Below are 72,089 nucleotides of genomic sequence, written 5' to 3'. Positions count from 1 at the left end.
CCTCACCCAGAGAGTTGTGAATGTGTGGAATTCCCTGCCGCAGAGGGCAGTGGAGGCCAAATCACTGGATGGATTTAAGAGAGAGTTAGATAGAGCTCTAGGGGCTAGTGGAGTCAAGGGATATGGGGAGAAGACAGGCACGGGTTATTGATTGGGGACGATCAGCCATGATCACAACGAATGGCGGTGCTGGCTCGAAGGGCCGAATGGCCTCCTCCTGCACGCATTTTCTATGTTTCTATGTTACGGCCCCAGGGACCCAGGTTCCATCCTGACTACGGGTGCTGTCTGCACGGAGTTTGCACGTTCTCCCCGTGACGGACTTGGGTTTTCTCCAGGATCTCTGGTTTCCTCCCACACTCCAAAGGCGTACAGGTTGGTAGGTTAATCGGCTTGGTAAATTATAAATTGGTCCTACTGTGTGTAGGATAGTGTAAGTCTGTGGGGATCGCTGGTCGGCGCGGACTCGGTGGGCTGAAGGGCCTGTTTCCGCGCTGTACCTCTAAATGAAACTAAACTCACCCTATCTATTCCACTCGTGATCTTGCACACTTCCATATGATCACCCCCCTCAGTCTGGTTATCTCTTTGGTATTTGTGGGAAGTTGCAAAGAATAAGCTTGCTGCTACGTTTATCCATTGCCACAGTTTAAAGAACGTCATTAGTTGCAGTGCTGGAGTAACTCCGTGGGTCAGGCAGCATCTCTGGAGAACATGGATAGGTGATGGTCAGATCCTTTACTCACATGGAACTAGTTACATTTGGACTGGGACTGGGAGAGCTCCCTCAGCCCTCTGGCTCCTCCTCTTCCTTTCTCTTTTCTTCTTCCCCTTCCCCTCCCCCCCCCCTCCCCCCCCCCCCCACCCCACCAACCCTACATCAGTCTGAAGAAGGGTTTCGGCCTGAAACGTTGCCTATTTCCTTCGCTCCATAGATGCTGCAGCACCCACTGAGTTTCTCCAGCACTTTTGTCTACCTTCGATTTTCCAGCATCTGCAGTTCCTTCTTAAACAGAGGGAACAGGATTTTCTACTTCTAGAATTTTAACAGATTCTGGATTCTCAAATGGCCACAGTGGTATCTGAACCTGTTCTAAATCGTAAGCAGAATACAATGGGCTCTGTGGTGGCAAGGCACAGACCACGTTTTGGGTAGGGACTCTTTAGAGATACAGCGTGGAAACAGGCCCTTCGGCCTTCCGATTCCACACCGATCAGTGGTCACCAACACAATCCCGCATACACTGGGGACAATTTATAATTTTCCCAAAGCCAATCAACCTACAAATCTGCACGTCTTTAGAATGTGGGAGGAAACCGGAGCACCCGGAGAAAACCCACGCAGGTCACAGGGAGAAGGTACAAACTCTGTACAGACAGCACGTGTAGTCAGGATCAAACCCGGGTCTCTGGTGCTGTGAGGCAGCAACTCTACCGCTGCGCCACCGTGCCACCCATTTCTCCTTCTAAAGAAGCTATCGGTGTGTGCATTCCAGAGACATGCTGTGAGATGCCTGTACATGAGGTGTGCCCAACACAAAGGAGCAGAAGGGAAATGCTGACATGTTCACTTAATCCCGTCTGCACAGTAATAGATCAGTGATGCAGAGGCTTGTTTGCAGGGCAGGCCACACTGACATGGTGAATCATTCACAGGGGTGCGTTAACTCCAAACATCCCGACACAATTTACCTCTGTCAATACATCCACACTCAGATGCTGCAGCACTCCTCAAGTCTTTATTGTCATCTGTCCCAAACAGAACTATGACATTCTTATCTGCAGCAGCACAACGGAGTGAGTGTGTGTGTGTGTGTGTGTGTGTGTGTGTGTGTGTGTGTGTGTGTGTGTGTGTGTGTGTGTGTAAATATATGTGTGTGTGTAATTATGTATGTGTGTGTGTGTCTGTATATGTGTGTGTGTGTATGTGTGTGTGTGTGTGTAAGTATGTGTGTGTGTGTGTGTAAATATATGTGTGTGTGTAAATATGTGTGTGTGTGTGTGTTTAAATATATGTGTGTGTGTGTGTGTGTACATGTGTGTGTGTGTGTATACATGTATGTTTATATTTACATGCACACTGATATATACACACACACACATACATATATAAACACACACACACACATCTATGCACACACACACATATGTATTTACACTCATATACACGCATACACACATATACATACACGCACATACACACACACACACACATATATATATACACACACACATATACACACATATACACACACACCCATACACCCACACATGTACACATAGACACACACATATACACACACACACACATATAAACACACACATACACACACACACACATACACACGTACACACATACACACATGTATACATATATACGTACATACACACACACACACATATATATATATAGATCCCTTTGATGTAGTTGGCAGGCAGTCATGTAATCATACAGCACGCATACAGGCTGTTCGGCCCATCACACGTCCACTGCCCATGTTCCAACGTTTGGCCCATAGCCTTCTATGCAGAAGCAATTCAAGTTCTGGTCTCGAACTTTACAGCATTTGTTCCACTGCCTTCTATGCTTTGGCCTTTAAAGTCCTAATCCAGATGCTTCTTAATTGTGTGAGAATCACTTCCTCCACCAACCCCCTCAGGCTGTGTGTTCCTGATTTCAACCACAAGAGAATTCTTCCCGAGCGCCATTATAACCCACGTCGTTTTTACCGTAAACCCCATCCTCTGGTTTTAGGCACTTCTGCTTTGGGGAAAAACAGTTTGACTCTCTTCCATATGTATTTCATCATAATTTGCATACCATTACATTGCTTAAATTTGGGATTTAACTTAATTGTTTGGTACATTGGCCTTCATCAGTCAGAGTATTGAGTATAGAAGTTGGCAGGTCATGTTGCAGTTATACAAGATGTTGGTGAGGACGCTTTTAGAGTATTGGGTTCAGTTCTGGGCACCGTTATAGGAAAGATGTTGTCAAGCTGGAAAGGGTTCAGAGAAGGTTTACAAGGATGTTGCCAGGACTAGAGGGTGTGAGCTACAGGGAGAGGTTGAGCAGGCTGGGTCTCTATTCCTTGGAGCGCAGGAGGATGAGGGGTGATCATATAGAGGTGTATAAAATCATGAGAGGAATAGATCGGGTAAATGCACAGCATCTCTTGCCCAGAGTAGAGGAATTCAGGACCAGAGGACACAGGTTTAAGGTGAAGGAGAAAAGATTTAATAGGAATCTGAGGGGTAATGTTTTCACAGAGGATGGTGGGTGTATGGAACGAGCTGCCAGAGGAGGTAGTTGAGGACTGTTGCAATGTTTAAGAAACAGTTAGACAGGTACATGAATAGGACAAGTTTGGAGGGATATGGGCCAAGCGCACGCAGATGGGACTCATATAGCTGGGATATGTTGGTCGGTGTGGGCAAGTTGGGTCGAAGGACCTGTTTCCACGCAGTATCACTCTATGACTATGATTGGACAGTGTGAGTCAACGTAAATGTGGTGAATTTGCTTCTCTGGAGAACATGGGTAGGTGAAGTTTCGGATCTGACCTATTTTCTGACGGGGTGGCGATGGGACCCTTCTCTAGTCTGCAGGAAAGGTCCCAACCTCCAGCATTTTGTGTCCATCTTTGACAGCATTGAAACCGGTTAAACAATGGCCAGGCTGGAGCCTCCCGTTCTCTGTCACTCAACAGCCAGTTCTTAGAAGACTCTAGGTTCAGGAACAACTTCTTCCCTAACGGGTGTGTGTGTGTGTGTGTGTGTGTGTGTGTGTGTGTGTGTGTGTGTGTGTGTGTGTGTGTGTGTGTGTGTGTGTGTGTGTGTGTGTGTGTGTGTGTGTGTGTGTGTGTGTGTGTATATGTATATGAACTTTTTCATTTATTATATTCGTTATAGAGTACAATGTTTACACATTCTACTGTGCTGCTGCAAGTAAGAATTTCATGGCTCTGTCTGGGACCGAATAAAATACTCTTGACTCTCTCTCCCTACACACCGCTGCTGTCTCTGCCCACCACCACCCCTGGCAGCGCACTCCAGACATCCACTACCCTCTGTGAATCCAGCCCCTTTCCTGGTCCGAGAACACTAATGCAATTATCAAGAAAGCACATCAGCGCCTCTACTTCCTGAGAAGATTACGGAGAGTCGGATTGTCAAGGAAGACTCTCTCTAACTTCTACAGGTGCACAGTAGAGAGCATGCTGACCGGTTGCATCGTGGCTTGGTTCGGCAACTTGAGCGCCCTGGAGATGAAAAGACTATAAAAAGTAGTAAACACTGCCCAGTCAATCATCGGCTCTGACCTTCCTTCCATCGAGGGGATCTATCGCAGTCGCTGCCTTAAAAATGCTGGCAGTATCATCAAGGACCCACACCATCCTGGCCACACACTCATCTCCCTGCTACCTTCAGGTAGAAGGTACAGGAGCCTGAAGACTGCAACGACCAGGTTCAGGAATAGCTACTTCCCCACAGCCATCAGGCTATTAAACCTGGCTCGGACAAAACTCTGATCATTAATAACCCATTATCTGTTATTTGCACTTTATCAGTTTATTTATTCATGTGTGTATATATTTATATAATGGTATATGGACACACTGATCTGTTGTGTAGTAAATGCCTACTATGTTCTGTGTGCTGAAGCAAAGCAAGAATTGCATTGTCCTATACAGGGACACATGACAATAAACTCACTTGAACTTGAACATGATAGAAACATTGAAACATAGACAGTAGGTGCAGGAGTAGGCCATTCGGCCCTTTGAGCCTGCACCGCCATTCAATATGATCATGGCTGATCATCCAAAATCAGTTCCTGCCTCTTCCCCCATATCCCTTGATTCCGTCAACAAACTGATTGCAGTTTGCCTCTGAAACTTCCTGACATTCTCTGGAAAAGGTGCTGGAAAACCCATTCCTCCTGGATCCCGGGCCCTGCTTTCACTGCCGTTGCCCTGTGACCTCAACACAATAGCCTGCTGACAGCCAAGCATACGTTCAAATTGTGTTCAAAATGTTCAGCGGCCATGACTCACAATCAAAACACAAACGCCTCGCCCTCTCACAGCACCGCTGAACCAGAACTGGCCGCAAAATCAGAGCCTCGCAAACAGCATGTAATCCCCACATGACAACAGGCCCTTCGCCCAGTGATGTTTGTTTGTGTTGGAAGGAACTGCAGATGCTGGTTTACACCGAAGATAGACGCAAAATGCTGGAGGAACTCAGCGCGGGACAGGCAGCATCCTGGAGAGAAGGAATGGGTGGCGTTTCAGGTCGAGACCCTTCTCAGTGGCCAGATTAAACACCTTGCACCAGTACTGTGTGCCTGGTTTAACTAAAACATTTTAGTAAACCCTCACAATAACAGACCTCTGTGTAACGTTACCCAGTCCTTCTCTCCTCAGAAACATCACCTATTCCTTCTCTCCAGAGACTAACAATGAACCATTCTACATTTCCTTATCATCAGTCTGAAGAAGGGTCTCGACCCGAAACATTGCCCATTCCTTCTCTCCAGAGATGCTGCCTGTCCCGCTGAGTTACTCCAGCTTTTTGTGTCTACCTGCAGTTCCTTCCTGACCATTTTTAAGGTGGAGGTTGACAGATTCTTGATGAGCACAGGTATCAGGGTTTTGGGGAGAAGGCAGGAGAATAGGATTGAGAGGGAAAGATAGATCAGCCGTGATCGAATGGCGGAGTAGACTTGATGGGCCGAATGGCCTAGTTCTGCTCCTATCACTTATGAACTTATGACACCAAATGCTGGAGTAACTCCATGGGTCAGGCAGCATCTCTGAAGAAAGTCGGAGATGTTTCCGAATGAGACCCTTCTTCAGGCTGAGAGTCGGGGGAGAGGGCAACTTATCAGAGCCGGCACCGATGACCTAGGAAAGGTGGAGCCCACAATGGTCCATTGTTGGCTGTGGAAGAGGTGATAACGAAGGGATGGATGGATGCGAACAGTGGAACTGGTAGGACGGCCGGGATGGGGGAGGAATGGAGAGAGCGGGAATGCAGGGGGTTAATTGAAATAGAGAAATCAACATTCATACCGCTCTCCCGCGGGGCACATTCACACTCCATTAACATCTGAAACCTTGCAAGGTCACCACATTCCCCACTATTAAATCATTGACACTAATCTGACAGAGAGATATAACTTGCCAAGATACGATAAGGTTTTATGCCTTCAGAGCTTATTTGTGATCAAAGTAATGTCTCATTAGTTCGATCGAGCAGCAAATGCAAGCAAATAGGCAATTATCTGTGAACATTACCTCGCTATGGTTCTAATTTGGAGATAATTGATTGATTTAGTGTAGTCATAGAGTGATGCAGCGTGGAAACAGGCCCTTCTGCCCAACTCGCCCACACCGACCAACATGTCTCATCTACACTAGTCCCACCTGCCTGCGTTTGGCCCATATCCCCTCTAAACCTGTCTTATTGCCTGGAATGTCCAATTGTTTGACTATTTCGATTTTGTTGTTGTTATTTATTCCTATTTATGTCTTTACTTGTTCGGAACAAATAAACAAATCAAATCAAATCAAGTATGTACCTGTCTAATTGCTTCTTAAACGTTACGATAGTCCCTGCCTCAACTACCTTCGCCGGCAGTTCGTTCCATACACCCATCACCCTTTGTGTAAAAACCTGCCTGTGTTTGGCCTATTTCCCTCTAAACCTGTCCTATCCATGTACCAAAAATAAATCTTGGAACGTTCCACTAATTTGCCTATCATCAATGCGCGGGGTCAGGCTAACCTTCTGTTTCAGTTCAGTTTATTGTCACGTGTACCAAGGTACAGTGAAAAGCTTTTGTTGCGTGCTAACCAGTCAGCAGAAAGACAATGGATGATTACAATCGAGCCATCCACAGTGTAGATACATGATAAGGGAATAACGTTTAGTGCAAGGTAAAGCTGCATTCCAGGGAGAGTTAGATATAGCTCTTAGGGCTAATGGAAGCAAGGGATATGGGGAGAAAGCAGCAACGGACGGGGTACTGATTTTGGATGATTGGCCATGATCATATTGAATGGCGGTGCTGGCTCGAAGGGCCGAAAGGCCTACTCCTGCACCTATTTTCTTTGTTTCTATGTTTCCAAAGATCGATCAAAGATAGTCCGAGGGTCCCCGATGAGGTAGATAGTAGCTCAGGACCGCTCTCTAGTTGTGGTGGGATGATTCAGTTGCCTGATAACAGCCGGGAAGAAACTGTTCCTGAATCTGGAGGTGTGCATTTTCACACCTACACCTGTTGCCCGATGGGAGAGGGGGGAAGAGGGAGTGGCCGGGGTGAGACTCATCATTGATTATGCTGCTGGCCTTGCCGAGGCAGCGTGAGGTGTAAATGAAGTTCTCTGTGTTGCTCCAATCTTGGTACATGTGCTGCCAAAGCATACACAATGAACGAAGATGTCCTCACTAATTTGCCCACTCACTTCAAGCACAGTGCAGTGCAGTGTTATAAATTGGCTTCATATCTTCAGACAACACGGACAGAAATTTAACCTTCATTTTGTAAATCAACCTCATGTGAAGACTGGAGTTTTCACGGTCTGAATCAACAGGAAAAAAAAAATCACAAATCGAAGCAAATCTAATTCTCTCCCGCCTTAGTGTAAATGAATTCCAACTCCTGAACCCCTCACCATTCCTTCTCCCTCAGGTTCAGAGTTTAGAGTCATACAGCACTTAAACAGGCCCTTCGGCCCAACACTTCCATGCTGAACAAGGTGTCCCATCTAATGGGCCTGTCCCACTGAACGAGCTAATTCAAGAGTTCTCCCGAGTTTCCCCTGATTCGAACTCGGAGAATTACGGTAATAGTCGCTCGTAGGTACTCGGGGCTCTCGTGGACATTTTTCAACATGTTGAAAAATCTTCACGAGTCTTCCCGAGCTTACCGCGTTTCCCTAGTACCTGCCGTTAGCGTTACGAGCCGCTAAGAGACGTCCCCGAGCTCCGACGTACCTGCTACGTACATTCTAGGTGCTTACCACGAGTTTGATTTTTTTTTAAATTCGGGAGAGCTCTTGAATTAGCTCGTACAGTGGGACAGCCCCATAAGCAAATCCCATTGAACTGCTTTTGGCCCATACCCATCTAAGCCTTTCCTATCCATGTACCAGTGTAAGAGTCGTTTAAATGTTGTTATTGTCCTCCTCTGGCAGCTCCTTCTATACACCCACCACCCACCTGTGAAAAAGTTGCCCATCGGGTTCCTGTTGCATCTTTCCGCTCGTACCTTTTTTAGCCTAGGACCTCTAGATGTTGATTTCCCCAAACCTGTGAAAAGGACTCCGTGCATTCTACCATTGGTTTACCCTGGGCCATAACTAGAAAATTATTCTAGTCCCTCTCAGTCCGAAGAAAAATCTCAACCCGAAACGTCGCCTATTCCTTTTCTCCGGAGATGCTGCCTGACTCGCTGAGTTACTCCGGCATTTTGTGTCTATCTTCGGTGTAAACCAGGATCTGCAGTTCCTTCCTTTACAAAATGATTCTAGTTCAACTTGATGAGCTCAGTTTATTCCAGCTCATTCTGCGTGATTTGACAACAACACTTTTTCACCGATTCTGTAAATAGTTGCCTTAAATGCTGCTGAGTGCTTTACAGGGATTACACAAAGGCTGATACAAGCTTCGAGCAATCCTTTGATCCAGATCAAAGTCTGTTGTAATTTTGATCACATCGATCAAATTATTTCTGTCATTTTCATTTTGGAACGATAACAGCGTAACATGTTGCACAGCGGTGGAGTTGCTGCCTCACAGGGGATGTGCATCATCACCCCTGCTGTTTGCCCTTGTGATAGAGCCCTTAGCAGAAAGTATAAGAACTCATCCGAATATTGGGGGATATAATACCAAAGATGCAAATAATAAAATCTCACTTTACGCAGACGGTATACTTTTATACATCACAAAATCGCAAACTAGTTTACCAAATTTACTATACTTAATGGAGGAATTCGGGTCTTTTTCAGGTTATAGAATAAACTGAGTTGCTGACTCACATCGCCAGAGACCCGGGTTCCATCCTGACTACGGGTGCTGTCTGCACGGAGTTTATACCTTCTCCCCGTGTCCGAATGTGTTTTCTCCGAGTGCTCCAGTTTCCTCCCACACTCCAAAGACGCCCAGGTTTGTAGGTTAATTGAGTTCTATATACCGTCCCTCATGTGTAGGATAGTGCTAGTGTGTCACTGGTCGGCACGGACTCAGTGAGCCGAAGGGCCTGTTCCCACACTGTATCACGTTGACTCTATGACAGACACTTTATGCTGACAGTGGAACTCCTCAACACTCTCCAAATGATGGGCACAAAACAAAAATGTGCTGGAGAAACCCAGCGGGTCAGGCTGCATCTTAGTTTAGTTTAGTTTAGTTTAGAGATACAGCGCGGAAATAGGCCCTTCGGCCCACCGAGTCCATACCGACCAGCGATCACCCGTACACTAGTTCTATCCTGCACATGAGGGACAATTTACAGAGGGCAACTCACCTCAAAACTGCATGCATTTGGAGCGTGGGAGGAAACCGGAGCACCCGGGGAAAGCCCACGCAGGTCACGGGGAGAACGTACAAACTCCGCACAGGCAGCACCCATAGTCAGGATCGAACCCGTGTCTCTGGTGCTGTAAAGGCAGCGACTCTACCGCTGCGCCACAGTGCACCACAAAAATGCCTGCCGCTGACCATCTCCAACAAAGGAGAGTAGAAGCACCAACCTTGGTATTGGATGTCATTATCATTGTCAATGCCCCACCACCAATATCCTGGGGTCCAGCACGGCCCAGAATCTCAGGTGGACTGGCCACATAAACACTGTGGTGACAACAGCACATCAGATGTTGGCTATCCTGCGAGAAGTGATTCATCTTGCAACTCCTGACTCCTCATCTCTTATTCGAGGATCTCTTGCAAGAGAAAAATAATTCCCTTCTCGGTCCATCCTGTTAATCTCTCGTTTCCCTTTCCCGTGACCCTCCAGTCTGAAGAAGGGTCCCGACCCCAAACGTCACCCATTCCTTCTCTCCTGAGATGCTGCCTGTCCCGCTGAGTTACTCCAGCATTGTGTGTCTATCACAGATTTAAACCAGGCATGTCCCCTACAACTCTCACAAACTTCTACTGATGCAATACAGAAAGCATTTTGTCAGGAATGCATCACAGCTTGGTTTGGGAACAGTTCCATCCAAGACCGCAAGAAATTGCAGTGAATCGAGGTCACAGCCCAGACCATCACACTCCATCTACACCACACGCTGCCTCGGCAAGGCCAGCAGCATAATCAAGGACGAGTCGCACCCTGGCCACCCCCTTCTCCCCTCTCCCATCAAGCAAAAGGTATAAGAGTGTGAAAATGTACACCTCCAGATTCAGAGACATTTTTTTCCCAGCTGTTATCAGGTAACTGAATCATCCTACCACAACTAGAGAGCAGTGCTGAACTATTATCTACCTCTTTGGTGACCCTCGGACTATCCTTGATCGGACTTTGCTGGCTTTCCCTTGCACAAAACGTCATTCCCTTATCATGTATCTGTACTGTAAATGGCTCAATTGTAATGATGTATTGCCTTTCCGCTGACTGGTTAGCACGCAACAGCAGCTTTTCACTGTACCTCGGTACACGTGACAATAAACTGAACTGATATGGATCACCTGCAGGCACAAGAGATTAATTCATCTTGGCATTATGATCGACACAAACATTGTGGGCCGAAGGGCCTGTTCCCAAGGTCATGTGATAGGAGCACAATTAGGCCATTCGGCCCATTAAGTCTTCTCCGCCATTCAATCCTCTATCTCTCCCTCCCAACCACATTCTCCTGCCTTCTCCCCATAACCTCTGACACCCGTGCTAATCAACAATCTATTTATCTCTGCCTTAAAAATATTCATTGACTTGGCCTCCACAGCCTTCTGTGACAAGGAATTCCACAGATTCACCACCCTCTGACCAAATAAATTTCTCATCTCCTTCCTAAAGGAACGTCCTTTAATTCTGAGGCTATGACCTCTAGTTCTAGACTCTCCCCCTCATCCCTCTAAACTCGAGCGAGTACAGGCCCAGTGACGTCAAACGCTCATCACTGTTCCGTGTTCATCTTCCTTTCCTTTCAGATACCAGAATTGTCAGCTTTTCACTCTCTGTATATCACATCACAGATTACATGGGTAGGACAGGTTTGGAGGGGTAGGGACCAAGTGTGGGCAGGTGGGACTAGTGTAGCTGGGACATGTTGGCCGGTGTGGGCAAGTTGGGCTGAAGGGCCTGTTTCCACACTGTATGACTCTATGCCCTCCCAGCTCGTCACTGTCGGCACCGTTCACTCCCCCCCAGCAACATTGATATTTGCCAGTCAACCCTGCCTTACTGGTGTTCACCGATGGCTTGCGTGCTAGCCCTTGCCCCATCCCTCCCACCCTCATTATATTGGCTACTCCCCCTCTAGGCTTTCAGTCTAGATGAAGGGTCTCGAGCCAAAACGTCAACTGCCCATTTCACAACGGATTGGAGGGATTGGGCACACAATGTTTCAGATCATGACCCTCATCAAGATTGAATCAGTCTGAAGAAGGGTCCCGATCTGAAACGCCCTCCACCGATGTTGCCTGAGCCACTGTGTTTCTTCAGCTGCGCTCGGTCAGTGTGACTCCATCTCCTACCGATCCACATGTGTGTCATCAACAACCACGGCTTCAGTGGTTTCATCCAAGTCATGTGAATAAATCATAAAACGTTGACCTGACCGTTCCCAGTGGCGCGCGTCTGGGAAACGGGACAGAGGACCGCTTACGGCCGGTTATTGACAAACAGTCCTGGCAGACGTCACCCCTTTGTACATCGTGAGCTTTTATTCAGAGAGACACATAGAAACTAGGTTGTAGGAGTAGGCCATCGAGCCAGCACCGCCATTCAATATGAGCATGGATGATCATCCAAAATCAGTATCCCAGTCTGAAGAAGGGTCTCGACCTGAAACGTCACCCATTCCTTCTCTCCAGAGATGCTGCCTGTCCCGCTGAGTTACTACAGCTTTTTGTGTCTATCTTCAGTACCCCGTTCCTGCTTTCTCCCCATATCCCTTGATTCCTTTAGCCCTAAGAGCTAAATCTAACTCTCTCTTGAAAACTCGAGGGACTGCAGCTGCAGGAATCTCGAGCATAACACAACGTGCTTGAGTAACTCAGCAGGTCAGGCAGCATCTGGGGAGGGCGTTAATAGATGATGTTTCGGATTGGGACTCCGCTTCAGACTGATTCAATCTTGAGGAAGGGCCCCGATCTGTCCATTCCCTCCACAGATGCTGCCTGGCTGCCTGAGTTCCTCCAGTACTTTGTGTCTTGCAAGAGCTTGTATTTTCTGCAATAATCTTCGGTGTAGTGTCATGTATCAAGTGCCTTCTGGAAATGTAAGCATAGCACGCAGTTGACAGGGGGCTAGATGGGCTGAAGGGCCTGTTTCCATGCTGCGCCACTCCCTCCCTTGGCCCATCGACTTCTTCTCTAAAGAACGCCCTTGAATCGGCCAAGCGCTAATTTTCTTCAATAATCTTTGCTTGACAACTTTGAATTTTCCCCACGTGTACTGTCTTGTCAGCCGAGTAATTAGCGATGATTTCTAGCAGGGACTTGTTGAGATGAATGGTCTCATGTGCTGTAAATTTCAATGCATTTACCATTCACTGGCTATTATGTTCAGTTCTGGGCACACTGTTATAGGAAATATGTTCTTAAGTTGGGAAGGGTGCAGAGAAATTTACAAGAATGTTACCAGGACTCGAGGGTCTGAACTATCGGGAGAGGTTGAGCAGGCTGGGACTCTATTCCTTGGAACGCAGGAGGATGAGGGGTGATCTTATAGAGGTGTATAAAATCATGAGAGATCTTATAGAGGTGTATAAACATAGAAACATAGAAAATAGGTGCAGGAGTAGGCCATTCGGCCCTTCGAACCTGCACCGCCATTCAATATGATCATGGCTGATCATCCAACTCAGTATCCTGTACCTGCCTTCTCTCCATACCCCCTGATCCCTTTAGCCACAAGGGCCACATCTAACTCCCTCTTAAATATAGCCAATGAACTGGCCTCAACTACCTTCTGTGGCAGAGAATTCCAGAGATTCACCACTCTCTGTGTGAAAAATGTGTTCCTCATCTCGGTCCTAAAAGATTTCCCCCTTATCCTTAAACTGTGACCCCTTGTCCTGGATAAAATCATAAATCAGGTATAACATGGTGCAAATCAGGTAGAACACAGTACTCTAAATGCGGCCTCACCAACGTCTTCTATAACTGCAACTTTCCCAAGACTCACAAATATAAAAATAATTCTCCAGTTTAATTGCACAAGAAGGGGCTTCCTAAATGTTCTCTTATCCTGGAGTCTTCACATAGAAACATAGAAAATAGGTGCAGGAGGCCATTCGGCCCTTCGAGCCAGCACTGCCATTCATTGTGATCATGGCTGATCTTCCCCAATCAATAACCCGTGCCTGCCTTCTCCCCATATCCCTTGATTCCACTAGCCCCTAGAGCTCTATCTAACTCTCTCTTAAATCCATCCAGTGATTTGGCCTCCACTGCCCACTGTGGCAGGGAATTCCACAAGTTCACAACTCTCTGGGTGAAAACGTTTATTTCTCATCTCAGTCTTAAGTGGCCTCCCCTTTATTCTAAGACTGTGGCCCCTGGTTCTGGACTCGCCCAACATTGGGAACATTTTTCCTGCATCTAGCTTGTCCAGTCCTTTTATAATTTTATATGTTTCTATAAGATTCCCCCTCATCCTTCTAAACTCCAGTGAATACAAGCCTAGTCTTTTCAATCTTTCCTCATATGACAGTCCCTCAATCCCAGGGATCAATCCCGTGAACCTAGTTGCACTGCCTCAATCACAAGGATGTCCTTCCTCAAATTAGGAGACCAAAACTGTATGCAAGACTCGAGATGTGGTCTCACCAGAGCCCTATACAACTGCAGAAGAACCTCTTTACTCCTATACTGAAATCCTCTTGTTATGAAGGCCAACATTCCGTTAGCTGTCTTCACTGCCTGCTGTACCTCCACGCCAACTTTCAGTGACCAGTGTACAAGGACACCCAGGTCTCGCTGTACCTCCCCCTTACCTAACCTAACCCCATTGAGATAATAATCTGCCCCCTTGTTTTTGCCACCAAAGTGAATAACCTCACATTTATCTATATTATACTGCATCTGCCCCGCATCTGCCCACTCACTCAACCTGTCCAGGTCACCCTGCAACCTCCTAACATCCTCTTCACAGTTCACACTGCCACCCAGCTTTGTGTCATCCGCAAACTTGCTAGGGTTGCTCCTAATTCCCTCTTCCAAATCATTAATATATATTAATATTCATGAGAAATGGTCTCAGGGAACTGAACAAGGTCCCCTCACAGTAATTGATTCAACACAACGAGATGAGTGGGGGATGTGACCACTTGCAGCCCAACACTCCCCTCGGCAACTTTCAAGTAGGCTGGCACAGTGGTAGTCGCTGCCTCACAGCGTCAGAGACCCGGTTTTGATCCCGACTACGGGTGCTGACTGTACGGAATTTATACATTCTCCCTGTGACCCGCGTGGGTTTTCTCTGGGTGCTCTGGTTTCTTCCCACACTGCAAAGATGTACAGGTTTGTAGGTTAATTGGCTTGAGTAAAAAATTGTAAATTGTCCCTAGTGTGTGTGGGATAGAGTGCTAGTGTACGGGTAATCGCTGGTCGACGCGGGCTCGGTGTGGAGTAGGGCCTGTTTCTGCTCTGGATCTAAAAGTATAAAGCATTTATATCCCACTCTATTTCCCTCTAAAATCCTTACCCAACAAAATGTTTGATCTTGCACCTCCGTCGGGGGTTGTGGGGAGAAGGCAGGAGATTGGGGTTAGGAGGGAGAGATAGATCAGCCATGATTGAATGGCGGAGTAAACTTGATTCTGCTCCTATCAATTATGAACTTATAGGCCTTGGAGAGAAAGGTTGCCATGGCAACCTGTCCCAATGAATGGACAGGAAGCTTTCTGGACCAGGGCAAGTTGAAAAACAATTACTATGGACCTTCACCTACGATACCAGTACAGAAACAACTACATATAGAGTTGGCATGCCCCCAAAATAACCACTAGGTGTGTGAAGGAAGCCAAGGTGAAGGTAGCTTGTAACTCTGCCATTAATCACAAGGCAACAATGCATTGTGTAGGAAGGGACTACACTGAAGATAGACACAAAACGCTGGGGTAACTCAGCAGGACAGGCAGCACCTCTGGAGAGAAGGAATGGATGACGTTTCAGGTCAAGACCCTTCTTCAGGGGAAAGTGGGTCTAGAGATATGGAAGGGTAAGGTGTGAAAACACAGATCAAAGGGGACGATGATCAAGGAAATGTAGAACGGTTCATTGTTAGCTGAGGGGAAGATGACAGCGAGTTATACAATCAGTCATATTTAATCAGCAGGATTAATTGGAGAACTAGGGTGGGGGAGGGGCAGAGTGAGAGGGAAAGCAAGGGTTACTTGAAGTTAGAGAAATCAATATTCATACGGTGGAGTTGTACGCTGTCTGGGTGAAATATGAGGTGCTGTTCCTCCACTTGGCGCAGGGCCTCACTCTGACAATGGAGGAGGCCCAGGACAGAAAGGTCAGTGTGGGAATGGGAGGGGGAGTTAAAGTGTTTGGCAGCTAGGCAAACTGAGCGGGAGGTGTTCAATGTAATGATCCGTTAAGGAAATGGAGACATATCACAGAGAAAATCAGTCCCATTCCTGCCTGCACCACAGTGGGGCACAGCATGGAATCAGGCCCTTTGCCCATCGAGTCCATGACAACCATGCCCATCTAGACTAGCTCCATTTCACTGTTTTGGCACGTTGGCAGCGCAAGATGAGAGAGGTCAGATGTCACAGACAGTGACAGCAAGGATCAGACCGTTCGGCCCATCAAGTCAACACCAAACCGCCAAGCATCGATTTTTAACACTAATACCTTGCCCATTTTAATTCTCCCCATATTATCATCAACTCCCCCTACCCCCTAAGAGGATAGTAGCCATGAAACCTCACGCGTGTTTGGAGCATGGAAGGAAACCGGAGCACCCGGAGGCGACCCATGCGGTCACAGGGAGAACGTGCAAACTCCACACAAACAGTGACCAGGGTCAGGATCGAACCCAGGTCGCCGGAGCTGCGATGGAATGGGTAACTTGCATTCTTATATTGAAGAGTCTCGACCCGAAACGTCATCTAGTATCTCCAGAGATGCTGCCTGACCCGCTGAGTTACTCCAGCTTTCTGTCGACCTTCTTTGAGTTTAGTTTACAGAAACAGCGCGGAAACAGCTTCGGGCCACCGAGTCTGCGCCGACCAGCGATCCCCGCACACTTACACTATCCTACACACACTAGGGACAATTTACAATTTTACCAAGCCAAAACCAGTATGTCATTAGAGTGTGGGAGGAAACCGGAGATCCTGGAGAAAACCCACGCAGGTCACGGGGAAGAACGTGCAAACTCCGTACAGACAGCACCCGTAGTCAGGATCAAACCCGGGTCTCCAGCGCTGCAAGACAGCAACTCTACCGCTGCACCTTATATTCTTATATTCTAAGTTCTTACAATATTTCCCTTTAATCTTTATCTATGTTTCACAACTGTTTGTACATTTTCAAAAGACTATAAAATCTAGAGGTCATGACATTTGTGACTAAATGCAAGATGATCTTTCTTGCTTCAGCCTAGCAGCCACGTTACTGGAATATCAAGCATTTGATTCTCATTTCAGATTGCATTCTGCGCCAAAGGTTTCTAAACCTCAATGATTGAGCAATCATTCACTTCCTGCATTCAAACGACACACAGAGTTTGTTCCCATTGTGATTTGCCAGTGCAGAGAGGTTGCAACATGCCATTAATTTTACTGTCTGGCCAAGACTTAATGACTTGGACAAGTTCATACAACTTTCTCACACCCTTCTCTTAAAGCAAGAAGCCTGTTGGCACACCTAGCGTCTGTGTCATTCAGTTTAGAGATATCGCGCAGAAACAGGCCCACACCGATCAGCGATCCCCGCACACTAATAAAGCCCCTGTCCCACTTAGGAGACCCAAACAGCAACCTCTGGTGACCTTGCCCGCCACACGGTCGAGGTGACCTGCAACCTCCTACCACCTCCCACGCACATGTTGAAAACCTTCCTCGATTAAGAAAGAAAACAGGCTTCGACTAGGCCTGTGACTTAAAAATGATCGATTTTTAAAACCGTAACCTATTTTTAGTCGAGGCCGGTTTTAATCATGATGAACAAATAGCAGCGACCTAGATGAAGCCTCGACCACGCGGAAACCACTTTCGACCATTAGGGAGAGTGGCCAAAACCTCCGGTGACCTCATGGAATCCTTGGATGGCGGGCAAGGTCACCAGAGGTTGCTGTTTAGGTCTCCTCAGTGGGACAGGGGACACACACTGTGGACAATTTTTATACCAAGCCAAATAACCTACAAACCTGCACGTCTTTGGAATGTGGGAGGAAACGGAAGATCTCGGAGAAAACACACGCAGGTCACGGGGAGAACGTGCAAACTCCATATAGACGGCACCCGTAGTTAGGATCGAACCCGGGTCTCTGGCGCTGTAAGGCAGCAACTCTACCGCTGCACCACCGTGCTGTGTTAGACAGTGGTAACTGTCCTCATTTAGAACACAGAACATAGAACAGCACAGCAACAGGCCCTTCAGCCCACAATATCCAGGCCGAACATGATGTCAAGTCAAACTAATCTCCTCTGCCCACATGTGATCCATTAGTTCAAGTCAGTTTAGTTTATTGTCACGTGTACCGAGGTACAGCGAAAAGCTTTTGTTGTGTGCTATCCAATAAGCGGAAAGACAATACATGATTACAATCGAGCCATTTACAGTGTACAGATACATGATAAGGGAATAACGTTTAGTGCAAGCTAAAAGTCTGATCAAAGATAATCTGAGGGTCTCTAATGAGGTAGATAGTAGTTCAGCACTCCTCTCTAATTGTGATACGATGGTTCAGTTGCCCAATAACAGCTGAGTAGAAACTGTCCCTGAATCTGGAGGAGTGCGTTTCAGACACACATCTATACCCCTTGCCTGATGAGGCCTTATCGCACCAGGCCCATGTACGGTGGCTGAGTGGACTAACGCTGTCACTACAGCAAGGAATGACTGTAGCAGACAACACCCAGCGTAGATGTACAGAGGAGTCTCGAGGTCCAGGTCCACAAGGAGATAGAGTGGTAAAGAAGGCATCTAGTAATAATAATAATAATAATGCATTTTATTTGCTGGCGTCTTTCTGGACACCCAAGGACACCTTACAGGACATAAAATCACAATACATTTATCAATATTAAAATCAAGTTGATTAAAAACAAAAAACAAAACAAAACAAAAAATATACAAAACATTTTAAGTCATTAAAATCAGGGTGAAGATGGTGGAAGTTATGTCGGGTATGCTAATCTAAACAGGTGTGTTTTGAGTTGTGATTTGAATTGATCGATAGTGTCCAGGTGATGGATGGGAGGTGGGAGAGTGTTCCAGAGACGTGGGGCAGAGCAGCTGATGGCTCTGGCACCCATGGTGCTGAGTCTAAATGTGGGGACAGTTAAAATTGCAGCTGAGGAGGAACGAAGTGACCGGGAAGGAGTGTATGGTAGCAGCAGGTCAGAGAGGTATTGGGGAGCAAGGTGGTGTAGGGCTTTGAAGGTCAGCAGTAAAATCTTGTAGTTAATCCGGTGGTGCACAGGGAGCCAGTGGAGCTGAGTGAGGATGGGTGTGATGTGGTCCGATGATCTGGTGCGGGTGATGATCCGGGCTGCAGAGTTCTGAATGCATTGGAGGCGATGAAGAAGTTTATTGGAGGTGCAAGTGAGGAGGGCGTTGCAGTAATCGATGCGGGATGTGACCAGAGCGTGGATGAGGACCTTTGTACTGTCTGGAGAGGGAGGGGCGGAGTCTGGAGATGTTGCGGAGATGAAAGTATGCAGAGCGTGTGATATTGCTGATGTGGGGGCCAAAGGAATGTGTACTGTCCAGAATGACTAGTATGCTTGCCTTCATAGGTCAGGGCATCGAGTGCAAGAGTCAGGAAGTCATGATGCAGATTTATCGGACTTTATACAAGTCTCTTGTCCAGAGTAGCAGAATCGAGTACAGAGGACATAGGTTGAAGGTGAGGGGGGAAAGATTTATACATAGATACATAGAAACATAGACAATAGGTGCAGGAGTAGGCCATTCGGCCCTTCGAGCCAGCACCGCCATTCAATGTGATCATGGCTGATCATCCACAATCTGCCTTCTCCCCATATCCCTTTAAGAGCCCTAACTAACTCTCTCTTTAATAGGAACCCGAGGGGTAACTTTTTCACGCAAAGGCTGGTGGATATATGGAAGGAGCTGCCGGAGGAGGTGGTTGAGGCGGGTACTATCTCAACGTTCAAAAAACATTTATGTTAATGAAGTGAGACTGATGACAATAGATTATTAGATCAAACACAACTTTAATCACTGTTGTACAAGCACAGCATTGGAAGCTGTTGCCGTCGGGACCTCGTGCAGCATCTGGCTGACTGCAGGAGGAGGGGAGTGGTGTTACAGCTCTGGTGATGGGGTGGAGTTAGTGAAGATAGCAACATGTGGTTAGTGGCTGAACAGCATCAATCTACATCCTTCCCCTTTTAAAATGAAACACACTGGCCAAACATGGGGTGGCATGCACATGTTAAACATATTCCCCATATCTGTCCGGGGGTCGACTCACACGGCCTGAGCGCGTCCGAACCAAACCCTCCCCCCCCCTCATCGAGAAGAGAGCGAAGACCAGGAGGCGAGGACGTCACCGAACCCGTCTGTGGAGACCGAAAGGGAGAAGATTTTACGGGCGAGGCCCCGTTGTTAGTAGTAAACGTGAGCCGCGGAGGGGTGGGAGGCATGCGGGAGCGAGGGGAGGACGCAGGAGATGGCAACTGGAGCGGTGGAGCATATGGACCAGTGGGTGACAGTCGCGGCTCTCTCACAGCAAGAAGATGTTGTCTCCTTCTGCGGTAAACAGTTCCATCACAATCAACAATGTACGACCGTGGCTCGGCAGCCGAGTTTATCACAGTGGCCAAGCGGGAGTGACCAGTCGTGGTGCGAAGGCGGACGACCTGCCCAGGCAGTAGAGGCTGGAGCGGTTTGCTAGAACGGTTATGGGACGGCCTCTGTATGTCTTTCTTCTCCTGGAGGCGTCTCTGGACGTTAGCGGGTTTGAGCACTCGGGGGATCAGCTGTTGTAGTGCAACGGGAATCGGAGATCTTGTCAAGCGTTGAGCCGCTGAGCCCAGGGCACCATCCCGGGCAATGTTCCGGAGATTCAGCAGGTCCAGGTAAATGTCCGAATGTGAAATATGTGCACGCTCCATCAAGTGACAGCAAACATTAAATTTCGAGCAGAAAATGATGGGCAAAGCTACAGAGTGTGGGACGCTAGGCACACCGCCCCCCCTTCCCCTCCCCCCTCCCACTCTCTTCAGATAGACACACAACGCTGGAGCAACTCAGTGGGTCAGACATCATCTCTGGAGAAAAGGAATAGGTGAAGTTTCGGTTCGAGACCCTTCTGAAGACGCATCACCTATTCCTTTTCTCCCGCTGAGTTACTCCAGCTTCTTGTGTCTCTGGTAGGTGCAAACCAGCGTCTGCAGTTCCCCCCTACACATTTTGTCGGCCCTGTGCAGCAGGTGGTTTTCTGGAGGAGTTATTTTCACCCGTTTTCCACGCGCTTAGCAACTGGTGACTATCAGCCAGGGATGGAGGTACACACTGCATTCCGCAGGCCAGACATCACCGCCAGAAACAATGGGGTGGCGATAAGCTTATCACGGAAAATTCCTGTGAGTTGGAGCAACCACCCTGTTACGGCAACATTCCCGGCTTCATTCCACAATAGGAAACGTGCTTCTTTGACAGAACGAGAAGTTGCTCTGCAGATTAAGGGTCACTTAATCAGTACCATTCAACAAAGAGGTAACTCCACAACACAAACTTTACCTTTCCCAAGCTCGTTAATGCAGAGAAAGGAGAGGAAAGGTGTGGAGAAAGATTCAAGCTGGAAAAGGTGCAGAGAAGATGTAAGGGCCTGTCCCACTTTCACGACCCTATTCACCACCTTTTTTACTCGTGGACATTTTTCATCAAGTTGAAAAAACGCCCCGACCTACTGATGCCACGAGTACCTACGACTAGCATCACAGCCTGCTACGACCTACCTACGACCTCGTGACGACCATGCTGCGAGTATGAGTCAAGGGCAAACTCGGCAGAGGTCGTGAAAGTGGGGCAGGTGCTGTTCCATGATGTTGCCAGGGCTCGAGGGTCTGAGCTATAGGGAGAGGTTAAGTAGGCTGGGACGCTATTCCTTGGAGCGCAGGCCGATGAGGGGTGATCTTATAGAGGTGTACAAAATCATGAGAGGAATAGATCAGGTAGATGCACAGAGTCTCTCGCCCAGAGTAGGGGAATCGAGAACCAGAGGACATAGGTTTAGTGTCCAGAGGCCCTGAGGGCAGCACGATGGCACAGTGGTAGAGTTGCTGCCTCAAGGGCCTGTCCCACACAGGCGATTATTTGGGCGACTTCAGGCAAGATTTTCAACGCTGAAAATTTTTCATAAACAGTAGCGACAATTTTTGCTGTTGGAGGTGTTGTCGTAGGAGACGCCAGGTGTCGTAGGTGAATTCCATTAAAACTAATCCCTGGCAATAGCCTAAAGACAGCGCTTGCAGCACCAGAGACCCGGGTTTGATCCTGGCTGCAGGTGCTGTCTGTACGGAGTTTGCACGTTCTCCCTGTGGGTTGTCCCCAAGAAATCTTCAATTTCCTCCCACACACCAAAAACGTTGAGGTTTGTAGGTTAATTGGCTTGGTATACGGGTAAAATTGTCCCGAGTGTGTGTAGGGTAGACACAAAATTCTGGACTAACTCAGCGGGTCAGGCCACTTCTCTGGAGAAAAGGAATAGGTGACGTTTCGGGTCACGGCCCTTCTTCAGACTGAGCGTCGTGGGAGAGGGAAATGAACAATATGAAAAGTAACGCTTTGATATGATATGAAAGATATGATATATGAAAATAAATGAAAGGTATGCAAACACATAAATCACAGCCAGCAACGATGATTTGAATAAGGATCTTGACCCGAAACGTCACTCATTCCCTCTTTCCAGAGATGCTGAGTTACCCCAGCAATTTGTATCAGTTCCCAGCAACGATGATCAAGGCAAGGTGGAGCCCACAATGGTCCATTGTTGGCTGTGAGGAAAGGTGACAACGAGTGGACAGACAGTGAAACTCAGCAGGACAACAGGGAAACTAGCACGATGACCAGGGTGGGGGAGGGGCGGAGAGAGAGGGAATGCCAGGTTTACTTGAAGTTAGAGAAATCAATACTCATATCACAGGGTTGTCAGCTGCCCAAGCAAAAAAATGAGATGTTTAAGAAGGAACTGCAGATGCTGGAAAATCGAAGGCAGACAAAAGTGCTGGAGAAACTCAGCGGGTGCAGCAGCATCTATGGAGCGAAGGAAATAGGCAACGTTTCGGCCCGTAGATTGAGCTTGCAAAACACAGCCCCTGTCCCTCAGAATCAAAGTGACATAACTAATCAGAGGCTAAATAACTATTTGAAACTGTGATACTTGACATACATTGAAGGAGGCTTCCATTAAATTAAGTTTCAAAGTGTGTCGGATGCTGCTTTAAACCAAAGATAGACACAACACGTCACCTACTCTGTTTCTCCAGAGTAATTTGTTGAGTTTAGTTTATTGTCACGTGTACCGAGGTACAGTGAAAAGCTTTTGTTGCGTGCTAACCAGTCAGCGGAAAGACAAAACATGATTACAATTGAGCCAGTCACAGTGTACATGATTAGGGAATAACGTTTAGTGCAAGGTCAAACCAGTAAAGAGATGCTGTCTGACCCACTGAGTTACTCCAGCTTTTTGTGTCTATCAAGAAATAATAATTCAACTGGCAAATAGGAAATACGAAGGTTGTGCTGGCTGAGGGTCCAGAGGAGGTTTACAAGAATGATCCCAGGAATGAGTAGGTTGAGCTATGATGAGTGTTTGTCAGCACTGGGCCTGTACTCGCTGGAGTTTAGAAGAATGAGGGGGGGCCTCATTGAAACTTACCAAATAGTGAAAGGCCTGGATAGAGTGGATGTGGAGGGGATGTTTCCACTAGTGTGAGAGTCTAGGTCCAAAGGTCACAGCCTCAGAATTAAAGGACCTTCTTTTTGGGAAGGAGATGAGGAGGAACGTCTTTAGTCAGAGGGTGGTGAATCTGTGGAATTCTTTGCCACAGAAGGTTGTGGAGGCCAAGTCAGTGGAAATATTTACGGCAGAGACAGATAGATTCTTGATTAGTGCGGGTGTCAGAGGTTATGGGGAGAAGGCAGGAGAATGGGGTTAGGAGGGAGAGATAGATCAGCCGTGATTGGATGGTGGAGTAGACTTGATGGGCCGAATGGCCTCATTCAACTACTATCACGTGATCTTATGATCTAATGGAAGATATCACCGAGAACAGGACAGCACAGGAACAGGCCCTTCGGCCCATAACGTCATAATACCAAGATCAACCTTGTCTGCGTGCATGTGATCCATGTCCTGCCATATCCATGTGTGTAAAACGCCACTATCGCATCTGCCTCCACCACCACCCCAGGCAGCACGTTCCTGGCACCCAGCACTCTGTGTAAAAACACAACTAGACCCACACACCTCCTCTCCAACTTTGCCTCTCACTTAAATCATTAGTCTCTTCCATTCAACCGCACTCCATTAGTCTCTCGTGCCCTCTCTCTCTCGTGCCCTCTCTCTCTCATGTGTCTGTGGTGTGTAGGTGAGTGGCAGACTCTGATGGGAGTTAATGGGGATGTAGGAAAGATAAAATGGGATTTGTGCAAATGGGTGACTGATGGTTGGTGTGGACTCAGTGGGTCGAAGGGCCTGTTTCCATCTGTACGACTCAGCAGGTCAGGCAGCTCTCTCCACAGATGCTACCTGACCTGTGTGGTGCCACCATTTTCTGTGTTTTTATACTGTGAATTGATTAGTACGGGCATCAGAGGTTATGGGGAGAAGGCAGGAGAATGGGGTTAGGAGGGAGAGATAGATCAGCCGTGATTGAATGGCGGAGTAGACTTGATGGGCCGAATGGCCTCATTCTTATGAACTAAACTCTGAACCGTACTAGAGTCAGCATCAAAACTGAACGTTATTCCTCACCTAAGAGGCACTGAAGCCCAGCGATCTTGCAACCTCAAGGACACCGCATTCACCCTCTCTAGGGGCACCTGGGCACACACGTAGGCCCAGACACTTCACCCAAGGATCAGGAACTGTTCTCCGCTCTTCAAAGAATTAAACTTGCCATCAAGCAGGAAGCAAATTAATGGTGATGCTGGAAGTCTCGTAGGCAGATACTAGAACACACCACTCTTCCCACTTCCCCAGTAGAATAAACCGGAGCAGTTGTTTCTGGTTGAGGACTAAAGGAGGCTAGGCGGGCAGCATCTCTGGATGGAAGGAATGGGTGACGTTTAGGGTCAAGACCCTTCTTCAGACAGGGGGTCTTCTTCAGTCCCTTCTTCAATCAGGGGAGAGGGACAATAGACAATAGGTGCAGGAGTAGGCCATTCGGCCCTTCCAGCCAGCACCGCCATTCAATGTGATCATGGCTGATCATCCCCAATCAGTACCCCGTTCCTGCCTTCTCCCCATATCCCCTGACTCCGCTATTTTTAAGAGCCCTATCTAGCTCTCTCTTGAAAGCATCCAGAGAACCGGCCTCCACCGCCCTCGGAGGCAGAGAATTCCACAGACTCACCACTCTCTGTGAGAAAAAGTGTTTCCTCGTCTCCGTTCTAAATGGCTTACTCCTTATTCTTAAACCGTGGCCCCCTGGTTCTGGACTCCCCCAGAACCAGCGGCCACAGTTTAAGGAGGCTAGGCAGGCAGCATCTCTGGAGGGAAGGAATGGGTGACGTTTTGGGTCAAGACCCTTCTTCAGACTGAGGGTCTTCCTCAGTCCCTTCTTCAGTCAGGGGAGAGGGAGACACAGAGATATGGAAGGGTTAACCATATAAACCATATAACAATTTACAGCACGGAAACAGGCCATCTCGACCCTTCTAGTCCGTGCCGAACACGTATTCTCCCCTAGTCCCATATACCTGCGCTCAGACCATAACCCTCCATTCCCTTCCCGTCCATATAACTATCCAATTTATTTTTAAATGATAAAAACGAACCTGCCTCCACCACCTTCACTGGAAGCTCATTCCACACAGCCACCACTCTCTGAGTAAAGAAGTTCCCCCTCATGTTACCCCTAAACATCTGTCCCTTAATTCTCAAGTCATGTCCCCTTGTTTGAATCTTCCCTACTCTCAGTGGGAAAAGCTTATCCACGTCAACTCTGTCTATCCCTCTCATCATTTTAAAGACCTCTATCAAGTCCCCCCTTAACCTTCTGCGCTCCAAAGAATAAAGCCTAACTTGTTCAACCTTTCTCTGTAACTTAGTTGCTGAAACCCAGGCAACATTCTAGTAAATCTCCTCTGTACTCTCTCTATTTTGTTGACATCCTTCCTATAATTAGGCGACCAAAATTGTACCACATACTCCAGAATTGGCCTCACCAATGCCTTGTACAATTTTAACATTACATCCCAACTTCTATACTCAATGCTCTGATTTATAAAGGCCAGCACACCAAAAGCTTTCTTTACCACCCTATCTACATGAGATTCCACTTTCAGGGAACTGTGCCAGTTATTCCCAGATCCCTCTGTTCACCTGCATTCTTCAATTCCCTACCATTTACCATGTACGTCCTATTTTGATTTGTCCTGTCAAGATGTAGCACCTCACACTTATCAGCATTAAACTCCATCTGCCATCTTTCAGTCCACTCTTCCAACTGGCATAAATCTCTCTGTAGACTTTGAAAATCTACTTCATTATCCACAACCCCACCTATCTTAGTATCATCTGCATACTTACTAATCCAATTTACCACACCATCATCCAGATCATTGATGTACATGACAAACAACAGTGGACCCAACACAGATCCCTGTGGCACCCCACTAGTCACTGGCCTCCAACCTGACAAACAACCATCCACCATTACTCTCTGGCATCTCCCATTCAGCCACTGTTGAATCCATCTTGCTACTCCACCATTAATACCCAACCATTGAACCTTCTTAACCAACCTTCCATGAGGAGCCTTGTCAAAGGCCTTACTGAAGTCCATATATACAACATCCACTAATTTACCCTCATCAATTTCCCGAGTAACCTCTTCAAAAAATTCAAGAAGATTAGTCAAACATGACCTTCCAGGCACAAATCCATGTTGACTGTTCCTAATCAGACCCTGTTTATCCAGATGCTTATATATATTATCTCTAAGTATCCTTTCCATTAATCTGCCCACCACTGACGTCAAACTAACAGGTCTATAATTGCTAGGTTTACTCTTAGACCCCTTTTTAAACAATGGAACAACATGCGCAGTACGCCAATCCTCCGGCACTATTCCCATTTCTAATGACATTTGAAATATTTCTGTCATAGCCCCTGCTATTTCTACACTAACTTCCCTCAATGTCCTAGGGAATATCCTGTCCGGACCTGGAAACTTATTCACTTTTATATTTCTCAAAAGTGTCAGTACGTCCTCTTCTTTGAATCTCATAGTATCCATAGCTACTCTACTTGTTTCCCTTACCTCACATAATTCAATATCCTTCTCCTTGGTGAAAACAAGAGATCAAAGGGGATGACAAAAATGCTGGAGAAACTCAGCGGGTGAGGCAGCATCTATGGAGTGAAGGAAATAGGCAACGTTTCGGGACGAAACGTTGCCTATTTCCTTCGCTCCATAGATGCTGCCTCACCCGCTGAGTTTCTCCAGCATTTTTGTCTACCTTCGATTTTCCAGCATCTGCAGTTCCTTCTTAAACATCAAAGGGGATGAAGCACAAGGAAATTGGAGAATAGATCATTGTTAGTGAGGGGAAGCTGACAAAATATCATCAGAAGGTCATTCAGACTGGTCGGAGAACTAGGATAGGGGAGAGATGGAGAGAGGGTTACGTGAAGTTAGAGAAGTCAATGTTCATACCGCTGGGGTGTAAACCACCCAAGTGAAATATGAGGTGCCGTTCCTCCAATTTGCGCTGGGCCTCACTCTGACAACGGGGGAGGCCCAGGACAGAAAGGTCAGTGTGGGAATGGGAGGGGGAGTTCCATGATCTCCCAGTCCCTAAACAATTTAACTCCCCCTCCCATTTGATCTCTCGTTTTCGCACCTTACCCTTCCATATTTCTGTGTCGCCCTCTCCCCTGACTCAGTCTGAGGAAGGGTCTTGAGCTGAAAACGTCGCCCATTCCTTCTCCCCAGAGATGCTGCCTGTCCCGCTGAGCTACTCCAGCATTTCATGTCTGTCTTCAGTGTAAACCAGCACCTGCAGTTCCCCCCTACACAAAGGGGAGTGGGTCACCCCTAATCTAACCGCTAATTGACCTGTTGAATGTTCACAGTAACTTTTTATTAAAATTGCGATGAATTGCAAACTAAATTTCGGCAACATTTGCGTGTTACGCAGTGAGGAGGGGGGGGAGGGAGGGGAAGGGGGAGAAGAGCAAACGAGGACCCGGCATGGGATACTTTGTAACCTTAACCGTGCCCTTTACATGGCAGCTATTTGCATACAGCTGCGTTTCTCCAGCAAAAAAAAGCATCTCCTCCAACCTCATCTATTGCATCCGCTGCTCTAGATGTCAGCTGATCGACATCGGTGAAACCAAGCGTAGGCTTGGCAATCGTTTCGCCCAACACCTCCGCTCGGTCTGCATTAACCAACCTGATCTCCCGGTGGCTCAGCACTTCAACTCCCCCTCCCATTCCGTATCCGACCCCTCTGTCCTGGGCCTCCTCCATGGCCAGAGTGAGCACCACCGGAAATTGGAGGAGCAGCACCTCATATTCCGCTTGGGCAGTCTGCACCCTAGCGGCATAAACATTGAATTCTCCAATTTCCGGTAGCCCTTGCTGTCTCCTCCCCTTCTCAGCTCTCCCTCAGCCCTCGGGCTCCTCCTCTTCCTTTCTCCTTTCTTCTCCCCGCCTCCCCCCCCACCCCCCACCCCACATCAGTCTGAAGAAGGGTTTCGGCCCGAAACGTTGCCTATTTCCTTCACTCCATAGATGCTGCTGCACCCAATGAGTTTCTCCAGCACTTTTGTCTACTGGCTATTTGCATACCTTAGGTATGCAAAGCAAAGAATTTCACTGTGTCTCATCACGTGGGAATATAGTGTTCAATTCAATTCACGTCCTCTGAGGGAGGGCTGTATGTATGTATTTATGTATGTACTTAATCTATGAACCACTGTTGTATAACGTTAGCACCTCCACCAATGTAAAGCACTTTGGTCAACGAGAGGTGTTTTTTTTAATGTGCCATATAAATAAAAGTAACTTGACTCGACTTGACTTGAAAGTAGCACTCGCGAAAAAAGACTGCAGGAAAATGCCACAATGAACTACCTGGGTACAACTTCCACAACAGTGAACACACACACACACACACCAGCAGAGATGTAACTTAGTTTAGAGATACAGAGGGGAAACAGTCCCTTCGGCCCACCGAGTCCGTACACTCGCACCATCCCACCCACTAGGACAATGTATAATTGAACAGAAACGGTCAGGATTGAACCGGTGTCGCTGGCTCTGTGAGACCGCACCTCTACCAGCTGTGCCACTCTGATGCCCTGTATTATATTTCAAAAATAAACTTTATTCATAGAAAGTATACACAAGAATCGCAGAAGACGACTCCTCTATATTCAAGTTTACTTAACTTTATTTGCGTTTAGAGATACAGTGCAGAAACAGGCCCTTCGGCCCACTGAGTCCGCGCCGACCAGCGATCCCCGCACACTAATGCTATCCTACACACACTAGGGACAATCTACAATTATACCAAGCCAATCGACCTACAAACCTGTACGACTTTGGAGTGTGGGAAGAAACCGCAGCACCCAGGGGAAACCCACGCGGGTCACGGGGAGAACGTACAGACTCCGTACAGACAGCAGGGTCGAACCGGGGTCTCTGGCCCTGTGAGGCAGCATCACTACCGCTGCGCCACTTGAGTTATTCACACTCCCAACGACAATCTGATAAAACTGTTAATCCCAAACTGAGTTTCATAGCTCTGGGATTCATTCCCTGGGAGTCAGCGAGAATCTCCTGGCTTCACACCAAGAATAAAAGCCAAATTCTCATAATCGTTTACAATGACCACACAAACGGAGCACAGACCTGGAGGGTGAAGCTCACACAGGTAGCGGGTGCAGGGTGTACTCCAGTGTACGCCCTGGTACTCCAGTTTCAAACAAAGCACACATTCACTGGTGGAACTGTAACACACATCCACAATCGTATCCTGAAGGAGGGTCTACACCCATTCCTTCTCTCCAGAGATGCTGCCTGTCCCGCTGAGTTACTCCAGCTTCCCGTGTCTATCCTGAATTTGTTCTCCGGGTACAATTTGGAGCAAAGGAATAACTTAAAGGAACCTTCACAGTTAACACGGAACATAGAACAGTACAGCACAGGAACAGGCCCTTCGTCCCACAATGTCCATGCTGAATATGATGCAAAGATAAACTAATCGCATCCACCTGCACGTGATCCGTATCCCTCCATATCCATGTGCCTGTCTAAAAGCCTCTTAAACACCACTATCGTATCTGCCTCCACCACCACCCCTGGCAGCGCCTTAGTGGTGGGGGCACTTACAATGGTGGGGGCTAAACACACTGGAATCGTCACACATATCCAAAATCATGGCACAGGAAGAGGCCCTTCGGCCCACAGTCGGCAATACTATACACACACGCACCAGTAGTGGGAGGTAACCGGGGCATCCCACTCACAAGATAAGATAACAAAAGCTTGAGGTTGGGGATGAGGGAATGAGGGAGGGAGGGAGGGAGGGAGGGAGGGAGAGGGATGCAGGAGAGATGGGGGAAGGGAAGGAGAGGAAGAGGGAGGGGCATGGGGGGGGGAGGGGGAGAGAGAGGGAGAGCGAGGGGGAGGGGAGAGGGAGAGAGAAGGAGAGCGAGGGGGGGAGAGGGAGGGGGGGGGGGGAGGGGGGGGGGGAGGGGGAGAGGGAAGAGGGAGGGGGAGGGGGGGTAGTTGGAGGGAAGGGGAGCCTGTGCACCCAGGGTGTGGTTGCTGCTCTCACCCTAGGGTGCTGATGACGGTGGAGGAGGGGAGGGGGGGGGGGTGAAGGTGAGGGGAAGGGGTAGGGGGGAGGGTGCTGATCTCACCCCAGGGTGCTGATGACGGAGGGGGGGTGAGGGTGAGGGGGGAGGGGTAGAGGGGAGGGTGCTGCTGAGGGGGGAGGTTGAAGGTGGGGGGTAGAGGGGAGGGTGAAGGTGGAGGTGGGGGTAGAGGGGAGGGTGCTGCTCTCACCCCAGGGTGCTGATGAAGCCGGTGACCGTGCCCTCTGCGTACAGTGACACGATGTCCCCGATGTGCAGGAAGCTGGACATCTTCTCCATCCTTGCATGGCCCGGGCCCGGCGCCACTGCCCGCCCTGCCCTCGGCTGCCCCGCTCCAGCGGCCAGGCTCACACACTCACACTAACACACACTCGCTCTAACACACTCACACACACACACGGTGCGGGAGCGGCGGCCGCGGCAACGCGGAAGTGCGGGGAGGAGCTGCCCCACTCACTCAGTCCCACCTCCGCTTCCGCACACTGGCCGCGTGTGAACACTCACACACACAGCACATACACAACACATACACACACACACAACACATACACACACACACATACACTCACACACACAACACACACAACACATACACACACACACACAGCACATACACACACAACACATACACTCACACAGAACACATACACTCACACACACACAACACATACACACACACACATACACACACACACAGCACATACACACACAACACATACACTCACACAGAACACATACACTCACACACACACAGCACATACACACACACACACACTCACACACACACAGCACTCACACACACACAGCAACTATAAACACACACAGATATAAACACATGTACACTCATACACACAGTGTCGACACAGACACTCACTCAATCACTCACATATAAACACACACACACTCACACATATAAACACACACACACGCTGCTAATCACACACTCACACAAACATATAAACACACTCAATCTCACACATACGCACACTCATCAATATAAACCAACACACACAATCACTCAATCACACACAAACATTCACACGCACATTTTCAAACACATGTATTCACACGCACACTCATACTGATTCACAAACACATCCTCACACACACACACACTTGTTCACTAACACACTTGCACTCATTCACACCCATTTTCATTCACACACACTCATTCACACACTCGCTGACACTCATTCACAAACTGACACATATTCCTACACACACACACTCACTCACACTCATTCACACACTCACTGACTCACACACACTCGTTCACACACACATTCACAAACTGACACATATTCCTACACACACTCACTCACACTCACACACTCACTGACTCACACACACTCATTCACACACACATTCACAAACTGACACATATTCCTACACACACACACACACTCACACTCATTCACAACCACAAACTCACACACACTCACTCACAGCCACGCACACCCACAATCCTTCACACACACTCACACACAGATTGGCAAACACACACAGGCTCATTTAGAAACACACACTCATCCACAAACACTTGTACTCACACTCAGTCACTGACACGCACGCTCACACTCATTCACACACATTCACCACTCATTCACATTTACACTCATTCAGAACAAAATACAGTACAGCACAGGAAATTTGTGTGGATGTTGCCAGGACCCGAGGGCCTGAGCTACAGGGAGAGGCTGGGCAGAGCAGGACTTTATTCATTGGAGCGCAGGAGGATAAAGGATGCTCTTACAGAGGTGTATAAGATCATGAGTGGAATAGATAGATGCACAAGGCCTTTTACCCAGAGTAGGGGAATCAAGAACCAGGGGACATACGTTTAAGATGGGGGGGGGGGGGGGGAGATGCATTAAAAGGAATCTGAGGGGCAACCTTTTTTAGTTTAGTGAACAGGTTTAGAGGGATATGGGCCAAACATAGGCAGGTGGGATTAGAATAGATGAGACATGTTGGCCGGTGTGGGGAAAGTTGGGCTGAAGGGCCTGTTTCCACATTGTACGACTCTCTAACAGGCCCTTCAGGCCAAAATGACCATGCTGAACGTGATTCCAAATTAAATGAATCACTTCTGCCTGCATGGGATCCATATCCCTCCATGACCAGCCTATCCATGTGCCTCTTTAAAAGTGCCTCTCTTATCTGCCTCTACCACCATCCCCAGCAGCACAGTGGAGCAGCTGGTCGAGCCACAGCCTCACAGCGCCAGAGATCCAGGTTCGATCCTGACCTAGGGTGCTGTCTGTGTGGAGTTTGCAAGTTCTCCCCGTGACCACGTGGGTATCCTCCGGGTGCTCCGGTTTCCCCCTGCATCCCAAAGACATGTGGGTGTGTAGGTTAACTGTCCTGTGCACATTGCCCCTAGTGACAATAGACAATAGGTACAGGAGTAGGCCATTCGGCCCTTCGAGCCAGCACCGCCATTCAATGTGATCATGGCTGATCATCCCCAATCAGTACCCCGTTCCTTTCTTCTCCCCATATCCCCTGACTCCGCTATTTTTAAGAGCCCTATCTCGCTCTCTCTTGAAAGCATCCAGAGAACCTGCCTCCACCGCCCTCTGAGGCAGAGAATTCCACAGACTCGCCACTCTCTGTGAGAAAAAGTATTTCCTCGTCTCCGTTCTAAATAGCTTACTCCTTATTCTTAAACTGTGGTCCCTGGTTCTGGACTCCCCCAACATCGGGAACATGTTTCCTGCCTCTAGCGTGTCCAAGCCCTTAACAATCTTATATGTTTCTATGAGATATCCTCTCATCCTTCTAAACTCCAGAGTGTACAAGCCCAGCTGCTCCATTCCCTCAGCATAGTGTGCAGGGAGTGGATGAGAAAGTGGGATGACAGAGAACTAGTGTGAACAGGTGATCGCTGGTCAGCGTGGACTCGATGGGCTGAATGGCCTGTTTCCATTGCCATAACTCTAAGCTAAACTAAACTAACACAAAAGTCACCTATCCATGTTCCCCAGGGATGCTGTCCGAGGGAGTTACTCCAGCACATTGTGTCTTTTTTGTCTATTAATGAGCATCTGCAGTTCCTTGATTCTACATAACAACTCTGGCCGTTCAGTGTACACAACTACCTCGGGCGAAGACCAGAGGTCTCCACAGAAGGTTGAGCCCAGAGGAAGGTCATTCAACACAGTTAGTGTGACACGGGCGCAGTGTTGGAGTTGCTGCCTTACAACACCAGAGACCCGGGTTCCACCCTGACTACGGGTGCCGTCCGTACGAAGTTTGTACATTCTCCCCTTGGGTTTTCTGATGCTGCGGTTTCCTCCTACACTCCAGACGTACAGGTTTGTAGGTTAATTGGCGTCAGTAAGTTGTAAAACTGTCCCTTATGTGCGTAGGATAGTGTACGGGTGATCGCTGGTTGGTGCGGACTCGATGGGCAGAAGGGCCTGTATCTATAAACCCGTAGTCAGGATGGAACCCGGGTCTCTGCTGCTGTAAGGCAGCAACTCTACCGTTGCACCACCGTGCTGCTCGGTGCTGTACCAAGGCTGTGGTATCCTGGTTGGCGCGGACGAGTTGGGGAAGGGTCTGTTTGCGTGTTGTGTGGCTCTGTAACTATCACTCTCTGTTTGCTGTGTGTGCGTCTGTAACACAGCAGCAAATCAACTCATTGGTTGTTCCGGTCTCATTGCGGTTGACAATGAAGAGGATGTTTCCACTAGTGGGAGAGTCTAGGACCAGAGGGCACAGCCTCGGAATAAAAGGACACTCCTTTAGAAAGATGAGGGGGAATCAGTGGAATTCAAGTTGTAGAACTTGAATAGATAATGAAGGTATCCCTTAATAGATAATGAAGGGATACAAGGGTACGAACAGTGGAACTAGTAGGATGCCGGGGGGAGGAGGGGGGAGAGTGAGGGAATACAAAGGTTACTTGAAGTTAGAGAAATCATCGTTCATACCGCTGGGGTGTAAGCTGCCCAAGCAAAATATGAGGTGCTGTTCCTCCAGTTTGCACGTGGCTTCACTCTGACAGTGGAGGAGGCTCAGGACAGAGAGGTCGGTGCGGGAATAGGAAAGGGTGATAAAATGTTTCTTTGTTTTAGTTTTAGATTTAGAGATACGACGTGGAAACAGGCCCTTCGGCCCGCCGAGTCCGCTCCGACCAACGTTCCCCGCACACTAACACTATCCTACACACACTTAGGGCCAATTTACATTCATACCAAGCCAATTAACCTACAAACCTGTACGTCTTTGGAGTGTGGGAGGAAACCAGAGCTCCCGGAGAAAGCCCACGCAGCTCACGGGGAAAACGTACAAACTCTGTGCTGACAGCACCTGTCGTCAGGATGGAACCCGGGTCTTTGGTGCTGTGAGGCAGCAACTCTACCGCTGAGCTTTGGGAACCGGGAGATCGTGTAGGCCTGCATATATAATTTATTATGAATAAAGATTATCTTTAGAAATAAAATTCCACGTGTTGCTCGTTACATCTGCATTTACAGTCAGCACCTCGTTAATCTGCCGTGTTTATGTACTGGGTGTCCGTTGCAGCAAATTTTACATCAGCAAAGAACAAGAGGTGCAGGCTGTGAAGCTGAAATTGGTAGTGTTTCATTGTGTGTGGGCTCCAGATGCAAGACCATTGTACCATCACTGGTGGGAAGATGCAATTACAGGGACGAGTTCATACTGTCGATTAGACGATTTGATGCAAAGATGCAACACGAAACATTGTAGGTTGTTGCTCCTCTTCAACTTCGCTGCCAGTATCAAATTTCAGAGTAACATTTAACATAGAGTTCATCTTCCACTATTTGCAGCCTATACATCAGAATGGAGCTGAGAACTCAGAACAGTTCAGCACAGGAACAGTGTAGGAAACATAGAAACATAGAAAATAGGTTCAGGAGTAGGCCATTCGGCCCTTCGAGCCTGCACCACCATTCAATATGATCATGACTGATCATCCAACTCAGTATCCTGTACCTCTCCATACCCCCTGATCCCTTTAGCCACAAGGGCCACATCTAACTCCCTCTTAAATATAGCCAATGAACTGGCCTCAACTACCTTCTGTGGTAGAGAATTCCAGAGATTCACCACTCTCTGTGTGAAAAATGTTTTTCTCATCTCGGTCCTAAAAGATTTCCCCCTTATCCTTAAACTGTGACCCCTTGTTCTGGAAGGAGCTGCAGATGCTGGTTTACACTGAAGATAGACACAAAATGCTGGAGTAAAGGGGCTGTCCCACTTTCACGACCTAATTCACGACCTCTACCGAGTTTGCCCTTGACTCATACTCGCAGCATGGTCATCACGAGGCCGTAGGAAGCAGTCGGAGGTCGTAGCAGGCCGTGATGCTAGTCGTAGGGACTCGTGGCATCAAGTAGGTCGGGGCGTTTTTCCTAGCACGATGAAAATTGTCCACGAGTAAAAAAGGTTGCAATTAGGTTATGAAAGTGGGACAGGCCCTTTACTCAGCGAGACAGGCAGTATCTTTGGAGAGAAGGAATGGGTGACATTTCGGGTTGAGACCCTTCTTCGGACTGAGAGTCAGGGGAAAGGGGAACGGAGATATGGAAGGGTAAGGTGTGAAAACAGACATCAAAGGGTCAAGGAAAATGTAGAATAGAAGCGTCACCCATTCCTGCTCTCCAGAGATACTGCCTGTCCCACTGAGTTACTCCAGCAGTCTGTGTCTATCTTCAGCACAGGAACAGAAGAGGAATAGGACTCTATTCCTTGGAGCGCAGGAGGATGAGGGGTGATCTTATAGAGGTGTATAATATCATGAGAGGAATAGATCGGGTTAATGCATAGAGTCTTCCCCAGAGCAGGGCGATCGAGAACCAGAGGACTAAGGTGGTTTAAGACTAAGACTAGGTTTACGGTGAGGGTGGAAAGATTTAATAGGAACCTGAGGGGTAACTACTTTACGCAAAGGGTGGTGGGTATATGGAACGAGCTGCCGGAGGACGTAGTTGAGGCAGGTAATATCGCAATGTTTAAGAAACATTTAGACAGGTGCATGGATAGGACAGGTTTAGAGGGATATGGGCCAAACGCAGGCAGGTGGGACTAATGTCGATGGGACATGTTGGCCGGTGTGGGCAAACTGGGCCAAAGGGCCTGTTTCCACACTGTATGACTATGACTATGAGTTCAGCACAGGAACAGGCCCTTCGGCCAACAATGGCTGTGCTGAACCTGATGCTGTTAAACTAATCCCCTCTGCCTGCACGTGATCCATATCCCTCCATTCCCTGCATATCCAAGACCCTACATAAAAGCCTTTTCAACATCACTATTGTATCAGCCTCCACCACCAGCCCTGGCAGCATGTTCCAGGCACCACCAGTGTCTCTGCAAAAAAGCTTGCTCTGCATATCACCTTCAAGCTATGTCCTCTGGTCTTTGATATTTCCACTCTGTCTGTCCTATCTACGCCTCTCCTAATTTTATATTCTTCTCTCGTGTCCTCCCTCAGCCTCCAACGCTCCAGAGAAAACAATTTCACTTTGTCCAACCCCTCCTTACAGTTAATACCTTCTAATCCAGGGCAGCAACCTCTTCAAATCCTCCACATCCTTCCTGTAATGGGACGGCCAGAACTGCACTCAATGCACCAAAGTCCGAGAAAGTTACAAACTTAGGGTGGCACGGTGACGCAGTGGTAGACACCCGGGCTCCATCCTGATCCCAGACTATGGATGCTGTCCGTATGGAGTTTGTACGTTCTCCCTGTGTTCGCGTGGGTTTTCTCCGCGTGCTCCAGTTTCCTCCTTTCCACATCCTAACGATGTACAGATTTGTAGGTTAATTGGCTTGAGTAAAAAATTGTGATTAATGTGCGGGGATCGCTGGTCGGCGCGGACTTGGTGGACTGAAGAGCCTGTTTCCATGCTGTATCTCTAAACTAAACTAAACAACTGTGGTGCCAGTGCAGGTGGCCCAGCCTCGCCATCGAGGGCATCCGTCGTCTCGGGTCCCACCTAGTTCGTCCTTACCAGAAAATAAACCTTTGCGTGGGGACGTACGTACGAGGTCCAGCCACCTCGTTCGGTTGTCCGTCCCTTTTTGTGCCTCCGGTTCTGGGGGGGGGGGGGGGTAATGTGGCGGCACCGGGTGGTGGGCCAAGCATTATACGTAACCTTCAGTTCGTGGGGGGTCACGTGTCCCAGTGACGTGAGGTAGAGCTCACGGTGTGGTCACGGGTCACCCTGGGGAGTGTTTAAGGGGTTAATCACACGCGCATGGGGTTGGTGAGTGAGGAGAATTAGTGTAACAATAATGGACAGTATTTTCGGACAAACTTCGTGTCGGCCTCATTCTTTAACGTTACACAACAAGATTTCCTGACTCTTATACTCAATGGGCCAACTGATGAAGACAAGCATACTACATGCCTTCTTTACCACTCGATCTACTTGTGTTGCCACTTTCAGGGAGCCATCTACTAGGATCCCAAGATCCATCTGCACATCACATCCGTGCTGTTAAGGGCCTTGCCATTAGTTTGTGGGATGGAAGGAAAGTGGAGCAGGAAAAGGAAAATTAGTTATAAGCCACCGTTCCCTGTCTCGGAAGATAGGCACAAAATGTTGGAGTAACAGCGGGACGGGCAGCATCTCTGGAGAGAAGGACTGAGTGACGTTTCGGGTCGAGACTCGTCCTATGACTGAGAGTCGGGGAGAGGGAAACGAGAGATATGGAAGGATACAAAGAGAATGTAGGGTGTGAAAAGGACAGATCAAAGCAGACAATGCCAAGGAAATGTAGAATGGTTCATTGTTGGCTGAGGGGAAGGTGACAATGAGGCATACAATCAGTAATATTCATCAGTCTGAAGAAGGGTCTCGACCTGAAACGTTGCCTATTCCTTCTCTCCATTGATGCTGCCTCAACCCCTAAGTTTCTCCAACATTTTTGTCTACCTTTGATTTTTCCAGCATCTGCAGTTATTTCTTAAACAATCCGTAATATTAATCAGGAGGACAGTGAAACTAGTCGGAGAACTAGGGTGGGGGGGATGTGTGCAGAGAGAGAGAGAGGAAGCAAGGGCTATCTGACATTAGAGAAGTCAATGTTCATACCGCTGGGGTGTAAACTACCCAAGCGAAATATGAGGTGCTGCTCCTCCAATTTGCACTGGGCCTCACTCTGGCAATCGAGGAGGCCCAGGACAGAAAGGTCAGTGTGGGAATGGGAGGGGGAGTTGAAGTGTTTGGGAACCAGGAGATGACGTAGGCCCAGGCGGACTGAGCAGTGCTGGGCTGGGTTCTGTATTGGCTGCTTCAACAATGGAGCAGAGGGCAGGGCATGCAATAAAACCAGCAAATGTCATTTAAAAATGAAAAGCATTGACAAAAACCAGAAAGGACATGGAAGCGGGTCACATACCACAATACATTATAACTTTGAACTCTGGAAGAACAAATCAATTCAAAGTCAGTTTCCGATTAACAGCAGCATAATTCATCAAGGTTATGCATAAAGGATGTCATATTGTATGAACCAAATTGGAAATCAATACCAAGAAAGATCTGCTAATCTAAATTGGCGTTCAAAAGATGCACAGTCACATAATAACATTCTGCAAATCAAATCAACCCAGTTAAATATTGATGGAGGAGGTACTGCCATCACGGGTCCAAGTTCAAGGCTTGACGTCACATTTGGTGGCCCAGATTAATACTCTATGTTTAGGGTGGCAGGGTGGCAGGGTGGCGCAGCAGTAGAGTTGCTGCCTTGCAGCGCCAGAGACCCGGGTTCAATCCTGACTACGGATGCTGTCTGTAGGAAGTTTGTACGTTCTTCCCGTGACCACGTGGGTTTTCTCAGACTGCTCCAGTTTCCCCCCACAATCCAAAGATGTACAGGCTTGTGGGTTAATTGGCTTGGTATAATTGTAAATATACCTAGTGTGTAGGATAGGGCTAGTGTATGAGGTCGCCATGGACTTGGTGGGCCGAAGGGCCTGTTTCTGCGCTGTATCTCTAAAGACAAAACTAAATGTTAAATTTTATATAAAATTTTAAAATCCTTCATAAGATTGTGCAGGTTTCAGATTTGGTCATTGCATTATTATTGTCGTTATATATATATAGAAATATATAATAAATATATATCATAAATAAATATATAATATATATATATATATACAGAATATACTAAACGTTTTTGTAGATGAAGGAATTGCAGATGCTGGTTTACACCGAAGATAGACACAAAATGCTGGAGTAACTCAGCGGATAAGGCAGCGTCTCTGGAGAGAAGGAACATTTTGAGTCAGAGTCCGAAGAATGGTTCCGACCAGAAACGTCGCCTATTCCTTCTCTCCAGAGATGCTGCCTGACCCGCTGAGTTACACCAGCATTTTGTGTCCATCTTCGGTACTGAACTGTTGTTGGAAGCAAGAATTTCATTGTTTCATTTCAGGACATACGACAATGAAACACTCTGGACATGAGACTTGACCTAATATGTTGAATACTGGGCTGTGGAACGCTAGTGATGATTACATTCTGTTTATGGGGTCTTCCTCTAGTTTCAAGGCTAGTTTCTTCCCAGCTGTTATCGGGCAAATTCATCATTCTACCAACAACTAGAGAGCAGTCCTGAAATATGATCTCTGTTATTAGAGACCGTTGGACTATCTTTAATCGGACTTTACTGGACTTTATCTTGCCCGAAACTGAAGATAGATACAAAAAGCTGGGGTAACTCAGCGGGTCAGACAGCATCTCTGGGGAGAAGGAATAGGTGATGGAATAGTAATAGGACCCGAAAAGTCACCCATTCTTTCTCTCCAGAGATGCTGCCTGTCCCGCTGAGTTACTCCAGCATTTTGTCTATCTTCGGTGTAAACCAGCATCTGCAGTTTCTTCCTACACATTATGTAAGTATGTATGTATAATGAATATTTTTCCCATTTATTATATTGTTTACAGTGTACTATGTTTACATATTCTGTTGTGCTGCTGCAAGGAAGAATGTCATTGTTCTGTTTGGGACACATGACAATAAAATGACTCCTGACTCTCATTGTACCTGCATTGTTTTCTAGATTAGTTCCTGTGTGAGGCTTGAACTCACAAGCTCCAGCCACAGGTGAGAGAACTATGCATTGGGTATGGCTGAAATATGTTGACAATTGGGGCACCTTATTCTCACAATTGTTATTAGGGTTGTCCCCATCCCTGTGAAACATCCCTTCCAGACACCTGTAACTTTAGACTTTAGAGATACAGCTCGGAAACAGGCCCTTCAGCCCACCGAGTCCGCTCCAACCAGCGATCCCCGTACATCAGCACTATCCTACACACTTGGGGCACTTTACCCTAGTGAGGAGGAATTTCTTTTGATTAGTACAGGTGTCAGATTGATTAGTACTTGTGTCAGAGGTTATAGGGAGAAGGCAGGAGAATGGGGTCAGGAGGGAGAGATAGATCAGCCATGATTGAATGGAGGAGTAGACTTGATGGGCCAAATGGCCTAATCCTACTCCTATCACATGCCCTTATGAGCTTTACTTATACTGAGGCCAATTAATGTACAAACCTGTACGTCTTTTGAGTGTAGGAGAAAACCAGAGCGCCTGGAGAAAACCCACGCGGTCACGAGGAGAACATACAAACTCCGTACAGACAAGCACCCATAGTCAGGATTGAACCTGGGTCTCCAGCGCTGTAAGGCAGCAACTCTACTGCTGCACCAGCGTGTCTGGAACATTATTCATTGAAGATAGGCATCAAGTGCTGGAGTAACTCAGCGGCACAGGCAGCATCTCTGGAGAGAAGGAATGGATGATGTTTCGGGTCGAGACAATCTGCTGCTCTTTGTGTCGCAGGCCTTTGAACGCGGTTGCTTACATACCTTCGTTATGGTTTGTACAAAATAAAGTCTGTGGGTGGCAGGACAGGGAGGGGACAGGGAGGGGACACACCAGTGGTCAGATGGAGGTTTGTGATAGAGGGGGTTTGCCTGGAGATGATGAGGAGAGAAGCCATTGAGATGTTAAATCCAGCATTGCAAATCGTCAATGCACGAAAAAATGTGGGCCCAAACACTTTTATTTACGAAAGTACGTTTATTTACAGGTACAAAATGAACAAATTAAACTTATTCTGAGGTAACGTCAATCCAAAAATAAAGAATATACATACAAATATGGCGCTGCTGGCAGAGCCGCTGCCTCAGAGCGCTGGTGACCCGGGTTCGATCCTGACCTCCGGTGCTGTCTGTGTGGAGTTTGCCGTTCTCCGAAACGTCACCCATCCTTTTTCTCCAGGGATGCCACCTGACCCGCTGAGTTACTCCAGCACGTTGTGTCTATGAACGGGTGATCGATGGTCGGCGTGGACTTGGTGAGCCGAAGGACCTGTTTCCATGGCTGTATCTCTAAATTAAACTCTGAACTAAACTCGAGTAAAGGGCCTGGCCCACTTACACGACCTTGGATCGCAAATTACGCAACCTCATAGTTGCTTGAGGCGTACGGGCACCGTATGGCCATGCGGGGCCGGTCTCACTTAGAAGTGCGGAGTTGTGCGGGACTGGTCCTAAGATCGCGCGGGGCTCCGAAATTATGGCAGTGACCGAAATCTTTGCGCACCAACGGCCTGTCGACACGACGGCGTACGCAGCGTCTTGACGGCGTACGCCTAGCACGTGGCGTTGCGCGATGACGTCACCACCCGGCGTGGCGTTGCGTGATGACATCACCGCCCGACGCCGTGCGACGCCCAAATTCAGGCCCGCCTCCTGCCCAGCTGATTGGTGAGTATGACGCAAATGGTGTCACACGCGAACTTAGCGCGTACTTCGCACGATCTCCGCTTCCGTTTGGTCGCGCCAAACGCATGCAATCACATGCAAGTGGGACAGGCCCTTAAGCATCAAAGCTGAACGTTATCACCCTCATCCGAGAAGCACTCAAGCCGCTGCGCTGCCCAGCAGTTCTGGAAGGAGTCAAGGTGCCCGTGAACTATCCAGGGGCAGCCGGGCATGGGCGTAAGCCGTGGGTAGTCAGGGGGCAGGCAGTCAGCCTGGGTGGAGTTCTCTGCTGCCCGCTGCCTGATCCAAGCATTCAGTGCACACACAAAAAGCTGGAGTTCCTCAGCGGGTCAGCCAGCATCTCTGGAGAGAAGGAATAGGTGACGTTTCAAGGTGGAGACCCTTCTTCAGACTGAGATTCAGGGGAAAGGGAAATGAGAGATATTGATGATGACATTTGTTTAATGTTTTATGTGTAATTCCTCACTGTATGTCATGTTGTCACTTGCGGGCGGAGCGCCAAGGCAAATTCCTTGTATGTGAATATTTGGCCAATAAACCTATTCAATCATTCATTCATATAGAGAGATATAGAACAAATGGATGAAAGATGCAAAAAAGTAACAATTATCATGGAAATGCCCCTCTATATCTCAATGGACAATAGTCAATAGGTGCAGGAGTAGGCCATTCGGCCCTTCGAGCCAGCACCGCCATTCAATGTGATCATGGCTGATCATCCCCAATCAGTACCCCGTTCCATATGCCTTCTCTTAATACCTTTTCCCTATCTTCAGTTTAAACCAGCATCTGCAGTTCCTTCCTGCACACCTAAGCTTCCAGTATGTTGGCCCCGTGTTGAGTCCACCTTTCATTAACCACACTCCGCAACGGTGATTGTGTTCACAATGCAGATAGGGATCGTAAAAGCCAGTATATATTTACATAAATAAGTTCCTTGCTGTACATCAAGATAAAACTAAGCTCCATGTCAGTGTTGCACAATGGGCTACTCATTGTACCCACTGGCTTTGGTGCTCCTGTTTCAGTGACTAATTTAACTAACAAAGTAGAGAACAATTAACATAGGTGCCCTGCCACATAATTAATTCTGATTACGTATCACCAAGGTGAGAGATCATGCATATTTACCCAGTGATTACGAATGATATGATTAGTGCGGGTGTCAGATTATGGGGAGAAGGCAGGAGAATGGGGTTGAGAGGGAAAGGTAGATCAGCCATGATTGAATGGCGGGGTAGTCTTGATGGGCCGAATGGCCTCATTCTGCTCCTATCACTTATGATCTTATGATCATAGCTTGCTCATAATTGAACAAATAATATTCTCCCACCCCACCCCCCCCTGCCGGTCACGATGAGTAAAAAATGTAAAAATAAATAATACAAAAAAAGGGGGGGGGGGGGGCACGGTGGCGCAGCGGTAGAGTTGCTGCCTCACAGCACCATAGACCCGGGTTCCATCCTGACTACAGGTGCTGTCTGTACGGAGTTTGTACGTTCGCCCTGTGACTGCATGGGTTTTCTCCGGGTGCTCCGGTTTCCTCCCACACTCCAAAGATGTACGGGTTTGTAGGTTAATTGGCTTCGGTCAAATTGTAAATTGGTCCTAGTGTGTGTAGGATAGTGCTGGTGTGCCGGATTCGCTGGGTCAAATGGCCTGGGTCAAATAAAATAATGTAACCTACAAACACCCCCCCCCCCCCCCCCCCCCAGCTCTTCTCCCCCCCTCTTCCCTGTGCCCCACCGGGATGCACATTCATTTCTCCTTTCCACCTCCCTCCTATACTTCTTTCCCAAGCTTCTGACCTTTTCTCACCCCCCTTTTGTCTTTTTATCTCTGGCCTCAGTCCAACCATCTACCTATCACCTCACCCCCCCCCCCCCCCCCCCCCCTTTCACCTATCACTCGCCAGGCTTTGTCCCTCCCCCTTACTACAATCAGGGTGAGGATGGGACCCAACCTGAAAAATCACCTGTCCATGTTCTCCGGAGATGCTGCCTTGACCCGCTGAGTTACTCCAGCACTTTGTGGCTTTTTTTCAGGTAAATGTAAGCATAGCGCGACTTTTGAGAAACAGGGTATTTGTAGCACCTGGAAGAAACTCACGCGGGCACAGGGAGAATGTGCAAACTCCACATAGACAGCACCCGAGGTCAGGAACGAACATGGGTTGAGGTTGGCCTTCGGTGATTCTCAATCGTAGAATCAATTTCCACAATTTCCACTCCGACCATTGAAAACTCATTCACACTCTAATCTGACACATCCCATTTTATCCACCCTATACTCCCACCTCCTCCCCTCACATTCTGCCACTCACCCACGCGTTTGGGAAGTGTAGACTGTGGGAAGTCTAACATTGGCAGGACCTACACAGTGAACGGTAGGGTTCTGGGAAGTGTTGTAGAGCAGAGGGGTCTGGGAGTGAAGGTGGAGGTGGGGTCGAAGGTAGATAAAGTGGTCAAAAAGGCTTTTGGCACATTGTACTTCATCAGCCAGAGTATTGAGTACAGATGTTGGGAGGCCATGTTGCGGTTGTATGCTGCGGGTCGCGTCCGATCCGCGCGCTCCACTGACTCTGTGGGTCCTCCAGCGGCGCCGGATCCACGCGACCCCTCGGCTGCTGCAGGGCATCCTGTGGCCCACTCCACTCCGCCCACACCTCCACCCTGCCCACACCTCCAGTCAAGTCTGATTAAAGATAGTCCTTGGGTCTCCAATGAGGTAGATAGTGGCTCACGACCGCTGTCCAGTTGTTGGTAGGATGATTCAGTTGCCTGATAACAGCTGGGAAGAAACTGTCCCTGAATCTGGAGGTGTGCATTTTCACACTTCTGTACCTCTTTCATAGAAACATCGAAACATCGAAAATAGGTGCAGGAGGAGGCCATTCGGCTCTTCGAGCCAGCACCGCCATTCGTTGTGATCATGGCTGATCGTCCCCTATCAATAACCCGTGCCTGCCTCTCCCCATATCCCTTGATTCCACTAGCCCCTGGAGCTCTATCTAACTCTCTCTTAAATCCATCCAGTGACTTGGCCTCCACTGCCCTCTGCGGCAGGGAATTCCATAAATTCACAATTCTCTGGGTGAAAAAGTTTTCTCACCTCAGTCTTAAATGACCTCCCCTTTATTCTAAGACTGTGGCCTCTGCTGCTGGACTCGCCCAACATTGGGAACATTTTTCCTGCATCTAGTTTGACCAGTCCTTTTATAATTTTATATGTTTCTATAAGATCCCCCCCTCGTCCTTCTAAACTACAGTGAATACACGCCTAGTCTTTTCCTGATGGGAGAGGGGAGAAGAGGGAGTGGCCAGGATGAGACTGGTCCTTAATTATGCTGCTGGCCTTGCCGAGGCAGTGTGAGGTGTAGATGGAGTCAATGGAAGGGAGGTCGGTCTGTGTGATGGTCTGGGCTGCGTCCACAATTCTCCGCAGATTCCTGCAGTCTTGGATGGAGCTGTTCCCAAAACGTGCTATGGAGAACATGGATAGGTTTAAACAAAATACACTTCAATGGGTCATTCTTTGACTAAGATAGATTGGGAAGCAACATGGAAAGGTATGTCAGAAAACAAATATTGAAAGAATACACTGTTCATAACAAATATATATCCCTTTAAGGAATGAAAATCCAACAGGAAAAGTGGTCCAGACATGACTAATACGAGAAGGTAATAATAGTAATGGAACAAAGGAAAGGTACAAGGTTGCCAAGGAAAGCAAGTAAACCTATTCTTTGGGAAATTGCAGGAATTAGCAAAGGGAGGCCAAGACGCTGAGCAAGAATGGGCAAGCAGAATTTCTGGGTAATTTAGCGAGAAACCTAAAAGAGATTGTAAAAGCTTCAATAGACATTTAAGCCCCTGTCCCACTTAGGAAACCTGAACGGAAACCTCTGGTGACCTTGCCCGCGACCCAAGGTTTCCATGAGGTCGCCGGAGGTTTTGGTCACTCTCCCTAATGGTCGAAAGTGGTTTCCGCGTGGTCGAGGCTTCATCTAGGTTGCTTCGATTGTTTCAACATGATCAAAACCGGCCTCGACCAAAAATAGGTTGCCGTTTGGTCGAAGCCAGTGGAGTGGGGTCGCTATTTACTTGCAGACGGTCGAAGGCCATCTCCTTCGCTGACCGGCCATCTTGATTGGCTCATTGAAGTTTCACGACCTAGAAGATGCCCGCTAAACTTTATTAAACTTCTTAAAACTGTCTCCACTCCTTCATCCCCCTTCTCCCCCCCTTCTCCTCCCCACTTCTCTCTCCCCTCTCTCTGCTTCTCTCTCCTCTCCCCTTCTCCCCACCTGCGCTCTCTAAAGGACTTACGGTACTCTGTGGCAGCCGTTTACCTTCCTCTTCATCGTGCAGACAGCGCTCCTCCTCTCTCCATGGCCCCCACCTTCGCGGTGTGTGTGTGTGTGTGTGTGCGTGTGTGCGTGTGCGCGCGTGCGTATGTGTGTGTGTGCGTGCGTGTGTGCGTGTGTGGGTGCGTGCGTGTGCGTTTCGGTCGATCCAGCTCGAGGCTTTCCAGGCGAGTGACCAAAACCTCCGGTGACCTCGTGGATACCATGGGTCACGGGCAAGGTCACCAGAGGTTTCCTTTCAGGTTTCCTAAGTGGGACAGGGCTTTAGAAAAAGGTTATCAAAAGTTTAAAGTGATAAAAAATGCTGGAGAAACTCAGCAGGCGAGGCAGCATCCATGGAGCGAAGGAAATAGGTGACGTTTCGGGTCGAAACCCTTCTTCAAAAGTTTATGTGGGTCCCTTACAGATGGAGACAGGCAACATTTGAAGAGCGTTTGATGGCTGCGGGCCTGCACTCGCTGGAGTTTAGAAGGATGAGGGGAGGGGACCTCACTGAAACCTAAGGCAGACACAGAATGCTGGAGTAACTCAGCGGGACAGGCAGCATCTCTGGAGAGAGTGAATGCGTGACCCTTCTTCCGACTTACTGGATAATGAAAGGCCGAGAGAAATTGGACGTGGAGAGAGGATGTTTCCAGTAGAGAGAGAGAGAGAGAGTCTAGGACCAGAGGACACAGCTTCAGAATAAAAGGACAAACCTTTAGTATGAAGATGAGGAGGAATTTCTTTAGTCAGAGGGTGGTGAATCTGTGGAATTCATTGCCACAGACGGCTGTGGGGGCCAAGTCGTTGGGTATTTGCAAGGTAGGGACTGATAGATTCGTGATTAATGCGGGTGTCAGGGGTTATGAGAAGGGGAATGAGGTTGAGAGGGGAAGATGAATCAGCCATGATTGAATGGCAACGTAGACTGAATGACCTAATTCTCCTTCCGTCTCTATAAGTCTCATAACATTAGAGAATGAGGAAAAGCCAGAAAAATTAAACAAAATATTTGACGGCTCTTCACAGAATTATACTCCCCTCCCTCTCCCTCTCTACCTCCCCCCCTCCCCCCTCTCTATCTACCACCCTGTGGCAGTACCTGGGGGTTAGGCCACTCCTTGGGTCATCCCCCTCGGCTCTAGAGGGACAGGGACGATTGTCTGCCAACGGGGTTTCCCGGATCCTGCTCGCGGGCGTTCTGGTTGTTTGCCATGATTCATTGAACGACTTCTGAACCTGCCTGGCATCTGGCCTTTTCCTGAACTCATCCAGGCTACTACAGCCCCTCCCTCTCTGTCCCCCTCCCTCTCTACCCCCCCTCCCTCTCTGTCCCCATCCCTCTCTACCCCCCCCTCCCTCTCTGAGTGGTGCAATATTGCGTTGGGGGGACGGCTTGCAACAGGTCTGCACTTGGTCTAGTAGAGAATGAGGAAATGCCAGAGGAATTAAACAAAATAGTTGACGGCTCTCTCCTCACAGAATGTACAGGGCAGAGTGGGAAAGAACAGGTCGTGGAGGCATTCAGCATGGAAACAGGCCATTCGGCCCACCACATCCGGCTAGCCAGTGGACACCCATCTTCCAGCACATGACGTGTAGCCATCAATACCGATGTTTAAGTTCGCATCTAGGCAGGTCTAAAGTGACAGAAGAGTTTAAAGAAATTAAAGACCATTAAAAAAATATATATTGGAGGAACTAATGCAAGTGGTCGGCACGGTGGCGCAGCGGTAGAATTGCTGCCTTACAGCGCCAGAGACCCGGGTTCGATACTGACTACGGGTGCTGTCTGTACGGAGTTTGTACATTCTCCCTATGACCTGCGTGGGTTTTCTCCGGGTGCTCCGGTTTGAGTATAGATGTTGGGAAGTCATGCTGCAGTTATATAAGGTGGTGGTGAGGCCACATTTAAAGTATTGTGTTCAGTTTTGGTCTCCGTGTCATAGGAAAGATGTTGTCAAGCTGGAAAGGGTGCAGAGAAGATTTACGAGGATGTTGCCAGGACTCGAGGGCTGGAGTTATAGGGAGAGGTTGACTTTATTTCTTGGAGCGCTGGAGGATGAGGGGTGAACTTATAGAAAACCTGTGCAATATCATGAGAAGAATGGTGGCCGATTAGGAAAAGGGGAGATGCAATGAGACCTCTGGGTGTCATGGTACACTAGTCATTGAAAGTAGGCATGCAGGTGCAGCAGGCAGTGAAGAAAGCGAATGGTATGTTAGCATTCATAGCAAAAGGATTTGAGTATAGGAGCAGTGAGGTTCTACTGCAGTTGTACAGGGTCTTGGTGAGACCACACCTGGAATATTTTGTACAGTTTTGGTCTCCTAATATGAGGAAAGACATTCTTGCCATAGAGGGAGTACAGAGAAGGTTCACCAGACTGATTCCTGGGATGTCAGGACTTTCATATGAAGAAAGACTGGATAGACTCGGCTTGTACTCGCTAGAATTTAGAAGATTGAGTGGGGATCTTATAGAAACTTCCAAAATTCTTAAGGGGTTGGACAGGCTAGATGCAGGAAGATTGTTCCCGATGTTTGGGAAGTCACAGTTTAAGGATAAGGGGGAAATCTTTTAGGACTGAGATGAGAAAAACATTTTTCACACAGAGAGTGGTGAATCTCTGGAATTCTCTGCCACAGAAGGTAGTTGAGGCCAGTTCATTGGCTATATTTAAGAGGGAGTTAGATGTGGCCCTTGTGGCTAAAGGTATCAGGGGGTATGGAGAGAAGGCAGGTACAGGATACGGAGTTGGATGATCAGCCATGACCATATTGAATGGCAGTGCAGGCTCGAAGGGCCGAATGGCCTACTCCTGCACCTATTTTCTATGTTTCTATGTTTCTAAGAATAGATCGGATAAACACAAAATCTCGTGGCCAGAATAGATGATTCGGGAACTAGAGGTCATGGGTTTAAGGTGAGGGGGTAAAGATTTAAATGGGAACCTGAGGAATAACTTTTTTTACACAAAGGGTGGTAGGTGTATGGAACAAACTGCCAGAGGAGGTAGTTGAGGCAGGGACTATCCCAACGTTTAAGAAATACTTAGACAGGTACATACATATATGGGACATATTTAGAGGGTTATGGGCCAAATGCATGCAGGTGGGACTAGTTTAGATGGGACACGTTGGTCGATGTGGGCAAGTTGGGCCTATTTTCATGATGTAGATACAGCAAATACCTGGGATAGCAAATGGTATGTAACTTTAATTGAAAGAGGCTTTGTATGTTTGAGTAAACATATTTAATTGCAATTAATTCGGCTTCAGGAAGACCAGAGATAAAACACAGGACAGCACAGTGCAATTATAGACAGCACCTTAGTTTATGGGAGGACAGAAGGGAAGAAGCTGTTCCTGAGTCTGCTGGTGCATACCTTCTGCCTGACGGGAGAGAGGAAAATGGTGCTGAAATAGAAGATAAGCCATGATGTTATGGTACAGCAGAGGGGCCGAGTGGCCTAGACCTGCTTCTATCTCTACAAACAAGCTGCCCGTTGAGCAAGGGCATCCCAGTGAGAATATCTTTCTGGGTTAACATACGATGAGCATTTGACAGCACTGGGCCTGTGCTCACTAGAGTTTAGAAGGATGAGGGGTACCTCATTGGAACTTACCGCATAGTGAAAGTCCTGGATAGAATGGATGTGGAGAGGATGTTTCCATTAGTGAGAGAGTCTAGGACCAGAAAGCACAGCCTCTGATAAAAGGATGTACCTTTCGGAAGGAGATGATGAGGAATTTCTTTAGTCAGAGGGTGGTGAATCTGTCGAAGCCGTCAATGGGTATTTTTAAGGTGGAGATTGAAAGATTCTTGACTAGTAAAGATGTCAGGAGTTATGGGGAGAAGGCAGGAGAATGGGGTTGAGAGGGAAAGGAGATCAGCCATGATTGAATGATGGAGTAGACTTGATGTGCCGAGTGGCCTAATTCTGTTCCTAGATCCTATGAACTTGTGCATTTTCTCTGGAGTACACTCGCTGTGGTGTTCATCCACCTCTTTTAGTTTAGTTTCTAGACACAGCGCAGAAATAGGCCCTACGGCCCACCGAGTGTGCACTGACCAGTGATCCCTGCACATTAACACCACCCTACACACACGAGGGGCAATTGTACACTATACCAAGCTAATTAACCTACAAACCTGAACATCTTCGGAGTGTGGGCGGTAACCGAAGATCTCAGCCAAAACCCACGCAGGTCATGGGGAGAACGTACAAACTCGGCACAGACAGCACCCGTAGTCAGGATCGAACCAGGGTCACTGGTGCTGTAAGGCAGCAGCTCCAACACTGCGCCACCGTGCCGCCTCTCTGTCAACCAGTTTACATTTGGCAACATTTATCCTGTTTTTTCTTTTCACCATCAAGCTCTTCCTCGCTGACCTTCTGACCCCATCACCCTCATCCCCCTGGGCTACCCGTGTCTGCAGACCTCCGCATGCCCTGTTGGAGTTGTTCTCAGTCACCTCCACCGCAGCCCGGAGCAACCCGTTCACATTCCGCAGCGCGAATGAGGCTTCCGTGACAGACTCCATTACATTTGGCCTCAAACCACTCGCTTCCCACAAACTGAAAGGCAGTGTTGCAAGTGGCGTCTTAAATGATGTTCCAGCTCTGTGTACAGGACTGACAGGGAGCACTTGTTCAATGGAATAAGGAAGTCATAGAGTCATACAGGACTTTTGGCCCCACTTGCCCACACCTCCCATCTACACTAGATTCAAGATTCAAGATTCAATGTAATTGTTACATGCACCAATTAAGGTACAGTGAAATTTGAGTTACCATGCAGCCATATTAAGTAAAAAAAAGCACACACAGCACATCAAATAAAGTTTAACATAAACATCCACCACAGTGGAATCCACATTCCTCACTGTGATGGAAGGCAATAAAGTTCAGTCATCTTCCTCCTTTGTTCACCCGTGGTCAGGGGGGGGGGGCTTGAACCCTCCGCACACGCCGCTGCCGATGGTCCGCTGTTCAAGCCCTCCCGTCGTGATGATCAAAACTCCGGCGTCGGGACGGATCGGAACACCCGAGCATGGAGCTCCCGAGTGGGCCGCTTCTTACCGGAGACCGTGGCTTCACGGTGTTAAAGTCCACAGGCCCCGCGGACGGAGCTCCAACACTGGCGATCCTCGGCAAAAAAATCCCAGGCTCCGCGATGGCAAGTCCGCGCCGCGCCCATGGCTCGAAGCTCCGGGCCGGTCTCCAGGAAAGGCCGCACAACTCCACGTTGTACGCCACGGGGGGGGACGGAGATGCGACACGGAGGGAAATCGCATCTCTGTCGAGGTAAGTGACTGGAAAAACTAGTTCCACCTGCCTGCATTTGGCCCACATCCCTCTAAACCCATCTGATCCATGTACCTGTCCATATGTTCCTTAAATGGTGCGATGCTACCTGTTTTAACCACCTCCTCCGGCAGCTCGTTCCATACACCCACTACCCTCTGCGTGAAAAGGTATTACATTTTTCCCCTCTCACCATAAATCTGTGTCCTCTGGTTCTTGATTCCTCTACTCTGGGCAAGAGACTCTGTGTGATTGAATGATACAGCATGGCCAGGCACTTCAGCCCACCGAGTCCACGCCGACCATCGATCACCCCTTCGCCCTACGTTAACCCACTTTCTCATCCACTCCCGACACACTGGGGGCAATTAACCTACAAACCCGCACGTCTTGAGGGAAGTGGGAGGAACCTGGAACACCTGGAGGAAACCCGCGTGGTCACAGGGAGAACATACAAACTCCACACAGACAGCACCCGAGGCTAGGGTCCAACTGTGAGGCAGCAGCTCTAACGGCTGCGCCAGCGTGCTGCCCAGGTGCTCTCACGTCCCAAACACGTGCAGGGGTTTGTAGGTTAATTGCTCTCTGCAAGAGTGCAGGGAGTTGATGGGAAAATAAGATGACGTAGGAGCAGTGTGAACGGGCGATCCACAGTGGGTGTGGGATGAAGGGCCTGTTTCCACCCTGTACCTTTCTATCAAGCGTAGAATCGCATCTCTGGAGTGGTGGGGAAGCTGCACCTATCGCTGTAGCTGTTGCTCCACCGCAAGGCATGCAATGAGGAACCCTGCTCTAGGGTGTGCAACAACGCCAGAAGGCTTTGGCGGCTCCCTGAATTACCTGATGGGATGATAGCCAACAGACAACTTTCTGTACACTTCAGGTCAACAACAGTCCCAAGCTCCATGACCTTAGCTATCAGGAAGGGTTGGGACTTCACAGCTGCCAGGCAACAAACATTACAACGCCTACATCTAAGGGCTGAATCAGCAAGCCTCCAGCCAGTCACTTTGGGAAAGACTGGATTTAGTTTAGTTTAGTTGGCTTTAGTTTAGAGATACAGCATGGATACAGGTCCTTCGGCCCACCGAGTCCGCGTCAACCAGCGATCCCCGCACACCAACACTATCCTACGCACACTAGGGACAATTTACAATCTTTACCAAAGCCAATTAGCCTATAAACCTGTACGTCTTTGGAGTGTGGGAGGTAACCGGAGGAAACCCACGCAGGTCACGTGAGAATGTGCAATATCCATACAGACAAGCACCCGAGGTCAGGATCGAACCTGGGTCTCTGGCACAACAAGGCAGCAACTCAACCTTCTGGTAGACACTGGAACCCTAAAGGGGCTGTCCCACTGTACGAGGTCATTCAAGAGCTCTCCCGAGTTTAAAAAAAAAATCAAACTTGTGGTAAGCACGTAGAATGTAAGTAGCGGGTACGTCGGAGCTCGGGACGTCTCTTAGCGGCTCGTAACGCTAACGGCAGGTACTCGGGAAACGCGGTAAGCTCGTGAAGACTCGTGAAGATTTTTCAACATGTTGAAAAATGTCCACGAGAGCCCCGAGTACCTACGAGCGGCTATTACCGTAATTCTCCGAGTTCGAATCAGGGCAAGCTCGGGAGAACTCTTGAATTACCTCGTACAGTGGGACAGGCCCTTTAGGTCTATTATAAACAATGTATTCTTCTTGTTGAGTCCACACACAAGATTAGAAGTTGTTCAGCCAGAGCTGAACACACTTCTCGGCATCTGCACACAATGGTGTCTGTCTTGTCACTTCTCTTGTGCGCGGTGGTGGAAAGATTGGTGGAAACAGGGCCGCGACGTGAACACTCTTTCCTTCACCCCAATAATGTATTCACAGTTTGGCGGTCTCAAGAACGACAACTGAAGTTTCGAACAAACTTTTATTCGAAAATTCACTTTTCAGTAAACAGGTTCTCTCGACTCGTCTGGGCCACATCGCTGGTCAGAGCTGAACTGGCTCACCAAAGCAAAACCGCTCGAAAACAAGCAGCCCCTCCCGAGTCACGTGACTGCGGCTTCCGAACGCCGGGTTCGATACCTGCGTGCGCCAGTAGGCGCCGCTACAACAGGATGCTTCGTAGGCCAGCAGCATATTCAAGGATGAGTCTCACTCCGGCCATTCTTCCTTCACCCCTCTCCCATCAGTCAAGAGGTACAGAAGTGGGAACACGCACACATCCAGAATCAGGGACAGTTTCTTCCCAGCTGTTATCAGGCAACTGAACCATCCTATCACAACTAGAGAGCAGTCCTGAACTATTATCTACTTCACTGGAGACCCTCAGAATATCTTTAATCAGACTTAAGTATTCAGACCCTCTATTACTTTGTTGAAGCACCTTTGGCAGCGATTACAGCCTCAAGTCTTCTTGGGTATGACGCTACAAGCTTGGCACACCTGTATTTGGGTAACTTCTCCCATTCTTCTCTGCAAATCCTCTCAAGCTCTGTCAGGTTGGATGGGGAGCGTCGATACACAGCTATTTTCTGGTCCCTCCAGAGATGTTCGATCGGGTTCAAGCTTGGGCTATGGCTGGGCCACTCAAGGACATTCACAGACTTGTCACAAAGCCACTCCTGCATTATCTTGGCTGTGTGCTTAGGGTCATTGTCCTGTTGGAAGGTGAACCTCCGCCCCAGTCTGAGATCCAGAACGCTCTGGAGCAGGTTTTCATCGAGGTTCTCTCTGTACTTTGCTCCGTTCATCTTTCCCTCGATCTTGACTAGTCTCCCAGTTCCTGCCGCTGAAAAACATCCCCACAGCATGATGCTGCCACCACCATGCTTCACCGTAGGTATGGTATTGGGCAGGTGATGAGCGGTGCCTGGTTTCCTCCAGACGTGACGCCTGGCCAAAGAGTTCAATCTCGGTTTCATCAGGCCAGGGAATCTTGTTTCTCATGGTCTGAATGTCCTTTAGGTGCCTTTTGGCAAACTCCAAGCGGGATGTCATGTGCCTTTTATTGAGGAGTGGCTTCCATCTGGCCACTCTGCCATAAAGGCCTGATTGGTGGAGTGCTGCAGATATAGTTGTCCTTCTGGAAGGATCTCTCATCTCCACAGAGGAACTCTGGAGCTCTGTCAGAGTGACCATCGGGTTCTTGGTCACCTCCCTGACCAAGGCCCTTCTCCCCCGATTGCTCAGTTTGGCCGGGCGGCCAGCTCTATGAGGAGTCCTGGTGGTTCCAAAGTTCTTCCATTTAAGAATGACGGAGGCCACTGTGCTCTTCGGGACCTGCAATGCTGCAGAAATTGTTTTATACCCTTCCCCAGATCTGTGTCTCGACACAATCCTGTCTCGGAGGTCTACGGAAGATTCCTTCGTCTTCATGGCTCGGTTTTTGCTCTGACATGCACTGTCAGCTGTGGGACCTTATATAGACAGGTGTGTGCCTTTACAAATCATGTCCAATCAATTTGATTTACCACTGGTGGACTCCAATCAAGTTGTAGAAACATCTCAAGGATAATCAATGGAAACAGGATGAACCTAAGCTCAATTTTGAGTGTCATAGCAAAGGGCCTGAATACTTATGTAAATATGATATTTCAGTTATTTCTTTTTAATTACTTTGCAATAATTTCTAAACACCTTTCTCTTTTTTATTATGAGGTATTGTGTGTAGATTGATGATAAAAAAAAAGAATGTATCCATTTTAGAGTAAGGCTGTAACGTAACAAAATGTGGAAAAAGTGAAGGGGTCTGAATACTTTCTGAATGCACTGTATATGGAACAAGCTGTCAGATCGTACAATAGCATTTAAAAGACATGTTGAGTGGCAAATTACTACACCTCTCTCTCCAATTCTCCCCCAACCAAGTCACACCAGCTTCTCATTCTCACCTAGCCCACAGCTAACAATGGCCCGTTTCCTTTATCATTGTTTCTTTTCTGCATATCCTTCATTCATTTGTACTATATCTCCCTATGTCATCATCTATATCTCTCGTTTCCCTTTCCCGTGACTTTTAGTCTACAGAAAGGTCTCGACGCGAAACGTCACCCATTCCTTCTCTCCAGATGAGCAACTTTTTGTGTCTATCTAGGGCCGGTCACCATGGTGCAGCGGTAGAGTTGCTGCCTTACAGCGAATGCAGCTCCGGAGGCCCCGATTCGATCCCGAGTACGGGTGCTGTCTGTGTGGAGTTTGTACGTTCTCCCCGTGACCTGCGTGGGTTTTCCCCGAGATCGCTGGTTTTCTCCCACACTCCAAAGACGTACAGGTGTGTAGACGAATTGTCTTGGTAAATGTAAAAATTGTCCCAAGAGGGTGTAGGATAGTGTTAATGTGCGGGGAATGCTGGTCGGCACGGACCCGGTGGGCCGAAGGGCCTGTTTCTGCGCTGTATCTCTAAACTAAACTAAACTAGACTAAACTGCGGTTTGAACCAGCGTCTGCAGTTCCCTCCTACACAGTCTATCCCCCCCCCCCATGATGGAGACAGAGATGGAGAAGTGGGGGAGAAGGTGTCAGAGATAGTCCAAGTGGATCCGATGGCAGGGTGGAAGTTAGTGGTAAAGTTAATGAGAGCAACTTTGGTTGCAGGAGGTAGTCGCGATGCAGTCGTCAATACAGAAAGAGTTGGGGGATTGTTTGATAACAATACGTCCAGCTTTGCTAGCTTGTTCAGCAGACCACCCAGCAAGAGAAAGCTGAAGATAGACACCAAAACCTGGAGCAACTCAGCGGGTCCAACAGCATCTCTGGAGAAAAGGAATATGTGACGTTTTACGGTCGAGACCCTTCTTCAGACTGAAGAGATGCTGCCTGACCCACTAGGTTACTCCAGCTTTTTGTGTCTCTTCGGTTTACGATTGGAACTTTCGTTTGATTTAACAAAATGATAATCCAAATTGGTTCCACAGATATTTACACCAACGGTAACACTGTCATTCAATTTGGATTATCATTTTGTTTAATCAACCAAAAGTTCCAATCACACAGGGTTTTATTTTATATTCAGGAAAGTCCAAATGCGGCAAAGGAAAATTATAAATCTCCCCCCGTCTCCCCCGGCCAGTGCTGTGATGAACGCGGGTGTCTGGATCAATCGCTGACAAGGTCTCGGACAAATCCCGCCCCCGAAGACGTCATGTCCGTTCGGTAGCTTTTTGACATCATGTCCATTTTAGCGTATTGTCCTTCGGCGTGGAGTTCGTTCGGGTTCATGTCCTTTCGGCGTCGTGCCATTTCATTTTTTAGGCTTTTCGGCGTCGCGCCCGTTCGGTTATTTGCTTTTCTGCATTGTTTCCGATCGGTATCTTGGCTTCCAATTCTTCGCTTCGGCGTCTCGTCCTTCGACATCCCGTCCGCGCACGCGTTTTAACGTTCATTGTTCTATATCTCTCGACATCATCGTCTATATCTTTCGTTACCATTTCCCGTGACTTTCAGTCTGAAGAAGGGTCTCGAACTGAAACGTCACCCATTCCTACTCTCCAGATGTGCTGCCTGTCCCGCTGAGTTACTTCAGCTCTTTGTGTCTATGGCTGATCTGTCTCTCCCTCTCAATCCCATTCTCCTGCCTTCTCTCCACAACCCCTGACACCCGCACTAATCGAGAATCTATCTATCTCCGCCTTAAAAATAATATTTGACTTGGCCTCCAAAGCCGCCTGTGGCAATGAATCCCACAGATTCACCGCCCTCTGACTAAAGAAATTCCTCCACGTCTCCTTTATATAGATTAATTCATGCTGGGTATTATTTACCAGAAAACAGACCAGCACAGGAACTTTGGGCATAATGTCCGCACTGTACATGATGCCAATGTTAAACTACTCTCTGCCAGCGTGTTGTTCATATCCCTTCATTCCCTACATTAACAAAAACCTTTCATGATTTTGAGTTTAGAAAAATCAAACGTTCTGCCTGATATATTTGTATTTGGCCAACCCATTGAAGCCTTGGCATCTGAGAAAGAGAGGGCTAGTTTTAATGGAAACCCTTGCTTTCCACAAGAGAAAGCAAGCTGAGGCACGGAGAACTGTTTCGCTCCTTGTTTTATTCAAACTGTGTTAACAATTCTTCTCCGTGGATTGTCACCTTTTCGTGGTGGAGAAGCTTGTGTGGTTCTGAGATCCTGAGAGCGATGCCGTCTGGAGCTATGCTCCTGGTAGGGCCACCCATGGCGGTGAGGTCGAGGGGGAGATCTCTGACAAAGAGCAATCCAACCAAGACCTCAACGGTGGAACAGGCGGAGGACGATGGCTGACCTTAGTGGAGCGTCACAACGGCTGGAAAGGCGGATGAAGGCTGCAGCAGAAAAGGGTCTCCGGTCGTCTAGGACTCTATGCCACTGGATCCCACCTCTCCCACCTCTATGGCTTCCTCTGGCTTCACTTGATGCACTTCTTCTGTCCTTATCTCACAGTCTTTTGTCTTCTTTCTATATCCGTGACTCTCAGTCTGAAGAAGGGTCTCGACTCAAAATGTCAGTCGTTCCTTCTCTCCAGCGATGCTGCCTGATGTGACCTCAGCATTTTGTGTCTATCTTCAGTGTGAGCCAGCATCTGCCGTTCAATCCAACGCTGTTTAGTTCAAACATTGATGAGCATTGGGCAGTGGGCAGGTGCTATAGACCGGCACGAGAAGGTAGACGCTCCCGCCCCCACGAGTCTCGGGCAGATGGGGCTCGTCAGCCTGGGAAGGCAGTCCATCTCGGAGAGGGATAACTCTGATTTAAAACCTCCACTGCCTTGTGGCCATATCCAGTCACGGAAAAGGCTCCAGGAGTAAACCTCAAGAAAAATCCGGAGCCGGAGCCCCTAAGGCAGTTTAACCTCGCTCTGGCAGCTCCTGCGACGGCGCTGGTGCCAAACTGTAACGGCCCTGCTGTTCTTTTGGCTCGATCAGCGACGTGGAGAAGGGGGGACGTGCTGCATGGGCAACAGCCTGTCCTCCATATGACATCGCCCAGACTTGCATCCGACCACACATCACCCATGGTCAGTCATGACCGAGAGGGGCCTACTACTAATGAAGTATTTAACAGTGATGAAGGTCACTGACTTAGATTCCACACAAATATGCAATCGATCCGACACTGAAGTAGCACTAATATTGCTACAAACACTGTCGCCAAGATACAAATGTGATGTAATCAGCATGAACTGGAGGTTCTACTACCACACTGTGCTGTTACATTGAACCCTTGCTAATCTTGGCTCAAAGGGCAGCGCTCTCACCCTAGTTAACAAGTCACAGACTCGAGTCCCACTACAGAAACGGAGAGTTTGTACCTTCTCCCCGTGACCGTGCGGGTTTCCCCCGGGTGCTGCGGTTTCCTCCCACACTCCAAAAGACGTACAGGTTTGTAGTATGATTTTGAATTGTCCCTAGTGTGTGCAGGATAGTGTTAGTGTGCGGGGATCGCTGGTTGGTGGGGACTCGGTGGGCCAAAGGGGCCTGTTTCCACGATGTACCTCCAAACTAAAGTAAAAAACATAAAGTGGGCTAGCATTTCAACACAGTAATATAGGAGGTGGGGGGGGGCTTCATCCAGCAGAGATGCCCACGTTTGACTTACATGTTAAGCCCCATTCTTCTCCTCAGATGGACACAGAGGAGGACAAGTCCCTACTAAGGCTTAACACTTTCAACCAAATGTCCCTGTAACATATTAACTTTTCTTTTGGAGCTGAGCCATACAAAATTTGGCCAAAACTGATAAGCTATTTTATCTTTCTAGTCTGCTGCACAAAATAAATTACAAGCAGAGAAATCCCAAGTTCCAGCCTCGTATCAAGATCATGTACATACAAACTCACATTTATTGAAGGGTTATACTGTTTAGAAAGGCTCAAGGACATTTAAACAGTAACATATGTATTATTTGCCATGGAATGGAAGTTTCAGATCAGATAACTGTAAATGCTGCACTGATGGTGAGAGCTGGATGGTCAACTTGTCCCAAGGGCAAAGGAGGCAATCAGAGATGTCCTGTTTCTCTGGATAAGATAAAAATTGGATGGAGCCCATTGTGGTTTTGTTTAGAGGTACAGCGCGGAAACAGGCCCTTCTGCCCACTGAGTCTGCACCGACCTGCGATCACCATGTATTAACACTATCCTACACTAGGGACAATTTTGCATTTAACCAAGCCAATTAACTTACAAACCTGTACGTCTTTGGAGCCTGGGAGAAAACCGGAGCACCCGGGGAAAACCCACGCTGGGCAGGGTGAGAACGTACAAACTCCGTACGGACAGCACCCGTGGTCGGGATCGAAGCTGGGTCTCTGGTGCAGTAGGCGCTGTAAGGCAGCAACTCCACCGCTGTGCCACCGTGCAGCCCCAATGCGAGGGATGAGAGGGGGACGTGAGGGGCAACTTTTTCCACATTAAACGTGATACAACTGCAAGCTGCCAGAGGAGATGGTTGAGGCTGGGACTATAATAGCATTTAAATAGCATCTGGACAGATACATGGATAGGAAAGGTCTAGAGGAAAATGGGTCAAGTGCTGGCAAATGGAGGGAGCTTAGATAGGGCATTTGGGTTGGCATGGCTGTTGGGCCGAATGGCCCGTTTCCGTACCATATGACTCCGAGGCTGTGATGTTAATACAAAGCCCGTTCTGAATGACAAACAATCCCATTCCAACCCTCGGTGACCAATTCCGACACTGACTCAGGCAATGAATAAGCCTCTCGACCTGAAACGTCACCTATTCCTTCTCTCCAGATATGCTGCCTGACCCGCTGAGTTACTCCAGCATTTTGTATCTGTCTTGTTTAAATATGATTCATACTTCTCATGTGTTTTGATTTTAAATTATTTTTTTTAATGCAAGACATTTATTTTTCTAAATAACAAATTTGCAACCATAAGCTTCAGGTCCAGCCTAACAAAAAATCTCACAGCAGCAACCTAGTCACAACCTATAAGTGTTCAATACATTTAGGTTAGATGATCTCTCTTTTCCAAGCCCAAAGAACAATCTCATTCTGCTCAATGTGCTGTCAAAAGACACCTCTCTTTTCTACAGGAATAAATCTTTATAAAACTGGTTTATGTTATCGCTACAAGAATATCTTTCCCGAGATAAACAGTCAAAGTTCAATGGAGTTTCCCACCGATGGCTGTGGTTTTCAGGTCACCTCTAAAGGTTTGAGCACGTCACAGAAGCTGATAGTATATATGTTAATACTGGGAGAAAGCCCACACTCTTATCATCACTCGGACCTGATATTAAGCCATTGCTTGTAAGAGCTAGGAATGGAACATAGAAACATAGAAAATAGGTGCAGGACGAGGCCATTCGGCCCTTCGAGCCAGCACCGCCATTCATTGCGATCATGGCTGATCGTCCCCAATCAATAACCCGTACCTGCCTTCTACCCATATGCCTTGATTCCACTAGCCCCTAGAGTTCTATCTAACTCTCTCTTAAATCCATCCAGTGATTTGGCCTCCACTGCCCTCTGTGGCAGGGAATTCCACAAATATGTAGGAAGGAACTGCAGATGCTGGTTTAAACACAAAATGCTGGAGTAACTCAGCGGGCGAGGCAGCATCTCTGGAGAGAAGGAATGGGAATGTTCAAAACCGGGTTTGAAGAAGGGTCTCGACCCGTTCCTTCTCTCCAGAGGTGCTGCCTGTCCCGCTGAGTTACTCCAGCTTTGTGTGTCTATGGCTGATCTATCTCTCCCTCTCAACCCCATTCTCCTGCCTTCTCTCCACAACCCCTGACACCCACACTAATCAAGAATCTATCTTAGGAATGGAACTCTCGTGGCCAATAACCATCTACTAATCAGTGTCAACAAAAGAGGCTATCTTGATTTTTTACAGGAAATATGATCCATCTGTTGGTAAACAAAGCAAGGTAATATATTAGATTAAAAAAGCCCAGAATGGTACTGTGCAGAATGGCGAATCTCAGAACCGTGAGGCATCATTTAGAAACCAACAAAGGATGAGCCAAAACATTATGTGTAGGAAGGAACTGCGGATGCTGGTTTACACCGAAGATAAACACAAAATGCTGCAGTAACTCAGCGGGTCAGGCAGCATCTCTGGATAGAAGATCTGACTGTCCTGCTGAGCTACTCCAGCATTTTGTGTCTAACTTTGATCTAAAACATTGATAGGGAGAACATTGAACAAGAGGTGTAGGAAAGAACTGCAGATGCTGGTTTAAATCGAAGGTAGACACAAAATGCTGGAGTAACTCCGTGGGACAGGTAGTATCTCTGGAGAGAAGGAATGTCGAGACCCTTCTTCAGTCTCTTCTATTCTGATCCAAAACATCACCCATCCTTTTTCTCCAGAGATACTGATGACCCACTGAGTTACACCAGCATGTTGTGTCGATCTGTGGTGAGGTATTGGGTTGGGACCATTCTTCAGGCAATCCACCAGTCTGAAGAAGTGGCCCGACCCAGAACATCATCTATCCATGTTCTCCCGAGATGGTGCCTGAGCCGCTGAGTTACTCCAGCACTCAACTAGCATCTGCAGTTCCTTCTTTCTCCAATAACTCCACGGAAGCTAACAGTCTGCTCCTTGGTGTTTAGAGGCTCGAGCGCACCCTGGTTCAATCACTTGACAAGTGTCCCAGTTTGCGCTGATGGCGCGCTGCCATAATACGCACTTGTGCTCAAGGCTAAGGCAGAGACATCATGAGTGGATACATTCTGGAACAACCAGTTTGAAGGAGCTAGAAGGCAAGAACATCAGACTCAACTTCAACACCAGAGTGGAGGAGAGCTGTGGGATCAAGGTGAGAGCAAGTAACAAATGTCGACACTGCAATGGGCTAACATGCTCGTTCTCCATCTACCGCAGAACATCATCGTTTAGTTTAGTTTAGAGATTCCACACGGAAACAGGCCCTTCGGCCCACCGACTCTGCACCGACCAGCGATCCCCGCACACTAACACCATCCTACACACACTAGGGACAATTTACAATTTTACCAATGCCAATTAATCTACAAACCTGTACCTCTTTGGAGTGTGAGAGGAAACAGGAGCACCCGGAGAAAACCCACGTGGTCACGGGGAGAACGTGCAAACTCCGTACAGACAGCACCTGTGATCAGGATCGAACCCGGGTCAAGAGCTATTTCCAAGACCTGCAGCTGTGCTTCACAACAGCTGATTTCAGTACAACATGGCAGCGCTTGGAAGTAGGCATCATGGCAGGCTGCACAGTCTCACCCTTGGCCTTTACAATGGCCATGGAAGTCATCATCAGGGCCTCAAAATGGGTGGTGGGCGGTGAACGAACCAGGGCTGGGCTCCGTCTGCCACCCATCAGGGCATACATGGACGACATGACCACACTAACCACTACTGCAGCATGCACCAAGCGGCTACTTGGAAAGCTGCAGGAGAACATCAAGTGGGCCCGAATGAAGATCAAACCAAGTAAATCTCGAAGCATCTCCATAGTCAAGGGGGTGCTTAGAGACACAAGGTTCTGTATCGGTGACGACCCTATACCAACAGTGCCTGAACAGCCAGTTAAAAGCCTGGGCAGATGGTACAATGCAAGTCTCAAGGATAAAGAGCAGGTGGAACAACTAAGGCAAGAAATTGTCAATGGCCTGGAGAACATCAATCAGACCCTACTGCCTGGGAAACTGAAGCTCTGGTGCCTACAGTTTGGACTCCTTCCTCGGACAATGTGGCCACTGACCATTTATGAAGCCCCAATAACAACTGTGGAGAAGATGGAGCGAACCATAACTTCATACGCGAAGAAATGGCTCGGGGTCCCACGATGTCTAACTAACATCGGCCTATATGGCAAAGGGGTCCTGGAACTACCTCTCACTAGTCTAACAGAGGAATACAAGTGCTCTAAAGTAAGACTTCAGATGACACTGAGGGACTCTAGAGACAAGACCATCAGTGCTGTTGCGCCGCCCCTAGTAACTGGCCGGAAGTGGACGCCATCTGATGCAGTACAGCAAGCTTCATCAGCCCTGAGATACAAAGACATCGTGGGGCAAGTCCAGCAGGGAAGAGGAGGCTTTGGCCTTACGACAAGTAAACCAACTTGGCGAAAGGCCACAACATCAGAGCGGAGGACATTGGTGGTCGAGGAGGTGCGGCGACAAGAGGAGGCCGCAAGAAGTGCAAAGGCGGTCTCTCTTGCCAAACAGGGGCAATGGATGCAGTGGGAAGGTGTGGAGCGGAGGAAGATCAGCTGGAAAGAACTATGGGAAATGGAAGCAAGCAAGATCAGCTTCATCATCAGAGCGACTTATGACGTGCTTCCATCACCAAAGAACCTCCATCAGTGGTACAGCGAGGATCCAACCTGTGCCCTCTGCCCAACTCCAGCGACCCTCAAACACATCATGGTAGGCTGCAAGACCAGCCTCACGCAAGGGAGATACACGTGGCGGCATAATCAGGTACTAAAAAGCCTGGCATCAGCCCTTGAGAACAGGCGGTGTGCGACCAACTCCTTGCCTCCGAGAGCAAGCAACCCCCTCCCCCTAAGGGCAACAACCTTTGTCCGAGAAGGACAGAAAACATCTAAACATCCTTCCACCAGATCAGAAGAAGGAAACCTATGCAGGGCCCGCGACTGGAGGATGCTGGCGGACATCGGCCGACAACTAGTTTTTCCACCTGAAATTGCTTCCACCAACCTCAGGCCAGACTTGGTGTTCTGGTCCCCTTCACAGAAGACTGCTTACATCATAGAGCTCACAGTTCCATGGGAGAACTCTGTTGAGGAGGCCTATGAGCGTAAGAAGCTGCGTTACGCAGAGCTTGCAGCAGAGGCAACGCAGCGTGGCTGGAACACCAAAGTCTATCCAGTTGAAGTGGGATGCAGAGGATTTGTTGCGTCATCTACCATCAGACTGCTGAAGGAGCTTGGAATCCACGGTCAGGCTCTGCGGAAGACCATAAGATCACTCTCAGAGGCGGCTGAAAGAAGCAGCCGGTGGATTTGGCTCAAGCGGAAAGACCCATGCTGGGCCCCAAGTTTTTCAGGGTGAATCTTTGGGACGGTTTGACACGGGACACGCGCTGAGGGCTGATCATCCTGCAGCGGGCCGCCCTTGTGGAGGGTGTATAGTGTTAAAAGGCCGAAACACCCAGTGATGCAAGGGTACACTACTGATGATGTGTCCTGTGCCCAACTGTCCTAAAGGTTACCCAGGCCAAGATATACGTATCCACTCCCCCACCCCCCCCCCCCCCCCCGCCCCCCCCCCCACAGATGTTGAGCGTCTACCACTCTCAACAATCAACGAATGTCGTGAAATGCTCCCCACCTATTGGCACAAGGGACTTCTTAACATCTTGTCCTGTGTATTTGATTCTAGAGATTCCACACGGAAACAGGCCCTTCGGCCCACCGACTCTGCACCGACCAACGATCCCCGCACACTAACACCATCCTACACACACTAGGGACAATTTACAATTTTACCAATGCCAATTAATCTACAAACCTGTACCTCTTTGGAGTGTGAGAGGAAACAGGAGCACCCGGAGAAAACCCACGTGGTCACGGGGAGAACGTGCAAACTCCGTACAGACAGCACCTGTGATCAGGATCGAACCCGGGTCTTTGGCGCTGACAGGGGGAGAGTAGACAAAATGTATCGAAGGAACTGCAGATGCAGGCTTAAACCGAAGATAGACATAAAAAGTTGAAGTAACTCAGCGGGTCAGACGGCATCTCTGGAAAAAAAGGAATAGGTGACGTTTCGGGTCGAGACCCTTCTTCAAAGAGCTTTACTCTGTCAAAGTCAGGAGCCAGCAACACCTTTCAAACACTTCCAATGTTCAAACATTGATTGCAGCCACCCCGATTAAAAACAATAGCATCTGAAGATATTTAAAAAAACGCCTCAGGATACTTTACAAGGAAGTTATTACAAGCATTTAAAGGAAACAAAAGCAGATTTTCCTCCTAATCTCCAGCATAGAATCAGTACTCATATGAACGGGGGTTGCAATCCGACCCCGGGCCAAAGATAATGACAGGGGGTCCCAGCACACCCGAGCTCTGCCATCACCAGTTACTCAGCCTATCGCAGGCATAGAACACTGTAGCCTCCGGCTATCAGTAGCACCAGTTTCCCTCGTGAATGTAGTTCTGTGCAAAATAAATGAACGTACACCAAATACAAGTGGCTGATACGGTGGCGCAGGGGTAGAGTTGCTGCCTCACAGCGCCAGACACCCGGGTTCCATCCTGACTACAGGTGCTGGCACTACGGAGTTTGTACGTGGGGGTTTTCTCCGGGTGCTCCGGTTTCCTCCAACACTCCAAAGATCTGTAGGTTTGTAGGTTAATTGGCTGTGGTAAAATTGTAAATTGTCCCTAGTGTGTGTGTGTAGGATAGCATTAATGTGCGGGGATCGCTGGTCGGCGCGGACTCGTTGGGCCGAAGGGCCTGTTTCCACACAGTATCTCTAAACTAAACAAGGGTTCTTATAGAATATAACTAGCAAAGTAAAGAGTGAGTTACTAATATTGTACTTTTTTTACAGAGACGTGGGGACCTGTAACTCATTGCCGAAGATAGTGGTGATGGCAGATTGAGTTCCAGTTTATTGTCACGTGTACTGAGGTACAGAGAAAAGCTTTTGTTGCGTGCTAACCAGTCAGCGGAAAGACAATACATGATTACAATCGAGCCGTCCACAACGTAAATCCCAGGGGGGGGACAGGGGATCACATCCCGCCCATGTTTTGTAATCCGGATTTTTAAATTCTATTAAAGTCTTTCCGCGAGACAGTGGGGGTGAGACTGATGATTGAGGGAGGGTGCCGATTGGACGAAAGAGAGTCGGTCAGCAGGCAATGGGGGGGGGGGAACGTGATGATTCAGCGCGATGATTGGAGGAGGGAGGCGGAGCTTGAAATGGCCCGTTCGCGGGGCCTTTCATCGCCCGACCCGGTGCAGCTTAAAATCGGCTGCGGGATGTTCCATCACCCCGCGGTCAAATTGCTGCGTCGAGGTGCCCAATGTTGAGGCCCCCGCCGGGCCATGAAAGGCCCCGCGATGGCCGAAGCTGGCTGGCTGTGTGTGTGTGTGTGTGTGTGTGTGTGTGTGTGTGTGTGTGTGTGTGTGTGTGTGGTGTGTGTGTGTGTTTTGTGTGTGTGGTGTGTGTGTGTCCTGCGTGTGTGTGTGCGAGTGTATGTGTGTGAGCATGTGCGTCTTGTGTCTTTCGTGTGTGTGCGCGTGCGTGTCTTGCGTGCGTATGTGTACTCTATAAAGAATATATTAAATGAATCAAGATTCTCCCCAGAGATGCTGCCTGTCCCGCTGAGTTACTTCAGTAATTTGTATCCATCTTTAGTTTAAACTGACATCTGCAGTTCCTTCCTACACACACATAATAATTGTGTGTGTGTGTGTGTGTGTGTGTGTGTGTGTGTGTGTGTGTGTGTGTGTGTGTGTGTGTGTGTGTGTGTGTGTGTGTGTGTGTGTGTGTGTGTGTGTGTGTGCGTGTGTGCGTTCGTTCCCTGGGTGCGAGTGTCAGTGAGGTAGATGGTAACTCACAGCCACTCCCTGGTCGGGATCCTCCCTCAGACTGAATGCAGCTTCAGTTCCTTCCTGCCCGAAATGTCGTCTGTCCATCCACTCCACAGAGTTCCTCCACCACTTTGTGTTTTGCTCAAGATTCCAGCATTTGCAGTTCCTTGTGTCTTCAGGAATAAATAATGTTATTATTCAATGAATCCGAAAAAGGGACATCATTAAGTGAGCGTGAAAATTGGTGCCGTTTTCAGCATTGTGTTTGGAACAGTCCTTTTTGGTTGGAAGAACAAAATGTTCTCTTTTTTTTAAATAGCAAAATGATGAAATATAGACATGCTGAGGAATCTAGGAATACTAGTTACCAATTATAATGTGAAATGCTACATTGGCCTTTTATATCTGCAGAGACAGAACATTACAGATGACTAAGCCTTGCTGGAAATAATTATGGCTCTGTGCACCAATATGTAGCCAACCAAAGATATCCTTCCCTCGGTGGCATGCACAGGAATCTTTAGTCTTAGTTTTAGTTTGAGAGAATCAGGCCGGAAACAGGCCCTTCAGCCCACCGGGTCCGCGCCAACCAGCGACCTCCGCACACTAACAATATCCTATACCAGCAAGCCAATTAACCTACATACTTGTACGTCTTTGGAGTGTGGGAGGAAACCGAAGATCTCGGTGAAAACCCACGCAGGTCACAGGGAGAACGGAAAACTGCGTACAGACTGGGTCTTCGGCACTGCATTCGCTGTAAGGCAGCAACTCTACCGCTGCGCCACCGTGCCGCAGAGTCATTTGCAAGGATTTATTAATCATATCCTTACACACATTGCACAATGTAAATCAACCAGGCTTCCCATTGTCTTTAGGCCAACATTGGTGAAGCATTACAGCTAAGTATCTTATATTTTTTTCTGTTTTTACAAAGACAGCATGGAAACAGGCCCTTCGGCCCATCGAGTCCTTGCCGACCATCGATCACTCATTCACACTAGTTGTATTTTACCCCACTTTCTCATCCACTCTCTACACATTAAAGAGTAATTACAGCAGCCAATGAACCTACTAATCCACATGTCTTTGGGATGTGGAAGGAAACTAGAGCACCCGGTGAAAACCCACATGGTCGCAGGGAGAACGTGCAAACTCCACACAGACAGCACCCGAGGTCAGGATTAAATCCGGGTCTGTGGCCCTGAGATAACAGGTCCACCAGCTGCGCCCCTGAGCCGTTTGTTGTTAACATGCTCCCAATAACATATTTAAATCTAGTGCTCAAGTGATCTGCCTTCATTCACATTAGATAATGAGCTAATCAGTTATTGAGTGAACAGTTCCAAAGATGGGAAGAATTCCACAGCATAGATTGGATTGGAACCAAGGAACCAATGTATTATGCATGCACAAAACCAAAACATGGAGCTAAATTATTCAGCAATATCACAAATCTGGAGAAATATCAAAATCTTGATGAAAACTGACATAAATGACTAAAGTAGGGTGGCATGGTGCCAGAGACCCGGGTTCCATCCCGACTACGGGTGCTGTCTGTACGAAGTTTGTACGTTCTCCCCGTGACCTGCGTGTGTTTTCTCCGAGATCTTCGGTTTCCTCCCACACTCCAAAGGCGCGCAGATTTGTAGGTTAATTCGCTTGGTAAAAATGCAATTTGTCCCCCGTGTGCAGGGATCGCTGGTCAGTGCGGACTCAATGGGCAGAAGGGCCTGTTTCCACGCTAAACTAAACTACAATCCATCGAAGATGGGACTGAGAAGACCAGGAACAAACCCTCGAAGTATAAGAAATAAAGTGGATGAGCTTGAGGCTCAGTTAGAAATTGGCAAGTATGATGTTGTGGGAATTACAGAGACATGGCTGCAAGAGGGCCAGGGCTGAGAACTGAATATTCAAGGGTATACCTCCTATCAAAAAGACAGACAGGTGGGCAGAGGGGGTGGGGTTGCCCTGTTGGTGAGGAATGAAATTCAGTCCCTTGCAAGGGGTGACATTGAAATAGGAGATGTGGAGTCAGTATGGATAGAACTAAAGAATTGTAAGGGTAAAACGACCCTAATGGGACTTATCTACAGGCCCCCAAACAGTAGCCTGGACATAGGGTGCAAGTTGAATCAAGAGTTAAAATTGGCATGCCGCAAAGGTAATGCTACGGTTGTTATGGGAGATTTCAACATGCAGGTAGACTGGGAAAATCTGGTTGCTACTGGACCCCAAGAAAGGGAGTTTGTAGACTGCCTCCCTGATGGATTCTTAGAACAGCTTGTATTGGAGCCTACCAGGGAGAAGGCAATTCTGGATTTAGTGTTGTGTAATGAACCGGATTTAATAAGGGAACGAGGTTAAGGAGCCATTAGGAGGTAGTGACCAAAATATGATAAGTTTTAATCTACAATTTGAGAGAGAAGGAAAAATCGGAGGTGTCAGTATTACAGTTGAACAAAGGGCTGGGAACTGAATATTCAGCCATGAGTTGACTGGAAAGATACCCTAGCAGGGATGACAGTGGAACAGCAATGGCAGGTATTTCTGGGAATAATTCAGAAGGTGCAGGATCAGTTCATTGCGAAGAGGAAGAAAGATTCCAAGGGGAGTAAGGGGCGACCGTGGCCGACAAGGGACGTCAGGGACAGTATAAAAATAAAAAAGAAGAAGTACAACATAGCAAAGATGAGCGGGAAGCAAGAGGATTCGGTAACGTTTAAAGAACAACAGAAAGAGCAACAGAAGATAATTAAAAAGGCAATACGGGGAGAAAAGATAAAGTACGAAGGTAAGCTAGCCAAGAATATAAAGGAGGATAGTAAAATCTTCTTTAAGTATGTGAAGAGGAAAAAATTAGTTAAGAACAAAGTTGGACCCTTGAAGACTGAAACAAGAGGCAAAAACAGGAAGGCAGATTATTATCTGAATAGTGTCAAGTTGGGAAAAGGGGAAGTACAACGAGATCTGGGGGTCCTTGTTCATCAGTCACTGAAAGTATATTCCATCTCCATCGCAGGGGACAGACTTCTGACCGACATACACTACAAACCAACTGACTCACATGGCTATCTGGACTACACGTCTTCCCACCCTGCCCCCTGTAAAGACTCCATCCCCTACTCCCAATTCCTCCGTCTACGCCGCATCTGTTCCCAGGATGAGACGTTCCACACCAGGGCATCGGAAATGTCCTCGCTCTTCAGGGAACGGGGATTCCCCTCCGCCACCATAGATGAGGCTCACACCAGGGTCTCATCCATACCCCGCAACACTGCTCTCTCTCCCCATCCCCGCACTCGCAAGAGCAGAGTCCCCCTAGTCCTCACCTTTCACCCCACCAGCCGGCAAATACAACAAATAATCCTCCGCCATTTCCACCACCTCCAACGTGACCCCACCACTCACCACATCTTCCCATCTCCCCCCATGTCTGCATTCCGCAAAGACCGCTCCCTCCGCAACTCTCTTGTCAATTCTTCCCTTCCCTCCCGTACCACCCCCTCCCTGGGCACTTTCCGTTGCAACCGCAAGAAATGCAACACCTGTCCCTTCACCTCCCCCCTCGACTCCATTCAAGGACCCAAGCAGTCGTTCCAGGTGCGACAAAGGTTCACCTGTATCTCCTCCAACCTCATCTACTGCATCCGCTGCTCTAGATGTCAGCTGATTTACATCGGTGAGACTAAGCGGAGGTTGAGCGATCGTTTCGCCGAACACCTCCGCTCAGTCCGCAATAACCTACCTGAACTCCCGGTGGCTCAGCACTTCAACTCCCCCTCCCATTCCCAATCCGACCTCTCTGTCCTGGGTCTCCTCCATTGCCAGAGTGAGCAACACCGGAAATTGGAGGAACAGGACCTCATATTCCGCCTGGGTTGCTTGCGTCCGGATGGCATGAACATTGAATTCTCCCAATTTTGCTAGCCCTTGCTGTCTCCTCCCCTTCCTTAACCCTCGAGCTGTCTCCTCCCATCCCTCCGCCCTCGGGCTCCTCCTCCTCCCTTTTTCCTTCCTTCTCCCCCCCACCCCCCATCAGTCTGAAGAAGGGTTTCGGCCCGAAACGTCGCCTATTTCCTTCGCTCCATAGATGCTGCTGCACCCGCTGAGTTTCTCCAGCATTTTTGTGTACCTTCGATCTTCCAGCATCTGCAGTTCCTTCTTGAACACTGAAAGTAAGCATGCAGGTACAGCATGCAGTGAAGAAAGCGAATGGTGTGTTGGCATTCATAACAAGAGCAGTTGAGTAGTGGAGGTCCTTCTGCAGTTGTACAGGGCCCTGGTGAGACCACACCTGGAGTATTGTGTGCAGGTTTGTGTGCAGGAAGGACATTCTTGCTATTGAGGGTGCAGCATAGGTTCATGAGGTTAATTCCCGGGTTGGCGGGACTGTCATATGTTGATAGAATGGAGTGGTTGGGCTTGTAATACTCTGGAATTTAGAAGGATGAGGGGGAATTCTTATTGAAACATATAAGATTATTGAGGGTTTGGACACGCTAGAGGCAGGAAACATGTTCCCGATGTTGGGGGAGTCCAGAATTAGGGGCCACAGTTTATGAATAAGGGGTAAGCCATTTAGAACGGAGATGAGGAAAAACCTTTTCATACAGATGGTTGCGAATCTGTGGAATTCTCTGCCTCAGATGGCAGTGGAGGTCAATTCTGTAGATGCTTTCAAGAGAGAGTTAGATAG

The 72,089-nt window shown here is 48.2% G+C and overlaps 1 protein-coding gene and 1 long non-coding RNA gene across 2 annotated transcripts in view; both read right to left on the bottom strand.

The window, feature by feature from the left end:
- Positions 1 to 30,887, bottom strand: part of itpr2 (inositol 1,4,5-trisphosphate receptor type 2) — a 230,001-nt gene extending 199,114 nt beyond the window's left edge. Inside the window, exon 1 of the mRNA XM_033039327.1 lies at positions 30,642 to 30,887. Coding sequence (XP_032895218.1) covers positions 30,642 to 30,730 — 89 coding nt within the window. The 5' untranslated portion in view covers positions 30,731 to 30,887. The remainder of the gene's footprint in view (positions 1 to 30,641) is intronic.
- Positions 30,888 to 36,608: 5,721 nt separating this feature from the next.
- Positions 36,609 to 57,743, bottom strand: LOC116984927. The gene is made up of 3 exons (XR_004415171.1): positions 57,683 to 57,743; positions 57,353 to 57,358; positions 36,609 to 36,629 (listed from the first exon to the last, which is right to left on the bottom strand). It is a non-coding gene; the product is annotated as an uncharacterized LOC116984927 (long non-coding RNA).
- Positions 57,744 to 72,089: the final 14,346 nt, after the last annotated feature.

The sequence above is a fragment of the Amblyraja radiata genome, chromosome 21 (assembly GCF_010909765.2).
Source record: "Amblyraja radiata isolate CabotCenter1 chromosome 21, sAmbRad1.1.pri, whole genome shotgun sequence".
In the NCBI taxonomy this organism is placed as follows: domain Eukaryota; kingdom Metazoa; phylum Chordata; class Chondrichthyes; order Rajiformes; family Rajidae; genus Amblyraja; species Amblyraja radiata.
The sequence above is the reverse complement of the archived record's forward strand: the minus strand, read 5'-3'. Positions and strand labels throughout refer to the sequence as shown.